Here is a 61,871-nt window from a genome sequence, read left to right as displayed (position 1 = left end):
CCTGTGTGCAATCTGCAAATTGCCTGCCGGGTTCCCCCGAGCTGTGGCTCAGTGGGTAGCACACTCGCCCGCGAGTCAGAAGGTCGTGGGTTCAAGTCCCACTCCAGGGACTTGAGCACATAAAGCGAAGCCGACATTCCAGTGCAGTGCTGAGGGAGTGCTGCACTGTCGGAGGTTAAACCGAGGCCCCATCTGCCCTCTCGGGTGGACATAAGATCCTGTGGCACTATTTCGAAGAAGAGCAGGGGAGTTATCCCCAGTCTCCTGGCCAATATTTATCCCTTGATCAACATGACAAAAACAGATCATCTGATCATTATCACATTGTTGTTTGTGGGAGCTTGCTGTGCGCAAATTGGCTGCCACGTTTCACACATTACAACAGTGACTACACTCACTAAAAAAAAAGTACTTCATTGCGCTTTGAAAGGTCCGGTGGTCGTGAAAGGCACTATATAAATGTAAGTTTTTCTTTCTTTTATTACACCAGTAACTACACTTCATGCCCTATTCACGGCAACCTAGAAAACACACAAAAACTTCAAAACATCCCCCAAAAAGTCAATAACTCTGAACAAAAATCAGTCCTGTAGTTTAGGACACTGAGAATGCAGTGGGGAGTGGGTCTGTCCATCACTTATATAGGCAGAAGATTGTGGTAAAAATTGCAGGGATTTTCTCTCATTTCTTGCAGAAACCTTGTGGACAAGTACTACTAATCCCTGTTGCAAAACCTCATTTATATGGTTGTCACATTGACACGGAGGTGCTCATCTTTCCCCAGTTAACATTAGCACGTTGCCCTGCAGTTCATTCTGGGGACTCTTCTACTGCTCCGCCTCCCTCTCTACTTCACACTGGCATCAGTTCACTCAACCCTTCCCAATATCAATGCTTCCCCTTCCCATTATTCATGATGGCAATGGCAATGGCTTCTATTCCTGCCCTTGTACCACTACCTCTGGAATACTCCAAGGATCTATCCTCGGCCCCCTCCTATTTCTCACCTACATGCTGCTGCTCGGCGACATCATCTGAAAACATGTCAGATTCCACATGTACGCTGATGACATCAAGCTCTACCTCACCACAAGCTCTCTTGACCACTCCACTGCATCTAATTTGTCACGCTGCTCATCTGACATCTAGCATTGGATGCACAGAAAATTTCCTTCTTTTAAATATCGGGAAGACCAAAGCCATTATCTTCAGCACCCACCACAAACTCCTTTCCCTAGCCACCGATTCCCATCCCTCTCCCTGGCGACTGTCTGAGGCTGAACCAGACTGTTCGCAGCCTCGCCGTCCGACTTGACCGAGCGGAGCTTCTGACCCAGTATCTTCTCCACCACCATTGGTGGCCGAGCCTTCAGCTGTTTAGGCCCTAAGCTCCGGAACTCCCTCTCTACCTCATTTAAGACACTCCTTAAAACCTCTCTCTTTGATCACCTGTCCTAATACCTCAACCTTGAAGCTCACCTTCAGATCGAGGAACAGCACCTCATCGTTCGATCAGGTACTTTACAGCCTTCTGGACTGAACACGGAGTTCAACAATTTCAGATCATAACCTCTGCCCCCATTTCTTCGGATGGCAACTGTTGGTGACTATCCCCATTTACACCTCCTCTCGACCCATCTTTTCTTTCTTTACTTGTCCATCTCTTGTCTTGCACCATCATCCCTTTTGTCATTTAATCACCCCTGCCTTCCACCCTATCACAGACCTTCCCCTTTGATCTTTCCTCCCCCCCCCCCCCCGCCTTTCGCTGCCTCTGCACTTGCTTAAAACCTGTTACAACTCTAACCTTTTCCAGTTCTGACGAAAGGTCATCCACCTGAAACCCTACAAGTGCAACTAGAAGACACTTCCCCAATGAGGGACTGAGACATACAAGATCCCAGGTCTGATCGCCAGTCTATACAGAGTTGGCTGGCCTCAAGATAGTGTGGCACAGGGGTTGGACAACTGGTCTCAGTTCTTCTAGGCCAAGGAGGGTTAAAGTCAGCCAGGCTTCCCATTCCTGACTGCTATCTATGTGACCCCCTGCACAGACTTGGCTCCACTGGTAAATTACCTACCAACACTCACCATCTAACCTCAAACATGAATAACTACTCGAGTGCTGTGCCAGAGGTTGCCCACAGAACCAAACCCATAGAAAGCAAAAGCCCCCAGAGTGACACTACAAGAATGGTGATCCAAGGTTAAACCCCCAAAAGGCTGTGGATGCCAGGACAATTGGAGCTTTCAAGACTGAAATTGATAGATCCGGCAACCCATCGATTTTAAAATTCTCATCCTTTTTTCCCCCATATCCCTTCCCTGGCCTCGCCCCACCCTATCTCTGTAATCTGTAATCTCCACCAGCCCTACAACCCTCCAAAATCTCGGCGCTCCTCAAATTTTGGCTTCTTGCGCATCCCCGATTTCCTTCACTTCACCATTGGCGGCCGCGCCTTCAGCTGCCTCGGCTCCAAGCTCTGGAATTCCCTCCCTAAAACTTTCCTCTCTTTCCCCCTTTAAGTCGCTCCTTAAAACCTACCACTTCGACTAAGCTTTGTCACCTGTCCTTGAATCTCTATGTAGCGCGGTGTCAAATTCTTTCCGATTACGCTTCTGCGACGCGCCTTGGGACGTTTTTACGACGTTAAAGGCGCTATATAAATGCAAGTTGTTGTTGTTGATTTGTTAGGTAAGGGTATCAAGGGACATGGAGTTGAGGTCCAGATCTGCCATGATCCAATAGGATGGCGGAGCAGGTTCGAGGGGCTGAATGGCCTACTCCTGTTCCTTACATTACCAGCAACAGGTCCATGGCAGGAAGGTAGACAATGAAAGAGTCACAATGAAAAAAAGAGTGTATACGAGTGCAACAGATGTCGTTAAAGGCGGATTACGGACAGCGTGTGATGGGCTTACGATTAGTGAGCACTAGAAACGTGTGGGGGAAAAATAAATCTAAAAATGGCAACCGTTCTGAAATATATATTTATTTAAAAAAAGCTATTATGGCAACATAATTTAAATAAATTGGCACAGTCAGTAAAGCTTCGCAATGATCTCGTGTCTAATCTAGAGAAGACGGACAAAAAGAAATTAGCAACAATTCTTCACAACATTGGTAACCCCAAACACCACATAAATATCACGAACAGCAAGTCGATATGGTCACATTAATTCCCAGGTTGCCGTTGTCGGCAAAGAGGTGCGCAATGGCCGCGTCGAAGACCAGGCAGTCGCTGTTCATGATGGCCGTGGCCACCCCGTCGTGAATAGACCGCGGCGTCGCCTCCCACGTCAGGCGCCGGCGGTTGCCGTTCAGCTCGAGCCGGTAGGCAAAGTTCTCGGCCTGCTTGCGGGCGCCGATCAGCAGCACGATGGCGAAGAACTGCTGGTGGCCCTCGTACTTCTCCTGCTTCTCCAGCACCAGCATAAAGTGGCGCCCAAAGCAGGACTGCATCATGACCCAGTCCACCGCCCCGGGCAGGTTGATGTCCGTGGCCAGGAAGACGATGTCCTCTCCTTGCAGGGTGGTGATGCTCTTGTGGACGTGCACCAGGTGGGACATCACCTGCTCCAGGGAACCCTGCCACTTGCACGAGGCGCCGGGGCAGGGGCAAGAGTACGGGCGGTACTCGCAGGCATCTTCATGGTCCGGCTTCTCGGTGTGATGAAGGGTCAGCAAACATCCGGTCGACGCATACTGGAAGGAAGGACAGGAAAAACAAAAAGGTTTAATGACAGCACCCTGACCCTCTCCGCTCCAAGTATAGGAACGCGCCATAGATTGGCGTGCCTCAGTTTTACTGGATATTGCTCGAATGGGGCATTAAAATGACTCTCAGCAACTATTGCCTGCTCTCCACATTAGATAGGGAGTGAAAAACTAGGACTCTGTTTTGTTTAAGTGATGAAATCCAGCCGACTTCTCCCTATATTTCTACAGAGAACAGAATTAAGGGTTTATTGATAACAAGAGGAAAGAACCCCCCCCCCCCCAAACACCAGGGCTCAAAGAGTAAAGAAAGAACTTGCATTTATATAGTGCCTTTCACGACTTCATGACATCCCAAGGCGTTTCACAGCCAATTAAGTATTTTATAGGAAATGCGAGAGCCAATTTTGTCCCACAAACAGCAATGAGATAAATTAACAGATAATCCGCTTTTTAGTGATGTTGGTTGAGGGATAAATATTGGCCAGAGCACCGAGGGAGATCGCCCCTGCTCCTCTTCGAAATTGTGCCGTGGGATCTTTTACGCCCACCCGAGAGTTTAATGTCTTGTCCGAAAGACGGCACCTCCGGCAGTGCCGCACTCCCTCAGCACTGCCCTGGGAGTCTCAGCCTGGATCTCTAGTCTCTGGATTTGGACTGTGAACCCACGACCTTCTGACTCGGGAGGAGAGAGAGTGCCAACTACCGAGCCACGGTAAATCACCCCGGTAGCGTGGCACTGAGGCATACAGGCTAGGAGAGTCTTGAGTTTGATCCTCAGCCCATGGAGCTAGCTGATGAAGCAAGGGTCGGGCACTAAAACTGGCCTCAGGTTTCAAGATTCAAGATCATTTTATTGCCATATGTAACTAGTACAATGGAATGCTTACTCCCCACTCACTCCCACAATACAAGCATATAAATATAATAAAAGCAAAAAGTAAAAACAAGTATAAATAAAAACAATAAGCAAATAAGCAGAAAGTATAGCAATAACAGTCCAAGTTGCAGGATATGATGAATAGTGCAAAAAAGCCTCAATTACCACTGGAAATAATAGTAATGTAATATGATAAATATATGGTAAAATAAGTATAATCTATATATTTACATAAACATATAACTATAATATATGGGGCAGTGCGGTTGGCAGTTCAGTAGGCACACTGCCTGTGGATAGAAACTGTTCTTAAACCTGCTGGTCCTGGTTCGGATGCTGCGGTACCGATGTCCGGACCGCAGGAGGGAGAACAGTTTGTGCCCAGGGTGATTGGGGTCCTGGATGATGGAGCGGGCCTTGTTCCGGCACCTGGTCTGGAAGATCTCCTCGATGGACAGAAGTGCACACCCGATGATCTTTTCTGCCGTATTCAAAACTCTCTGGATGGCTTTCTTGTTCTGTGCAGTGGTGTTACCATTCCACACATTGACACCACTTGTCAGGACACTCTCTGGTGCCGCGGTAAAAGTTCACAAGCCACTGTGTGCTTATGCCGCATTTCCTCAGGCGCCGTAGAGGGTAGAGGCGCTGGTGTGCCTTCTTCAGCATAGCCTCAGTATTATGGTTCCAGGCCAGGTCATCAGAGATCTGCAGTCCCAGGAATCGGAAGCAACTGACAACTTCCACTGGTGTCCCGTCTATGCTGATGGGGCGATGGTTCCCTCGGTGGCTTCTGAAGTCCACGATGAGCTCCTTAGTCTTGGCAACGTTCAGGGCAAGGTTGTTGTCATTGCACCATCTCATCAGCTGGACTATCTCATCTCTGTACTCCGTCTCGTCATTGTTGCTTATCAGGCCAATTACTGTGGTGTCGTCAGCAAACTTGATAATCCGGTTGTTGCTGTGTATGGCTGTACAGTCATGTGTAAACAGAGAGTACAGCCAAGGACTGAGGCAGCAGCCTTGTGGCGCTCCGGTGTTGAGAACCAGAGTGGATGAGGTGTTGTTCCCTATTTTCAACCACTTGAGGCTTACCAGTCAGGAAATCCAGAATCCAATTGCAGATGGGGGTGCCCAGGCCGAGGTCCCTCAGTTTCAGGACCAGCTTGGAGGGAATAATAGTATTAAATGCAGAACTGTAGTCAATGAGCAACAGTCTGACGTAAGTGTCCCTCCTGTCTAGGTGTTCCAGGGCAGTGTGTAGTGTTAGGGAGATGGCATCGTCTACAGGCCTGTTCGCCCTATATGCGAACTGGAACGGGTCCAAGGAATCGGATATGATGCTGCTTATGTGTGTCATGACCAGCTTTTCCAGGCACTTCATGGCTATAGATGTTAGAGCCACGGGACGATAGTCATTGAGGCCTGTTACCTTGGTCTTCTTAGGTAACGGCACAATGGTTGTCTCCTTGAAGCACACTGGTACAACAGGCTGCTGCAATGAGATGTTAAAAATGTCCGTGAACACAGGAGGCAGCTGGTCTGCGCAGGTCTTGAAGACACGGGGTGAAACCCCGTCTGGGCCGGCTGCCTTCCGTGCTTTCACCCTCCTGAAGGTTCTCCGGACCTCGGATTCAGTCAGCTGTAATGTGTAATCCTCTGGGTGGCTGGGGGTTTTGATGGCCGGCTCAGTGTTCTCCCTCTCAAGGCGAGCATAAAAAATATTCAGTTCGTCTGGTAGGGAGGGATCGGTGTTGGTGACTCCCGCTGAGCTCCCCTTGTAGTTGGTGATGGCCCTTAGTCCCTGCCACATGCGTCTGGCGTCGGAGCCCCTGCCGTACTGAGACTCTAGTTTGTTCTTATAGTCTCTTTTTGCTGTTTTGATAGCCTTTCTGAGGTCATACTTGGCCTTCTTGTAGAGTTCGGTGTCCCCTGATTTGAAAGCGGTACGCCGTTCTCTTAGTTTGTTGCGGATGTCTGAGTTCATCCATGGTTTGCAGTTAGGAAATAAACGGACAGTTTGGTAGGAATGCATTCATCCACCAGTCTGTTAATGTATCCAGTAACGTGGCCTGCATACACATCCAGGTCTGGGTTCTTGAAAACACTCCAGTCCGTTATTTCCAGCCCGCCCTGCAGTTGTAGTTCTGTGTCCGCTGTCCAGCTTCGCACCATTTTTACTGTTGTGGGTGTGCTCTTTAACTTCTGTTTGTAAACAGGAAGTAGGAGTACGGAGACATGGTCTGACTTGCCGAAGCCCGGCCGAGCAATGGCACGGTAGGCGTGCTTTATTGTTGTATAGCAGTGATCTAGAGTTTTTTCATTTCTTGTCGGACAGGAGGAGATGTGTTGAAAGTATTTCAGCAATACTTTCTTTAAACTAAGCACAGCCGAGAGGGGACGGAAGGAAGAGAAGAAATCAGCAGGGTTACAAAAAGTTTGCAACAACAGCTTGCATTTATATAGCGCCTTTAACATGATTAAAACGTCATGTCGCTGTCTTAGAAAGTCAATCTATGGATGAGTCCAAAGTACCATTCTGATATTGAACCTCATTTATAGCCTTGGATTCCACGAGACAGGCATTTTGTGAACTGGCTTCGTGTGTTTACACTGCTCGAGTCCAGCTACCTTAACCTGGTGGCAGAATCACTGATCCAGATGGTCACTGGATATATTTTGAACACGTACTTCTCTACTGCTTCTGTGCGAAAGCCCCATAACACGTCCTTCATAAATGGTAATTTTCCAACAAACAATTGCAGTTGCCCCTTCGACACCCAACTCTACCTCACCACCACCTCTCTCGACCCCTCCACTGTCTCTAAATTGTCAGACTACTTGTCCAGCATCCAGTACTGGGCGAGCAGAACTTTCCTCCAACTAAATACAGGAAACTTTCTGGTATCCGGCACGGACGGGACCGAGCTGGTGCCGGTCCATCAACAATGCCGGAGAATCGAGCGCTATAGTTAAAAGATACGGAGCTCAGCGCTCCGTCTAAAGCAACAAACCCTGTTGCTCAACAGCTTCAAAACAATCAGCACAGCTTGCAAGCGTCTCTGTAGCTTAGCAACAGCTTCAGTTAGACGCTTGCACAGCCAGAAATGAGTAAAAAAAAACTAAAAGTAAAAAAAGTTATCTGAACCGACTCCTGAATTTTGCCGGTTAACTGACATTTCCGGTTATTTAGCGGCCGGTTAATCGAAAGTTTCCTGTATTGGGAAGACCGAAGCCACTGTCTTCGGTCCCCGCCACGAACTCCCTTCCCTCACCACCAACTCCATCCCTCTCTCGCTGGCAACTGTCCGAGGCTGAACCAAACCATTCGCAACCTTGCTGTCCTATGTGACCCCGAGATGAACTTTAGACCACATGTCCGCACCATCACCAAGACCGGCTACTTTCACCTCCGTAACATCGTCCGACTCCGCCCCTGCCTCAGCTCATCTGCTGCCGAAACCCTGTAAATCTAAAGTTGTTGTTGTAAAATCCATTCATATTGAAGATGTGAGTAACCAAATAAAAACTCCGCAGTTTTCCAAGGAATACAACTCACTTTCTCCCAAGTGCGTGCATACTGACACGTGCTTCTAACAATTTTTGCGCATGTCAGAAGGTTGTGGGTTCAAGAACCACTCGAGACTTGAGCACAAAAATCTAGGCTGACACACCAGGCAAGTACTGAGGGAGTGCTGCACTGTCGGAGGTGCCGTCTTTCGGTTGAGCTGTTAAGCCGAGGCCCTGTCTGTGCTCTCTCTCAGGTGGATGCAAAAGATCCCATTGCACTAATTCGAAGAGGAGCAGGGGAGTTCTCTCCGGTGTCCTGGGGCCAACATATATCCCTCATTCAACATCACTAAAAAACAGATTACAGGAAACTTTCGATTTACCGGCACCTAAATAACCGGAAATCTCGGTTAACCGGCAGAATTCAGGAGTAGGTTCTGGTAAGTTTTACTTCATATTGTACTTGCCTTCCTCGATCTGTTGCTGTGCAAGGGTGTGGCTGCAGCTGTTGCTAAGCTACAGAGATGCTTGGAACTTGTGGCCAATTTTCTGAACTTGTTGCTAAGCAACAGGGTTTGTTGCTTTATACTGAGCTCTCAGCTCTCCGTATCTTTTACTATAGCTTTCGGTTATCCGGAATTTTTGATGAACCGGCACCACGTCGGTCCCGTCAGTGCCGGATAAAAAAAAGTTTCCTGTATCTGGTCATTATCACATTGCTGTTTTGTGGGATCTTGCTGAGCGCGAATTGGCTGCTGCGTTTCCAATAGTGACTACACTTCAAAAAGTACTTCATTGACTGTAAAGCACTTTGGGACATCTGGTGGTCGTGAAAGGCGCTATAGAAATCTGAGTCTTTCTTTCTTTCACACGTCATTTGAAGACGTTTCGGGTGACTACGCAGCTTTAAGTAAAAGCACAAGAAAGTGAAAGCACAAGTGAGCCTGATGTTATACAGTCTACTCCTCTTAATTCAAAGTCCGCTAAATCAAATGACTGGATAATCCCAATTAAAGTTACTTTCGCTTGCACTTTCAATGTCGCTCATTAATTTGCGTTACTGGATCAAATTGTTTTTGTGCAAAAATAAAACCCCTCTGAATTAGACAGTCCACCATCAGTGTTGCAACGAGTGCTAGGAACAGTCGCATGCCATAGCACATTCCATATGGCTGTGCCCAACATCTAATTCCGATGGTGTATTTATACCTCGTGCTGCAGCTTTGGGTGGGGGGGGGGGGGGGCAATGTTTTAACATAAGCGCACGAGTGAAGCAGCAGCGAGAAGCTCCCGGGTTTGATGCCGCGTTCTCCCATCTCAGCCAAGCTTACCGCCCTCGACTGCTATCCGGCGAAGCTAGCTGGAAAGTGTGACCCCGCCCTCCCCGCTTGCTAACTAGATATGTTGGCTTCTGTATTTTACATTATTCATAGACGTGTCTTCGCTCCCCAAATGGTGAGAAACTATCAAGTGTTGGTGTTCAGAGGGATTTGGGTGTCTGTGTACAGGAAACACAGAAAGTTAGCATGCAGGCAGGCACAGCAAGCAATTAGGACGGCAAATAGCATGTTGGCCTTTATTGCAAGGGGGTTGGAGTATAAGAGTAAGGAAGTCTTGCTGCAATTGTACAGGACTGTGCACAGTTTTGGTCTCCACACCTAAGGAAGGATATACTTGCCTTAGAGGGGGTGCAACGAAGGTTCGCGAGATTGATTCCTGGGGTGAGAGGGTTGTTCTTTGAGGAACGATTAGTAGAATAGGCCTATACTCTCTGGAGTTTGGAACAATGAGAGGTGATCTCATTGAAACATAAAAGATTCTAAGAGGGTAGATGCTGATAGGCTGCTTCCCCTGGCTGGAGAGTCTAGAACTAGGGGGCATAATCTCAGGATAAGGGGTCGGCCATTTAAGACTGAGATGAGGAGGAATTTCTTCACTCAGAGGGTTGTGAATCTTTGGAATTCTCTGCCCCCGAGGGCTGTGGATGCTCAGTCGATGAGCATATTTAAGGCCGAGATCGGTGGATTTTTGGACTCTAGAGGAATTGAGAGATATGGGGGATTGGGCGAGAAAGTGGAGATGAGGTTGATGATCAGCCATGATCTCATTGAATGGCGGAGCAGGCTCGAAGGGCCGACTCCTGCTCCTATTTCTTATGTTCTTGTTATGTTTCTTACATCGAGCCCAGGATAACGAACAGAAAAAGCCTTTCGGTAAATTGCTTTAACTACCAGATACATACTGCGCCTCCGCAGAAACTCACTTTCCAAACACTGCGTCAAGGCAGGGAATCCGTAGTTGACGAGCCCAACGACACTCACCATCGAGGTTCACGCAGCAAGAATGGCCACGTGGGTGGGATACGGTAGCGCTGCCAGAGCTCGTCATGTTGTACCCCCCAAGTACAACACAGTGCATTTAGGAGGGGTTGGAAAGACCAGCGGAGTAAAAATTAGAATTAAAACAAGTCAGATGAGACGAAGCATCACTTTAAAGGGCGTTATTATTTATTTATTTATTTTTACACACAATGCTGGCTTGTAAGGATCAACTATGTACATCAGGAAAATTGCCATGGGATTTGTTGTCAATAATGAACTTCAAACCACGCGTCCAGCAGGGATTTGCATCAGCTCACCCTGCTGCGAAGTGACTGTGTAACCACCACCACCCCCACTGTACTCACTTTATTATTAATTACTGACCAATTATAACCACAGGCAGGACAAGCTCCCCTGGTGGATCAACTAGAAAAGGCACAGCTTGGTCGGCACCGAGCTACACGGACCGGGGAAGTCGCAAGTTTGATGCCTCGGTCTTCGGGAGTTAGCGGATCACAGCCTGCGATACAGTCGAGGGCACTACAAGTGGTCATGGCTCCACACAGTTAAGGAAGGAGAAACGGTTGGCCTCTGCTCGAAAGTGCCCGCCTGTGCCGGCTCTTGGAAAGAGCTACCCGTTTAGTCCCAGTCCCCCCGCAGCCCTGGAAATGTTTCCTTTTCAAGTATTTATCCAATTCCATTTTGAAAGCTACTATTGAATCGGCTTCCACTGCCCTTTCAGGCAGCGCATTCCAGATCATCATAACTCGCTGTGTAAAAATTTTTTCCTCAACTCCAATGTCCCCTGTAAGATGTGTGGTCACACAGCCCGCCCTCGGCTTTTTCAATGTAAAGTTTCGCGCATAAATGGGCCGCGCACCCAAAATAAAAAAGAGGGAACATTGCTCATCTCCTCCCCCCTAGTTCTTTTGCCAATTATTGATCTCATTGAAACTTATAAAATTCTAACAGGACTAGACAGACTAGATGCAGGAAGGATGTTCCCGATGGCCGGGGGAGTCCAGAACCAGGGGTCACAGTCTAAGGATAAGGGGTAAGCCATTTAGGACAGAGATGAGGAGGAATTTCTTCACCCAGAGAGTGGTGAACCTGTGGAATTCTCTACCACAGAAGGCAGTTGAGGCCAATTCATTAAATATATTCAAGGAGTTGGATATATTTCTTGAGGCTAAGGGGATCAAGGGATATGGGGAGAAAGCAGGGACAGGGTACTGAATTTGGATGATCAGCCATGGCGGAGCAGGCTCGAGGGGCTGAATGGCCTACTCCTGCTCCTATCTTCTATGTTTTCTTAAATCTGTGTCCTCTGGTTACCGACCCACCTGCCAGTGGAAACAGTTTCTCATTTACGCCATCAAAGCCCGTCATTTTGAACACCCCGACTAAACCTTCCCATAACCTACTCTGCTCCGAGGAGAACAATCCCAGCCTTGCTCCAGCCGAGATCAGCCAACGCACCACGGATCGAGTGCGGAGACTGTATGGCTCAGCTCGGCACCGCGCACACACCAACTGAGCCGGCAACCGCGCGGAGTCTCACCCAGAATTTCTACACGCGTAGCCGGGACAGATTCGGCACCGAATAAAAGTCTGCTAGAACGGCCAGAAACACACCCTTCAAACTGATAACGTAATCTGATTCAGCAGGCACTCTGTTGGTAGCTGACAGCAATAATCTAAATGAACTTTAATTAGCACACACTATAATTAAAGTCACTGGACAAGACAGGCTGCTACTCATCCCGTTCACCTTCAATCCTCAAGTGGAGAGAGAACTTCCAACTACCCTTCGAAACCTTCTAACCAGAAGCGGCCTACTCCCGATCCGGATTACATTTTACTGCGGGGAGAGGACTCAAAAGTGCCGAAAGTAGTGGGTATTATCAAAACTGATGGCGTTCAGGGGATAGTTTAGGCCCCCGGGAGCATTAGGTCGTCCCAAATCCATCACTCATTCTGCACCATTAAATGTACCAGTAGTGATGTAATGGAGATAAGTGGCCCTGCATTAGTTTAAAAAAACCACACGCAGTCGCCTTGCTGAGAAATGACTGTGTCTCCCCTGGGAGTCGGAAGGTCTGCACCTTCAGACTGAGTCAGGCGCCGATAATAGTAAATGTGGTGACTTCCTCCCCACGTGTTACTCGTGACTCCCCTACCCACGCGTTACTAGTGACTCCCTACCCGCGCGTTACTCGTGACTCCCCTACCCACGCGTTACTAGTGACTCCCTACCCGTGCGTTACTCGTGACTCCCTACCCACATGCTACTAGTGACTCCCCTACCCACTTGTTACCAGCCCCCTCCCTACTCACGTGTTACGAGTGACCCCCCCCTAGAACTAGCAGCTCCCCTGGTCAGGCTGTTCACTCCTCTGCTCGCAGACCTGCATTGGCTCCCAGTCCAGCAACGCCTCAAATTTAAAATTCTCATCCTTGTGTTCAAATCCCTCCATGGACTCACCTATCCCTAGCTCTGTAACCTCCTCCAGCCTCACAACCCTCCAAGAACTCTGCCTTCCTCTAATTCTGGCCACTTGTGCAGCCCCCCGTTTCCTTCGCTCCACCATTGCTGGCCGCGCCTTCAACTATCTAGGCCCCAAGCACGGGAATTCATTCCATGAACCTCTCTACCCTCCTTTAAGACGTGCCTTAAAACCTACCTCTTTGACCAGGCTTTCGATCACCTATTCTAATATCTCCTTATGTGGCTCAGTGTCAAATTATCTCTGATAACGCTCCTGTGAAGCAGCTTGGGACGTTTTAGTACATTAAAGGCGCTATATAAAAATGAAAGTTGTTATTGCAGGGCAAGGAGAACAAGGAAAGATAATGCGCAATGGCCGCAGTAACAAGGGACGTCACTGATGACTTTGACCAGGGTGGTCAGTCTCAGTGCGGTGGGCAGGAGGTAAAAGGGAGCGAAGGAACTGAACAAGGAGTGATGGGGGGAGGTAGATACAGAGTTGGGTGGTGCTCACATGCTTGAGGACCATTGAGATGAAAGAGAAGTTGGAAATAATGCAGTAGCTTGAGTAGTTGAAGGGGTTGAGGGCTTTGAGATGGGTGATGCTGGCAGTTTTGAAGGAAGACACTCGAGGAAAGGAAGGCAATTGGCTAGGTCAAGCGGCCTTGGAGGTTCTGCAGCAACAAGACAATAGGACCAGGGGTCATCGGGCCACAGTTGACATGACTTATCTGTCAAGATAATATGTCAAAATAATCATTAAAAATGGACTTGCTGTTTTTGGTGCACAATGTGGGAGTACGGTACAGAGTGCACTTGTTGGCACGAGATTGAATCTGCTGATCTATCAGACCAGTCACACTCCCACAGTCATGGGGGCAGTTAAAATATTTTAATGTGGACCAAGCCCGACTGCAAATAATCACTTGGGAAGGCAATCAGTCATTAACCAAGTGAAGTACTACTAAGGAGTTTATCAGGTAAAAAAGGTTTCACACTGGTGCACTATGCCCCGTGAACACTGGTGCACACAAACAAGTGCCCAGGATTTGGCGTCAGCGCAGTTTAAGTGGTTAAAATTCCAACGCAAGCTTAAAAGTTCTATCGATTGAGCTGCAGCTTTGGCAAGTGGAACCAAACAATTGGAAGCCCAGAGGATTGAAAAAAGAACTTGCATTTATATAGCGCCTTTCACAACCTCAGGATGTCCCAAGGCGAGTTACAGCCAATAAAGTACTTTTTAAAAAGGTAGTCACTGTTGCAATATCCGGGAAGGCGCCGAATACCTCGAGTCTCTTCGCCGGGAGCCAAGCGCAAACAGCGGAAGGAGTGCACGTCAACCCAAGCACCCCAACCACCCTCTGCCCCACCTGTGAGAGAGACTCTGTAGGTCCCGCATTGGACTCATCAGTCACCCGAGAACTCAGTTTTAGTGTGGAAGCAAGTCATCCCCGGCTCCGAGGGACTGCCTAAGAGAGAGAGAGAGGAACAAAGGTACAGGAGGAGGCCATTCAATGAGATCATGGTTGATCTGTGACCTAACTCCATATACCCACCTTTGGTCCATATCCCTTAATATCTTTGGTTAACAAAAAGCTATCGATCTCAGATTTATAATTAACAATTGATCTAGCATCAATTGCTGTTTGCGGAAGAGTGTTCCAAACTTCTACCACCCTTTGTGTGTAGAAGTGTTTCCTAATTTCACTCCTGAAGGGTCTGGATCTAATTTTTAGGCTATGCCTCCTAGTCCTAGAATCCCCAACCAGCAGAAATAGTTTCTCTCCATCTACCCTACCAGTTCCCCTTAATATCCTGAAAACTTCAATCAGATCACCCCTTAACCTTCTAAATTCTGCAGAATACAATCCTAACCGGTGTAATCTCTCCTTGTAACTTAACCCTTGAAGTCCAGAAATGTAGGAAAAGTGGCAGCCAATTTGCGCTCAGCAAGATCCCACAAACAGCAACGTGAATGTGGGTGAGGGCGATGGTGATGGTTCCTCTGGGGAGTACAGCCAGAGCCAAGTCCACTGCACCACGGTGGCTCAGCTGTACGAGAGGACGACGATCAGGAAAGCAATACTGATAGGAGATTCAATAGTTAGGGGAACAGACAGGTGTTTCTGCGGCCGCAGACATGATTCCAGGATGCCTCCCTGGTGCCAGGGTCACGGATGTCACTGAGCGGCTGCAGGACATTCTATGGGAGGGGTGGGGGAAGGGTGAACAGCCAGAGGTCATGGTCCATATCAGTATCAACACAGGTAGAAAGAGGGATGAGGTCCTGCAGGCAGATTTTAGGGAGCTAGGAAAGAGATTAAAAAGCAGGACCTCAAAGGTAGTAATCTCCGGATTACTCCCGGTGCCACGAGCTATTGAGTATAGAAATAGGAGGATAGAGCAGATGACTGCGTGGCTGGAGAGATGGTGCAGGAGGGAGGGCTTCAGATTCCTGGGACATTGGGACCGGTTCTGGGGGAGGCAGGACCTGTAAAGGCCGAACAGGTTGCACCTCAACAGAGCCGGGACCAATATCTTCGCCGGGTTGGGGGGTGGTTTGCTAGTGCTGTTGGGGAGGGTTTAAACTAATTTGACAGGATGCAGCATTAGAAAGGAGAAACAAGGTGCACCAAGGACTGGGAGAGACAGATAGCACGAGAGTAAGAAATAGTACAGTATTAGGTGGGTCAGACTAAGAGAATAAAAGAACGTCTTAGCTGGGCTTACAGTGCATGTGTGTGAATGCACAAAGTGTGGTAAATAAGGCTGGTGAGCTACAGGTACAAATAGCCACATGGGAATACGATGCCGTGGCGATAACGGAGACCTGGCTCACAAAAGGACAGGATTGGGTTTTAAATATTCCTGGATGTAAGATGTTCAGGAACGATAGTGAAGGAAAGAAAGGAGGTGGGGTGGCAGTGTTAATTAAGAAGAATATTACAGTGTTAGAGAGGATGTCCTGAGGAGGTCAAGGACAGAACCTATTTGGTGAGAGTTAAGAAACACTAGTGGTGTCATTACACTACTAGGTGTATTCTACAGGCCGCCAACTCGTGGGATGGATATAGAGGAGCAAATTTGCAGGGAAATTACAGAAAGGTGCAAGATCTATCAAGTAGTGATGTGGGGGACTTCAATTATCCTAATATAGACTGGGATAGTAATAGTGTAAAGTGCCTAATCGGAAGATGAGGTGCTGTTCCTCGAGCTTACGCTGAGCTTCCGTGGATCAATGCAAGAGGCCGAGTACAGTGAGGTCTGAGTGGGAATGGCAGGCGACCGGAAGCTCAGGGTCACCCTTACGGACTGAACGGAGGTGTTCCGCAAAGCGGTCACCCAATCTGCGTTTGGTCTCCCCAATGTAGAGGAGACCACATCGTGAGCAGTGAATACAGTATACTAAATTGCGAGAAGTACAAGTAAATCGCTGTTTCACCTGGAAGGGGTGTTTGGGGCCCTGGACAGTGGGAAGGGGGGGGAGGTATAAGGGCATGTGTTGCATCTCCTGTGCTTGCACGGGAAGGTGCCGGGCGAAGGGGAAGGGGTGTTGGGGGTGATAGCGGAGTGGACAAGGGTGTTGTGGAGGGAGAGATCCCTACAGAATGCTGAAAGGGGAGGTGAGGGTAAGATGCGTTTGGTGGTGGGATCACGCTGGAGGCATCGGAAATGGCAGAGGATGATCCGTTGAATGTGGAGGCTAGTGGGGTGAAGAGTGAGGACAAGGGGAACTCTGCCGTGGTTCTGGGAGGGAGGGGCAGGGGTGAGGGCAGGAGTGCGGGAGATAGAACGGACACGGTCAAGGGCCGTGTCAACCACTGTAGAGGGGAATCCTCGGTTGAGGAAAAAGGAAGACATGTCAGAAGCACTGGTATGGAAGGTGGCATCGTCAGAGCAGATGCAGCAGGGACGGAGAAACTGGGAGAATGGAATAGAGTCCTTACAGGAGGCGGGGTGGGAGAAGTGTAGTCCAGGTAGTTGTGGGAGTCAGTGGGCTTGTAGTGAATGTTAGTCAATAACCTATCCCCAGAGATGGAGAAGTTGAGGAAGGGAAGGGAAGAGTCGGAGATGGATCATGTGATGGTGAGGGAAGGGTGGAAATTGGAAGCAAAGTGAATGAAATGATCTAGTTCAGGGCAAGGGCAGGAAACTGCACCGATACAGTCATCAATGTACCGGAAAAAGAGGTGAGGGAGGGGACCCGAGTAGGACTGGAACAAAGAGTGTTCCACATAGCCCACGAAAAGGTAGGCATAGCTAGGACCCATGCGGGTTCCCATAGCAACATCTTTGATTTGGAGGAAGTGAGTGGAGTCAAAGGTGAAGTTGTTCAATGTGAGAACAAGTTCAGCCAGGCGGAGGGTGGTGGTGGTGGATGGGGACTGGTCGGGCCTCTGTTCAAGGAAGAAGCGGAGCGCCCTCAGGCCATCCTGGTGGGGGATGGAGGTGTAGAGGGATTTCTGAAGTGTGTTCAGGAGAATTTTCTTGATCAGTACGTTTCCGGTCCAACGAGGGATGAGGCATTGCTGCATCTGGTTCTGGGGAATGAGGTGGGTCAAGTTAGTAGGAGAACATTTAAGGAACAGTGATCATAAGGTTTAGATTAGCTATGGAAAAGGACAAGGAGCAATCTAGAGTAAAAATACTTAATTGGAGGGGGTCCAATTTCAATGGGTTGAGAACAGATCTGGCCCGGGTAAATTGGAATCAAAGATTGGCAGGCAAAACTGTAATCAAACAATGGGCTGCCTTTATAAAGGGATGGTTTGGGTACAGTTGAGGTACATTCCCATGAGGGGGAAGGTAGGGCAACCAAAGTCAGAGCTCCCTGGCTGATGAAAGAGATAGAGAGTGAGATGAAGCAGAAAAAGGGGGTGTATGACAGATGTCAGGTTGAGAATACAAGTGAGAACCAGGCAGAATATAGAAAGTTCAGAGGGGAAGTGAAAAAGGAAATAAGAGGGGAAGAGAGTGTATGGGAATAGACTGGCATCTAACATAAAAGGAAATCCAAAAGTCTTCTGTAGGTATATAAATAATAAACGGGTAGTAAGAGGGGGGTTGGGGCCAATTAGGGACCAAAAAGGAGACCTACGCATGGAGGCAGAGGGCATGGCTGAGGTACTAAATGAGTACTTTGCATCTGTCTTTACCAAGGAAGAAGATGCTGCCAAAGTCACATTGAAAGAGGAAGTAGTTAAGATACTGCATGGGATAAAAATTGATAGAGGAGGAAATAGAAAGGCTGGCTGTACTTGAAGTAGATAAGTCACCGGGACTGGATGGGATGCATCCTAGGATGCTGAAGGAGGGAAGGGTGGAAATTGCAGAGGTACTGGCTATAATCTTGCAACCCTCCTTAGATACGGGGGTGGTGCCAGAGGACTGGCAAATTGCAAAGGTGTAAGGATAAACCCAGTGATATACCTATCAATTCATTCCATGAAAAGCGACGAGTTAAGATAGTAACTATAGGTTTTTATTGGCTAAATAACAGAGCCCACCCTCGTGGGTGATCGGTTCCAGCAAGGAAGAATACTAGCCAAGCAATCACCTTTATACCTGGGCAAGCAGGCGGAGCCATGGGCGGAGTCAGCTGAGGTATGCCTAGGTATAACAGCGTGCGAGGCAAGAGGTAACCTTGTGTAGTGATAACAACAGTGTAAACAATAACAGTGGTTTACCACACCCAGCAACTACAGGCCAGTCAGTTTAACCTCGGTAGTGGGGAAGCTTTTAGAAACGATAATCCAGGACAAAATTAATAGTCACTTGGACAAGTGTGGATTAATTAAGGAAAGCCAGCACGGATTTGTTAAAGGCAAATCGTGTTTAACTAACTTGATAAGAGTTTTTTGATGAGGTAACAGAGAGGGTTGATGAGGGCAATGTGGTTGACGTGGTGTACATGGACTTCCAAAAGGCGTTTGATAAAGTGCCACATAATAGACTTGCCGGCAAAGTTGAAGCCCGTGGAATAAAAGGGACAGTGGCAGCACGGATACGGAATAGGCTAAGTGATAGGAAACAGAGAGTAGTGGTGAATGGTTGTTTTTCGGACTGGAGGAAGGTATTTCGGACTGGAGGAAGGTATACAGTGGTGTTCCCCAGGGGTTGGTTCTAGGACCACTGCTTTTCTTGATATATATTAATGACTTAGACTTGGGTGTACAGGGCACAATTTCAAACTCTGCAGATAACACAAAACTTGGAAGTATAGTGAACAGTGAGGAGGACAGTGATAAACTTCAAGAGGACATAGACAGGCTGGTGGAATGGGCGGACACGTGGCCGATGAAATTTAACACAGAAAAGTGTGAAGTGATATATTTTGGTAGGAAGAATGAGGAGAGGCAATATAAACGAAAGGGTACAATTCTAAAGTGGGTGCATGAACAGAGACCCCTGGGGGTACGTGTACACAAATCATTGAAGGTGGCAGGGCAGGTTGAGAAAGCGGTTAAAAAAGCATACGGGATCCTGAGCTTCATAAATAGAGGCACAGAGTACAAAAAAAGGAAGTTATGATGAACCTTTATAAAACACTGGTTTGGCCTCAACTGGAGTATTGTGTCCAATTCTGGGCACCGCACTTTAGGAAGGATGTAAAGGCCTTAGAGAGGGTGCAAAAAAGATTTACAAGAATGATTCCAGGAATGAGGGGCTTCAGTTACGTGGATAGACTGGAGAAGCTGGGGTTGTTCTTCTTAGAGCAGAGAAGGTTGAGAGGAGATTTGATAGAGGTGTTCAAAATCATGAGGGGTCGAGACAGAGTAGATAGAGAGAAACTGTTCCCATTGGTGGAAAGGTCGAGAACAAGAAGACACAGATTTAAGATGATTGGCAGAAGAACCAAAGGCGACACGAGGAAAAACTTTTTTACTCAGTGAGTGGTTAAGATCTGGAATGCGCTGCCTGAAAGGGCGGTGGAGGCAAATTCAATCATGGCTTTCAAAAGGGAATTGGATAAGTACCTGAAGGAAAACATTTTGTAGGGCTACAGGGAAAGGGTGGGGGGAGTGGGACTAGCGGAAGTGCTCTTGCAGAGAGCCGGCATGGGCTCGACAGGCCGAACGGCCTCCTTCTGTGCTGTAAACATTCTATGATTATGGGGCAGATAATCTGGTTTTTTAGTGATGTTGGTTGAGGGATAAATATTGTCCAGGGCACCAGGGAGAACTCCCCAGCTCTATTTTGAAACAGTGCCATGGGATCTTTGACGTCACCTGAGAGGGGCAGTTTAAGGTCTCATCCGAAAGATGGCATCTCCGACAGTGCGGCACTCCCTCAGTACTGCACTGAGTGTCAGCCTGGATTTTGTGCTCAAGTCTTTTGGAGTCTGAAATTTCAACCCTCAGGGGAACCAATAAATCTTTTATGCAGCAGCTGTTTTCAGAGGTGCTAAAATGTACGCTCGCCCCACTCTCAACTTTTGTCACTTCCAATTATATCAGGCACTATCTAGAGTATTCCGCTGAACGGGTTATATTGATAGTTTGCCCTCAGTACTGTGCACATGATACTCCCAACTACTGGACCTTTCAACTCAAACTTTCTTCGCAGTGTTTTATTTTAGTGCAAAAAATAAAGGATAAAAATCGGTCAGAAAAAACTCAACCCCAAAAAAACCCTGGTAAAGGAGAAAAATCTATTAAAAATCTGTTATTCCTTTCAACATTGCTAAAACTCAAAAGAACAAGTACGAGACTTTAAAAGAAAAAGGTCCATTCAAGCTAAATAACAACCTAATTATTTACTCAGGGAACATAGAAACATAGAAGATAGGAGCAGGAGTAGGCCATTCGGCCCCTCGAACCTGCTCCGCCATTCAATGAGATCATGGCTGATCATCCAAACTCAGTACCCTGTCCCTGCCTTCTCCCCATATCCCTTGATCCCTTTAGCCTCAAGAAATATATCGAACTCCTTCTTGAATATATTTAATGAATTGGCCTCTACTGCCTTCTGTGGTAGAGAATTCCACAGGTTCACCACTCTCTGGGTGAAGAAGTTCCTCCTCATCTCTGTCCTAAATGGCTTACCCCTTATCTTTAGACTGTGACCCCTGGTTCTGGACTCCCCGGCCATCGGGAACATCCTTCCTGCATCTAGTCTGTCTAGTCCTGCTAGAATTTTATAAGTTTCAATGAGATCCCCTCTCATTCTTCTAAACTCGGGCAGTTTTCTTTAAATTGCTGTTTTGGCTCCTGCCACTATGAAGGTGAGACAACATATATTATTGGAGATCGTGCACACAGGAGACCCGGTTGCGACCTTGCTTTTGGTAAACAACGACAAGTCGACTATTGGTCGATGACCTCGGCCTTCGGGGAGTGTTAACTCAGTGCAGTAACTGTGCCGGTGCACTGATGTCCTCGTTCCAGTGCTAAATTCGGAACCGATAGAAAGACTGACGTTTGCTGTAATGTAGCATCATCGCTCCACCATTGGCGGCCGTGCTTTCACCTGCCCAGGCCCCAAGCCGTGGAATTCCCTCCCTAAACCTCTCCGCCTCGCTCTCCTCTTTTAAGATGGTCCTTAAAACCTCCTGCTTTGTCACCTGTCCTAATATCTCATGTGGCTCGTTGTCAAATTTTGTTTGATAATCGCTCCTGTGGAGTGCCTTGAGACGCTTACGTTAAAGGCGCTATATAAATTGAAGTTGTTGTTGTGGTAGTAGTAAAGAATATCGTCCGCACAGCAGTAGCTGAAGATGATCCGGCTTCTCTCTCAAAGCCAAATCCAAATTGCACAGCCTTTAGTTTCTCTGCCTACTAAAAACCTTGTCCAGAGTGTCTGAGCATTGCAGGGATGACCGCATCAATGGAGTTATAGGCTTGGAATATGCATGCCTCCTTCCTAATGGCCTATCAACGGTTCTAATCATTACGGGTGCCACACAGGCAAACGAGAAAAAAGGTGGAGGTGGGCTCTCGGAGGTCACAGCTCTCCACTTGAGCACCATGTCCCAGTGCTGAACGAGGATGTCCGCCATCAGGGAAAAACAATTACAGAGAATATCAACTTTTTTTGGCCGGGGATGGGCGGGAGTGGTTCTTAAAAAGAAAAAGCTATGAATAGCTGATGAAATCATCATAAACATAGGGAAGGGAGCAGTTACTAGGCCCAACAGCATGAAAGGGCTGAACTGACGTAGATACAGTCATGAATTGGAAAACGATACAACTGCCTCACCATATTGGCATGGGCAACTCCTCCTTAGACCGTGCTTTAAGCACCCATTGCTTGTGAATGAATATCTGGCCCACGTCTTGCCCCCTAAAACAAACTTACATAAAAGACAGGAATGAGTCCGTATCCATTGAGATTTCAATTTTTAATTTTTTTTTTTATACACAATGGCCCAGAAATTCGGGTCTCCACGGGTGAGCACGCACGGGGTACTCACGCGTGGGCCCGATGGAAGTGCCGGTTTCCTGCATGCACTGCGCATGCGTGGGAAACCGGCACTTCCGTTCCTCTGAAAGCAGGAGTTAAGAGGTCGAATGCGTGCGCGGGGGAGTCTGTGCGTGCGCTTTGAACTTACGTTTTTTATTTTTTTATTATTATTTTATATATATATATTTTTTTAATACAGATTTCTCCGGGAGGGTAAGTCTTTAGAATTTAGAAATGTAAAAAAACAGGCGTAAGGCCTGCTTTTTACAAGGTAAGAGGTCAATTAATTAAAATTAAAAAGGAAACCAGAGCACCCGGAGGAAACCCACGCAAACACGGGGAGAATGTGCAAACTCCACACAGACAGTCACCCGAGGCCGGATTTGAACCCGGGTCCCTGGCGCTGTGGTGGCGGCAGTCGAGCCCCAGACCCCCGCTAAGTCAAGGAATTCAGATACGGAGCAGGGGGAGCTGTAAACAGACTGGGAGCGGCAGCACAGAGAAGCAGGAAGGGGAATGAGACATGGAACAGTCGCAAGAGGTAGCCTGAACTTTTAAAATTTATATTAAATACAAATACTAATTACCAAATTAATTTAATGTTCAGAGTTTCCCAGTCTGAAATAATACCTTCTGAAATCCAAAAATTTCCAAAAACCGAAACACAGCTGGTCCTAAGGTTTTCGGATAAGGGATAATCAACCTGTACTTTAAAGCAAGGTAATATAAAATTATTTTTTTCAAAAATTTAAATTATTGTTTAAAATAGTTATTTAATGTAATTTATAGTTTATTTAAAAAGTGTGATTTAAAAAAAAATTATTTGAAGGTTTACTGCTATTTTGGGGCCATAGTATTTATAAGTCTTGACAGGTCTTCCTGTCAATCTTATGAATGGGCTTTTCCCTGCTCCGATTGGCTGCCCATGGCCCACGTGATCCCAGGGGACGCTACGAACTAACTGCGCCCCTGGGACACGCAAGCACTGCGTGCCGGCAGCTGGGCCAGGCCCCGGATCGGAATTCCACGGGGCCCTACAGCTCAACGGCCGGCGCGCAAGAGTGCACGTCGGGGGCTTACACCCGCGGGAAGCCCGCGATCCGAATTTCTGGGCCAATGGCAGAGTGATCAACGTTCCCGTTAAGCCGCGCAGCCGCACAGCGGTCTGGAGGTTCCGCGCAGGCCGCTCACCGGCTTTTAAAGGGGAAAAAAAAAACACGCACGTGTGAAAATTTGAATGGGCCACGCAGCCATTTAATGGGGCCGCGCACCCGAAAAAAAAGGGGAACATTCATCGATAGGGCTCTACAGCAAGCTCATTGCTCATTCGGATTGGCATTTACTTCAATGGAATTAAAGGCCAAATATGAGTAAGCCGTTCCTCTTGGAGACTCTGGAGAGGCTGGCATTGTTCTCCTTTAGAGTAAAGAAGGTTAAGGGGAGATTTGATGGGAGGTGTTGAAAATCATGAAGGGTTTTGATAGAGTAAACAAAGAGAAACTGTTCCCAGTGGCAGAAGGGTCGGTAACCAGAGGACGCAGATTTAAGGTGATTGGCAAAAGAACCAGAGGCGACATGAGGAAAAATAAATTTTACGCAACGAGTTATGACGATCTGGAATGCCTGCCTGAAAGGACGGTGGAAGCAGATGCAATAGTAACTTTCAAAAGGGAATTGGATAAATACATGAAAAGAAAAACTTTGCAGGGCAGGGCTATGGGGTATGAGCGGGGGCGAGGGACTAATTGGAGAGCTCTACCAAAGGGCAAACAGGCGCAATGGGCAGAATGGCCTCCTACTGTGCTGTATCATTCTATGATTCTAAAGGCATTTGCCCCCTTCTATTAATATGCATCGATACATAAGCAGGAAGATAGAAAACCCAAAAGAGAGACTGTCATAAGCATCAAGGGTTACTGCACAATGCTCTTTTCTTGTGAACTTTGTGCTCAAGGTGCGAGATGTCAAGTGATGGAAAATGGTATACTTTCCCACTTCAGGTGCCCAGCATCGGCATAAAATATTCCCCAGTTGGTACAATACAGCTCCCTCCACTTTTACCCCAACAGGTCTCGGCTTCAAAAGCACCCCCCACCTCACCCTCGCCCCCACCCATTGTACCATGTCTATACCTCACGTCAGACATTATATTGCCTCAAGTCAGACTGCCAATTTAGTGCCAAATTATGGGCAGTTTAATATTGTGTGCCCACGTCTGCTAGAAGAAACTGGGTTGAATACGGCCAAACTTACTTCACATAGAACCTCTGCAGACAGGGGAGAGCTTCAGTCCATCAGCTTGGGTTGGATTTAAGCCTAGTTCTCAATGGACCACTTCGTCTTGTACTGTGCGACTCATCCCCACGAACCAGTTAACGGCGGGGAGATGAATTCTTCTCGGAACACTCCCATAATAAACCGAGCAATGCTCTTGACAGGAACAATCTCCAACAGATACAAAAACTGAGCCAGTTACAGGAGATGCGCACAAGCCAACTCTCTTACTTGTAGGTGTTGTGAAGCTACATTTCTTCCAAAAAGCTGCATTAACATTTTTTAAAGGCCTCAATTTTGCCACCATTTGGCGCACAGTATTGCACATCAATATTTTTCACCCAGTCACCGGTGAAACAGTGCATCAATTCACAGCAACGACCTGGCTACGCTCAAACTATTCCTTGGGCGTCAACCGTGGCTCAGTGGGTAGCACGCTCTCTCGCCTCTGACTCAGAAGGTTGGGGGTTCAAGTCCCACTCGAGACTTGAGCACATAATCCAGGCCGACGCTCCAGTGCAGTACTGAGGGAGCGATGCACCGACGAAGGTGACGTCTTTCAGATGACACGTTAAACCGAGGCCTTGTCCCCCCTCTCAGGTGGACGTAAAAGATCCCACGGAGCTACTTCAAAGAAGAGCAGGAGACCAACTCCTAAATCAGATGTCCACTGTCCAGGGCCCCAAACACCCCTTCCAGGTGAAACAGCGATTTACTTGTACTTCTCGCAATTTAATATACTGCATTCGCTGCTCACAATGTGGTCTCCTCTACATTGGGGAGACCAAATGCAGAATGGTTGACCGCTTTGCGGAACACCTCCGTTCAGTCCCTAAGGGGGACCCTGAGCTTCCGGTCGCCTGTCACTTTAATTCACCTCTCCACCCCCACTCAGACCTCACCGTCCTCGGCCTCTTGCATTGTTCCACGGAAGCTCAGCGTAAGCTCGAGGAACAGCACCTCATCTTTCGATTAGGCACTTTACAGCCCTCTGGACTCAACATAGAGTTCAACAATTTCAGATCATAACCTCGGCCCCTATCACAGATATATTTTTTATCCACACTTTTTGTTTGGCCTTCTGTTCTCTCTCACATGGCAGCTGTCTTTCATAGAAACATAGAAGATAGGAGCAGGAGTAGGCCATTCGGCCCCTCGATCCTGCTCCGCCATGCAATGAGATCATGGCTGATCATCCAAATTCAGTACCCTGTCGCTGCCTTCTCTCCATATCCCTTGATCCCTTTAGCCGTAAGAAATATATCCAACTCCTTCTTGAATATATTTAATGAATTGGCCTCTACTGCCTTCTGTGGTAGAGAATTCCACAGGTTCACCACTCTCTGGGTGAAGAAATTCTTCCTCATCTCTGTCCTAAATGGCTTACCCCTTACCCTTAGACTGTGACCCCTGGTTCTGGACTCCCTGACCATCGGGAACATCTTTCAAGCATCTAGTCTGTCTAGTCCTGTTAGAATTTTATAAATTTCGATGAGATCCCCTCTCATTCTTCTAAACTCCAGCGAGTACAAGCCCAATCGACCCAATCTCTCCTCATACGTCATTCCTGCCATCCCAGGTATCAGCCTGGTGAATCTTCGCTGCACTCCCTCCATGGCAAGAACATCCTTCCTCAGATATGGCGACCAGCGCAATTTACACTTCATCTAGAGCCATCCTTTGTTTCTTAACCTGTCCCATTACCATCTCCTTTTGCCTTGAATATCTCTTAATGTCTCTCAATCTCTCCTGCCTTCCACCCTATCACAGACCTTCCCTTTTGTTCTTTCACCCCCTCCCCCCTTTCCCAGCCTCTTCACTTGCTTAAAAATCTGTTCCATTTCCTGCTTTTTTCCCAGTCCTGACGAAAGGTCATCGACCTGAAACGTTAACTCGGTTTCTCTCTCCACAGACGCTGCCTGACCTGCTGAGTGTCTCCAGCATTTTGTTTTTATTACCTAAATCAGATTGTCTGTTCATTATCTCTGCTGTGTGTGGGATCTTGCTGTGCGCGCGAATTGGCTGCCGCGTTTCCTACATTACAACAGTGACTATGCTTCAAAAGTATTTGATTGGTTGCGAAGGGATTGGAACGTCCTGAGGTTGTGAAAGGCACTGTATAAATGCAAGTCTTTCTTTCCAATTCTGCCCTCTTGAGCATCCCAGATTATAAATCGCTCAAGCATTGGTGGCCGTGCCTGCTGTTGCCCAGGCCCTAAGTTCTGGAATTCCCTGCCTAAACCTTTCCTCTTTTAAGACGCTCCTTAAAACCTACCTCTTTGACCAAGCCTACCCTAATTTCTCCTTATTTGACTCGGTGTCAAAATTTTTGTCTTCTGATACTCCTGTGAAGCGCCTTGGGCTGTTTTACAACGTTAAAAGCGCTATATAAATACAAGTTGTTGTTTCTTTCTTTGTACGGTTCAGTACATCATTCACTGAGCCACCAGGGCACCGGATTGGGCTAGTTTCTTAGAAAAATAGCAGGATACTGGCCTGCAACATGTTACCACTTTAAACAAAATCCACTGACCTCATCAGAATCCTGTGATTATCCTTGCTTGCCAAAGCAGGTTTAAAAAGTAACGCAGTGTGCATTTTTGTGTGAAAGCATTCTGCATATAGCGGAGGAACATGGGATACTTTGAATGCCTCATTGAACGCTTAAAGTTGGGAGTTTGCAAAATAATCGACTGACTGCACTATGAACTTTAGATTGAGTGAACAATGGAAAAATGCATCTTTTGGTCACAGGGTCTCTGCATTTCCACCAGAACTGATGAAAGCAGCGTTTAAGGGCCAGATAAGAGGGAACGGAGAACACATCTGAAGTATTGATGTGATAAGAGAACCCAGTGCACTGGAACCAATGTCAATGTGCTGCTACTCCTGTTCCGCAAGTCTGCTGGGGTCAAATGTGCTACAGATGCAGGAGCAGCAAGTCAAAAGAAAAGTTGACAGATCAACTGAAGCACATTGTGTATCTCTACCAGTCTCCCTCACTCTTCCTAGAACTATAGAATCATAGAGCACAGAAGGAGACCATTCGGCCCACTGTGCCTGCTCTTTGAAAGAGCTATCCAATTAATCAGTTGGGGGGGGGGATAGTCAATACTGAGGAGGACTGCAACAAGTTACAGGAGGACATTAATAAACTTGCAGAATAGGCATATCATTGGCAAATGCAGTTCAACATAGATAAATGTGAGGTATTACATTTTGGTAGGAAGAATAGGGAGGGCACTTATCACTTGGAGGGTGCGAGTCTAGGCGGGGTACAGGAACAAAGGGATCTCGGAGTACAAATACACAAATCGCTAAAAGTTGCGACACAAGTTAGCAAGGCCATTAAAAAAACAAACCAAGCACTAGGGTTTATTTCTAGAGGGATAAAATTGAAAAGTAGGGAAGTTATGCTAACCCTGTATCAAACCTTGGTTAGACCACACTTGGAGTACTGCGTGTAGTTCTAGTCGCCGTATTATAAAAAGGATATAGAGGCACTGGAGAGGGTGCAGAGGTTTAAGAAATAGGAGCAGGAGTAGGCCCTTCGAGCCTGCTCCGCCATTCAATGAGATCATGGCTGATCTTCTGCCTCAAGTCCATTCACCAGCCTTATCGCCATATCCCTTGATGCCCTTACTAGTCAGAAATCTATCGACTTCTGTTTTGAATATACCCAATGACTGAGCCTCCACAGCCCTCTGGGGTAGAGAATTCCAAAGATTCACCACCCTGTGTGAAGAAATTTCTTCACATCTCAGTCCTGAATGGCCTACCCTTTATCTTGAGGCTGTGGCCACTGGTTCTAGACTCCCCTGCCAAGGGAAACATTCTCCCAGCATTCACCCTATCAAGCCCTGTAATAATTTTGTATGCTTCAATGAGACCCCCTCTCATTCTTCTGAATTCAAGAGAATACAGTCCTAGTTTACTCAATCTCTTCTCATACGACAGTCCCGCCATCCCAGGAATCAATCTTGTGAACCTTCATTGCATCCCCTCTATGGCAAGTATATCCTTCCTTAGGTTAGGAGACCAAAATTGTACACAGTACTCTAGGTGTGGTCTCACCAAGGCCCTATATAATTGGAGTAAATCATGCTTGACTAATCTACTGGAATTTTTTGAGGATGTAACAGGTAGAATAGATAAGGGAGAACCAGTGGATGTGGTGTATTTGGACTTTCAGAAGGCTTTCGATAAGGTCCCGCATAAGAGATTAGCGTGTAAAGTTAAGGCACATGGGATTGGGGCAAGGTACTGACTTGGATAGAGAACTGGTTGGCAGACAGGAAGCAAAGAGTTGGAATAAACGGGTCTTTTTCCAAGTGGCAGGCAGTGACTAGTGGGGTACCGCAGGGATCAGTCCTAGGATCCCATTGGTTTTCTCGTATTTCTGGGAGGTTTTTTGTGTCTTCCTCCGTGAAGACAGAAACAAAGTATTTATTTAATTTCTCTGCCATTTCCTCATTCCCCATTATAAATTCTCCCGTCTCTGACTGTAAAGGACCTACATTTACCTTTGCCAGTCTTTTCCTTTTCACATACATATAGAAGCTTTTACAATCTGTTTTTATATTTTTCGCTAGTTTGTGCTCATATTCCATTTTCCCTTTCTTTATCAATTTCTTGGTCCCCCTTTGCTGATTTCTAAAAAGATCCCAATCCTCAGGCTGACCGCTTTTTCTGGCAACTTTATAAGCTTCCTCCTTTGACTTAATACTAGCTTTAATTTCTTTTGTTAGTGATGATTGGATCACTTTTCCTTTCGAGTTTTTATGCCCTAGAGGAATATATGTTTGTTGCAAATTATGCATTATTTCCTTGAATGTTAGCCATTGTATGTCCACCTTCATACCTTTAGTTTACAAGGATGATACCAGAAATGTGAGGGTATACATATCAGGAAAGAATGACATGAGTTGGGTCTTTTTTCTCTTGAAAAAAGGCTGAGGGGCGACCTAATAGAGGTCTTTAAAATTATGAAAAATTTTGATAGAGAGAGAATGTTTCCACTTGTGGGGAAGAGCATAACTAGAGGCCATCAATATAAGATAGTCACCAAGAAATCCAATAGGGAATTCAGAAGAAACTTCTTTACCCAGAGAGTGGTGAGAATGTGGAACTCGCTACCACAGGGAGTGGTTGAGGCGAATAGTATAGATGCATTTATGGGGAGGCTAGACAAGCATAGGAGGGAAAAGGGAATAGAGGGTTATGCTGATAGGAGTTAGATGAGGAAAGACGGGAGGAGGCTCGTGTGGAGCATAAACACTGGCATGGACTGGTTGGGCCGAATGGCCTGTTTCTATGCCGTACATCTTATGTAATCCTACGTAGTCCCACTCCCCCTGCTCTTCCCCCATAGCCATGCAAATTTTTCCTTTTCAAGTATATATTCAGTTTCCCGTTCTCAAATTCACCATTATAAATGGAGAGCCAAGTGCACTTTGCAAAGTAATTGGCTACTTGAAGAGATAGAATTATGGATCAAATTTTTCAATCTGCCGGGCTATCTTCTAGTGCTATTTCACACTTTAAAGAGGGAAAGGGGGGTGTTTTTCTTCATTACCTCCCAATAGCTGCAGTTGGAAGAAGAATGAATTCAGAATGGGGAGCTGAAATATCAAAATCTCACAGCAAAATACTGCGGATGCTGGAAATCCAAAATAACAACAGAAAACGCTGGAAAATCTCAGCAGGCCAGGCAACATCTGTGGAGAGAGAAATAGAGTCAACGTTTCGGGTCGAAACCCTTCTTCAGAGCCGAGAAAAAAATGGCAGGAAATGAAACCGATTAAAAGGCCAGTTCTCTCTCCACGGATGTTGCCTGGCCTGCTGAGTTTTTCCAGCGTTTTCTGTTGTTATATCAAAATATCACCCTGCATCATATCCCAGCCAAGGAGGGCGGAGAGGCAACATGCCACCAGACCCCTCGCCAGTGCTACTGTGAACAGCCACTGGGAGGTGCAGGAGAACAAGCAACAGTGCCGCCACCTTCACCTTACAGCGCCGTTCGCACCAGTGCTACCGCAATATGCCAGCTCCCGCTTCTCCTGGGAATGGGGTTGGCTGGGCTGCTGCCTTCTCAGTCGCCCCTTTTATATGACTGAGCCCCTTTCACTTCTTACAGAATCACAAAACTTTACAGCACAGAAAGAGGCCATTCAACCCTGTGCCTGTACTGGTTCTGCAAACTACCCACTTACTCCGATAACCTTTCAAAATTTATCCACTTCCCTTTTAAAGGCGATTATGGATTTCTGCTTCCATCACTGTTTCTGGCAGGATAATCCATGTCCTAACAACCCACTGCAATAAAAGGCAAGAGTAGAAACGTCACGGGAACACCATCACCAGCAAGTCCCCCATCATCCTGACTGGGGCATATATCATAAGAACATAAGAAATAGGAGCAGGAGTAGGCCAATCGGCCCCTCGAGCCTGCTCCGCCATTCAATAAGATCATGGCTGATCTGATCCTAACCGCCAATCCACTATCACAGAACCATCTCCTGAATCTAACAGAATTAGACACACGAAATAGGAGCAGGATCAGGCTACACGGCCCCTGGGCCCGCTCCGCTACCCACAGGGCCATGACCGGTCCGAACCTAGACTCATGTCCAAATTCCTGCCCGCTCCCCGTAACCCTTAATTCCCTTTACTTCTAGGAAACGGTCTATTTCTGTTTTAAATTTATGTAATGATGTAGCTTCTACAGCTTTTTGGGGCAGCATATTCCATGGACCTACCACCCTCTGAGTGAAGTAGTTCCTCCTCATCTCAGTTTTGAAAGAGCAGCCCCTTATTCTAAGACTATGCCCCCTAGTTCTAGTTTCACCCATCATCGGGAACATCTTCCCCGCATCCACCCGATCCAACCCCTTCACAATCTTATATGTTTCAATAAGATCGCCTCTCATTCTTCTGAACTCCAATGAGTAGAGTCCCAATCTACTCAACCTCTCCTCATATGTCCATCCCCTCATCGCCGTTCCTTCATCACTGGGTCAAAATCCCAGAATTCTCTACCTAATATCATTGTGGGAGCAACATAAACACATGGTCTGCAGCGGTTCAAGGAGGAGGCCCACTACCACCACCTCAGGGCAAGTAGGGATGGGGCAATAAGCACAGCCGCGGCAGCATCCCTGGAATAGAAGAAGTCAATTCCCCCAACCTTGTCCCTTGTTATTTTGGTGATAAGCTTGAATTAATTCTCCGTACCCAAATCTGCCCCATCTCCACCTTGCAGACGATTCATCAATGGGTTAACTGCGCAAGGGAAGGATTCACGCGTGGACCGAGTCTGGGCAGGACCTCGCTGATATTGGAAGGAGGTCCGTACAAGCTAACTTTGCTGGCCTGCACAGGGAGGCCAAGAAATCAGCCTCTCAGCCAGATCCGGAAATGGACTGCATAAGAAATAGGAGCAGGAGTAGGCCATACGGCCCCTTGAGCCTGCTCCGCCATTCAATAAGATCATGGCTGATCTTCGACCTCAACTCCACTTTCCTGCCCGATCCCCATATCCCTCGATTTCCCAAAACTCTATTGATCTCAGTCTGTAATATACTCAACGACTTAGCTTCCACAGCCCTCCAGTCTGTGCCGAATGTGAGCCATTTTATATCTGCTGTTGGCATAACTTTCGGTTGGGGGTATTCAATGACATAAAAAGGGCCAGAGACACAATAGCCCTAGGATCCTTAATCTTCTAATTGGAAATTCAGTGCTCTGTAGTCTGAGCAACCAAATAACAAATTTAATTTGAGAAGACATGGTTTTATGAAAGGAAAATCATGTTTGACAAATTTACTAGAGTTCTTTGAGGATGTAATGAGCAGGGTGGATAAAGGGGAACCAGTAGATGTAGTGTATTTGGATTTCCAGAAGGCATTCGATAAGGTGCCACATAAAAAGGTAACTGCACAAGGGGCAGCACGGTGGCATAGTGGTTAGCACTGTTGCCTCACAGTGCCAGAGACCCGGGTTCGAATCCGGCCTCGGGCAACTGTCTGTGTGGAGTTTGCACATTCTCCCCGTGTTTGCGTGGGTTTCCTCCGGGTGCTCCGGTTTCCTCCCACAGTCCAAAGATGTGCGAGTTAGGTTGATTGGCTATGATAAATTGACCCTTAGTGTTAGGGGGATTAAATACGTGGGGATAGGGTGGGATATGTGTTGGTGTAGGGGTTACGGGGATCGGGTGGGATATGTGTCGGTGCAGGCTCGATGGGCCAAAATGGCCTCTATCTGCACTGTGGGGTTTCTGTGATTCTGTGATAAGAGCTCACGGTGTTGGGGGTAATATATTAGCATGGATAGAGGATTGGCTAACTAACAGAAAACAGAGAGTCGGGATAAATGGGTCATTTTCAGGTTGGCAAACCGTAACTAGTGGGGTGCCACAGGGATCAGTGCTGGGGCCTCAACTATTTACAAGCTATATGAATTACTTGGATGAAGGGACCAAGTGTGCTGTAGCCAAATTTGCTGATGATACAAAGATAGGTCATTCATCCCAATCACATGACATGGCAGCACGGTGGCACAGTGGTTAGCACTGTTGCCTCACAGCGCCAGGGACCCGGGTTCGAATCCGGCCTCGGGCGACTGTCTGTGTGGAGTTTGCACATTCTCCCCGTGTTTGCGTGGGTTTTCTCCGGGTGCTCCGGTTTCCTCCCACAGTCCAAAGATGTGCGGGTTAGGTTGATTGGCTATGATAAATTGACCCTTAGTGTTAGGGGGATTAAATACATGGGGTTACGGGGATAGGGTGGGATATGTGTTGGTGTAGGGGTTACGGGGATCGGGTGGGATAATGTGTCAGTGCAGGCTCGATGGGCCGAAATGGCCTCTATCTGCACTGTGGGGTTTCTGTGATTCTGTGATCACTGCAGGAGTTCCTCAGGGCAGTGTCCTAGGCCCAACCATCTTCAGCTGTTTCATCAATGACCTTCCCTCCATCATAAGGTCAGAAGTGGGGATGTTCGCTGATGATTGCACACTGTTCAGCACCATTCGAGACTCGTCAGATACTGACGCAGTCCGTGTCCATATGCAGCAAGACCTGGACAACATTCAGACTTGGGCTGACAAGTGGCAAGTAACATTCGCACCACACAAGTGCCAGGCAATGACCATCTCCAACAAGCGAGACTCTAACCATCTCCCCTTGACATTCAATGGCATTACCATCGCTGAATCCCCCACTATCAACATCCTGGGGGTTACCATTGATCAGAAACTGAACTGGACCAGCCATATAAATACTGTGGCTACAAGAGCAGGCCAGAGGCTGGGAATTCTGCGGCGAGTGTCTCACCTTCTGACTCCCCAAAGCCTTTCCACCATCTACAAGGCACAAGTCAGGAGTGTGATGGAATACTCTCCACTTGCCTGGATGAGTGCAGCTCCAACAACACTCAAGAAGCTCGACACCATTCAGGATAAAGCAGCCCGCTTGATTGGCACTCCATCCACCTTCAACATTCACTCCCTCCACCACCGGCGCACTGTGGCTGCAGTGTGTACCATCTACAAGATGCACTGCAGCAACTCGCCAAAGCTCCTTCAACAGCACCTTCCAAACCCGCGACCTCTACCACTTAGAAGGACAAGGGCAGCAGACGCATGGGAACATCACCACCTACAAGTTCCCCTCCAAGCCACACACCATCCTGACTTGGACCTGTATCGCCGTTCCTTCACTGTTGCTGGGCCAAAATCCTGGAACTCCCTTCCTAACAGCATTGTGGGTGTACCTACACCAAATGGACTGCAGCGGTTCAAGAAGGCGGCTCACCACCATCTTCCCAAAGGGCAATTAGGGATGGGCACTAAATGCAGGCCTAGCCAGCGACGCCCACATCCCATCAATGAATAAAAAAAATTAAAAAATAGGTGGGAAAGCAAGTTGTGAGGAGGACACAAAGCGTCTGCAAAGGGATATAGATAGGTTATGTGAGTGGGCAAACATTTTGCTGATGGAGTATAATGTGGGAAAATGTGAGGTTATCCACTTTGGTAGGAAGAATAGAAAAGCAAACTATTATTTAAATGGAGAGAGACTACAGAATGCTGCGGTAGAGGGATCTGAGGGTCCTCGTACATGAAACACAAAAAGTTAGCAGGCAGGTACAGCAAGTAATTAGGAAGGCAAATGGAGTATTGGCCTTTATTGCAAAGGGGGATGGAATATAATAGTAGGGAAGTCTTGCTACAACTGCACAGGGCGTTGGTGAGACCACGCCTGGAGTACTGCGTACAGTTTTGGTCTCATTTAAGGAAGGATATACAGTAAACTCTTGTTTAAAATGGCACTTAATCATCCGGAATTCTTTAATAACCGGCAAAATTGATACTCAGAAAACAACACCTCAATAACCGGAAATGTTGCCGAGTCCGAGTCTTAGTTTTTGTTTGCTTCAGAATATTGAGAGTGGCAGCTACTTTAGAATTGAATATGTGTTTCCCAGAGACTCATTTTTCAGTATGTTACTGTGCCATATAGACTAGGGAAGTCACAGGTTCTACTGCCGATTTGATGTGAAATTGATTTTCTTAAATCACTGGATTCTCTTGGGATGCTGAGAAATTTATTTTAAAAACTTACGGGGTTTGTTATTTTTTGCCGTTTCTCTTTGCTCATCATTGTAACAAATGACAGTGCTGGGAAATGTAGCACTTGTTGGCGAGAGGAGTTAACATCAAGGACAGTCAGATTATGCCCTCAATCCCTGTCGGGGAGAAAGAGCTGAATTTTCTCCATTTGGAGGTTTACAGGCACGTGTTAACCACCCGATGGATTCATGGCCGTCAGGTGATGGGTCGGAAATCTTCAGTTGTATCGGGAATAATATATAGTTGGTAGGGAATAATAAATACTTCATTGGGACTTACCCAGAGGAAAAAAGGTGACTGGCTGTTGGTGAGTTAGGTAGAGATTGAAATGTGAGTGTGGATAAGCGATATAGAAGGCACTGGTGTGGATAAGTTACTTGGAGGGCAATGTACACTTGCCAGTGAAAGCTGAAAATTGATGTCCTGATAAGGATTATACCAGATAAAAGTTGGTCATGTTATGTAAATAACATTCAAATCTTATTTTATTTTTGTTTGTTAAAAATAGCCTTGGTAGATATACCTCTCCGTTATCCAGAATTTTCAATCAACCGGCACCATCCCGGTCCCGTTGGTGCCGGATATGAAAGAGTTTACTGTACTTGCATTGGAGGCAGTTCAGAGAAGGTTCACTAGGTTGATTCCTGGAATGAAAGAGGTTGTCTTATGACTAATGGTTGGGCCTATACTCATTGGAGTTTGGAAGAATGAGAGGGGATCTTATTGAAACATATACGATTCTGAGGGGGCTTGACAGGGTAGATGCAGAGAGGATGTTTCCCCTCGTTGGGGAATCTAGAACTAGGGGACATAGTTTCAGAATAAGGGGCCGCCCATTTAAGACGGAGTGGAGGAGGAATTTCTTCTCTCAGAGGGTCGTGAATCTTTGGAATTCTCTACCCCAGAGAGCTGTGGAGGCGGAGTCAGTGAATATATTCAAGGCGGAGATCGACAGATTTTTGAAAAAGGGTTATGGGGAGTGGGCAGGAAAGTGGAGTTGAGACCAAGATCAGATTAGCCGTGATCTTATTGAACGGGAGAGCAGGCTCGAGGGGCCGGATGGCCTACTCCTGCTTCTTGTGTTCTAAGACAACCTCTTCAGAAAAGGACAGCACAGCTTGTTTCAACTGTGAATGTACAGGTACTACAAATATATATCTGCACAGAAATGCAAGTTCTGGCATTAATTTTGAACCACTCGGACACATGGCCAGAGTAAAATCTACTGAGTTCCCCAGGAGTCACTTTTCAGAAGCACAAACGCTCACCAATGAAAACAAATAACTCTATTAGAAACATGCTTTACACATTAAAAAGTGATGGCTCATTAATTGAAGTTATTTATAACAAGCTGCTACTATTAAACTTTTAATTTTAAACAGTGTCAGATGCTGAACCCAGCTGTAGATGGGACAGCACCCAAGGACCTGCTAAGGAAATGCACTAACCCCACAGCTGAACGACATTAACAATGTTTGGTTCACGAAACAGAATTTATAAGAAACCATCTTTAAAAAAAAAAAAAAAAATTAACAATTCTAGCCAAGATCAAAACAACAGAATTTCTAAATTATAAATCGATAAGGAAAACAATTCAGCCTATCCTAATTCATAAGAAATAGGAGAAGGAGTAGGCCATTCAGGCCCTTTGAGCCTGCTCCACCATTCAATAAGATCATGGCTGATCTTTATCTCAACTCCACTTTCCTGCCCGCTCCCCATGTCCCTTGATTCCCCAGGAGTCCAAAAATCTATCGATCTCATCCTTGAATATACTCCAAGACTCAACATCCACAGCCCTCTGGGGTAGAGAATTCCAAAGATTCACCACCCTCTGAGTGAAGAAATTCCTCCTCATCTCAGTCTTAAATGGCCGACCCCTTATCCTGAGTCTATGCCCCCCCAACTTTTAGACTCTCCAGCCAGGGGAAACATCCTCTCAGCGACTACCCTGAGATCAACTCATTATTCTAAACTCCAGAGAGTATAGGCCCAATCTACTCAATCTCTCCTCATAGGACAACGCTCTCATCCCAGGAATCAACGTATCTAAACTACAGGCCTACATGCATCCAAACACAGCACTCAATGGCTTCTTTATCTGCTATCCTAAGCAGAAGTGCTACTGTGTGTTCCTCACTCTGTACTATTTCCAGATAATCAGTCCTACACTTGCCTACTGCTAGTTTCTACTTGGGCCCTCTTGCCCCATCATAGTTTCATTTGAAGTAGTTTTTCCAGATTTACCCTTTTTGACACCATTCACCCCATGTACTCTATGAGGTTTCCTCTCAGCTACCTGCTTCCAAGACTGAACAGGCCCAGTCCCTCCAGTCTTTCCTCACTACTCACTCCCTCCGCTGATATTAGGGATCAGTCCCTTCTTGGCATCTCCTCCAGGGCTCCAATGTCTCCCTTAGCCAGATCCATACCACTAATGCCAACATCAGCTGCCAACTCTCAACCTTCACACGGCCAACATCAAAGTATAAACTTGCCAGATTTTCCAAGTCTTAAAGTAAAGAGTGTCTTCCTGCCCACTTGCCATCACAAATCTGGCAACGTTATACTTTGGTGCTTCTGTTGGCTGCAAGAGACCCAAAGGCCAGGAGTCAGCAGGTGTATAAATGAGGCGCTTGTGCCTCAGTGACCAAAACCATGCGGCCATAAACAACCCCAAGGGCAGAGAGGCAGATGGGCCATTGGCGGGTAGGCTTACCATCCCATGGTACCCGAATCTAGGGGAATGCAGAAACCAGTCTTCTGAGGCAACCACGCAAAAGGGAGTCTCCATACTTGACCCTGGAAACGGACAAAGGCTTTTCCTTGAAGCATGTCTCCTGCCATCCAGCAACACTGAGGAAGGGTCACAGCTTTGGAGGATGAAGCAGAGTTGCTTTCACCATCTGCAGGCAGCTATCCAAGAGGCAACACACCAATCACAACTTCCTATTCTGAAATGCCTGGAATTATTGAAAGGTGACAAGATAATGAGGGCTGGCTGTGGAATTTGAAACCCATGCAGACAGCAGTGATCCAAGAGAGAAAAACACACAATGAAAACTGTCACTGCAGACCCCGAACGACATCAGATAAGGGGAAGGGACCTTACCTTACAAGGGAAGAGCACAGCCGAAGCCACTTTCTCCATGGCCAGGTTCCTGATGCTGGGGGTGAGGGAGCCCCGGCAGGTCGGGCAACAGGTCAACTTCTGCCGGCAGGTGTTGCACACCAAGTGCCCGGCCTGGCATTGCAGGATCGGCGGCAGGACGTAGTCGAAGCAGACGGGACACTCGAAGAGCGAGGTCAGCTCCTGAGCGGCGGCGGCGGCTGCTGCTGCGGCCGCTGCCGCCGCCACCGCCGCCTGGTGCTGCTGGTGGAGCGGCGGAGGGGGAGAACCCAGAATCGCCGCCGTCCCGCAGCCGGCAGCGGCGGCGGCAGAGGAAGCAGAAGCTGCCGCCGCCACCGCCAGGCCGCTCGGGGCCGGGGAAGGGGCCGTGTGTTTGCCGGGTTTGCTGTTGCCGCTGCCCGCTCCGGCAGAGGACGGGTTGCTCATGGCTGGCTAGCCGGGCGAGGGCACGGGATTCCCCCCCCGCAGTCCCAGTCCCAGCCGCCGCCGCCGCCGAATGTTTGGAAACAAAACAGAAATTGGCAACACCGCGTTCTAGAACCTTGCAACACGGCGCCGTGACGTCACCCGGGGAAGCCCCTGCGTCACGTGGGTGCCAACTTCTTGTTCCTCCCAATCCTCCAGCCATATTTTAATTTAATTTGATTAAGTTTTAAAAAATTAAGCTAGGGTTTTTTAAGCTTTTTTTTCCACCGTCCACTTGTTTGGGTCGGGAGAGCGCAGAGAGGCTCCGCTGGGCGATGCAGAGAGCCCTGCCCTGCAGATGGAGAAGAATGTCAACCAGAGTGTGCCAGATCTGCACCAACCCTCCACTGGGAGCGCTGACCCTCATCTGTGTGAATTCCTGGAGACCCGCTATCTCCGGATGAACAAGTGAAGACGACCAACAAGCTTGGAGAGACTGGGACCCCTGCCTTGTAGGCATGAGGGCTTGTGACTTTGTACAAAGAGCTGAGACTTGAGCTCTATGAATGTGATTTACTGTAAAAAGTTCAAATTTTAAATGGAAAAAAAAAATCCCCGTGCCATCCATTCATTCATTGTCAGCGGTGGCTCAGTGGGTAGCACACTTCTGTGGATGTTTTATTCAGAAAGAAACTTAAAGATAGTATTTTATGATCAATTTTTTAAGTACAATCGATTAATATATGCTACGGGAGACAAACTTCAGGTTTTGGTGTTAATATGTGGTGGAGGAATGGATTTGAACGATACAATGGAATGATCACGATGTTGTAAATGTTCAATAAATAATATAATAATTTTTAAAAAGTGGGTAGCACTCTCGCCTCTGAGTCAGAAGGTCGTGGGTTCAAGGTCCCACTCCAGTGCTGAGGGAGTGCTGCACCATCGGAGGTGCTGCCTTTCGGATGAGACGTTAAACCGAAGCCCCGTCTGCTCTCTCAGGTGGACGTAAAAGATCCCGCGGCACTATTTCGAAGAAGAGCAGGGGAGTTATCCCCGGTTTCCTGGCCAATATTTATCCCTCAATCAACATCACTGAAACAGATTACCTGGTCATTATCACATTGCTGTTTGTGGGAGCTTGCTGTGCGCAAATTGGCTGCCGCGTTTCCCACATTACAACAGTGACTCCACTTCAAAAGTACTTCACTGGCTGTAAAGCGCTTTGAGACGTCCGGTGGTCGTGAAAGGCGCTATATAAATGCAAGTCTTTCTTTCATTCATCCGTGAAACATTGCACAGAGGCAAACAACTTGTACTCAAGACAAAATGCAAAAGGAAGCGGGTACTGGAAATCTGTACTTTAGCACCTTTTCACCATGGAAACCCGACCCGGTGACAGATGGAATAACAACAGAAAATGCTGGAAATACTCAGCAGGTGCTGCCTGACCTGCTGAGTATTTCCAGCATTTTCTGTTTTTATTTCAGATTTCCAGCATCCGCAGTATTTTGCTTTTGTACTGGTGACAGATGGTGTGGGTTTGGGCTTGCATTTATAAAACAAGAAATCAAATAGGGAATTCAAGGAATCCAATAGGGAATTCAAGAAATCAAATCGAGAATTCAGAAGAAACTTCTTTACCCAGAGAGTGGTGAGAATGTGGAACTCAGTACCACAGGGCACTTTGAAAATAATAATAGGATTGGGCAGAGTCAACACAGATTTATGAAAGGGAAATCATGTTTGACAAATCTGTTAGAGTTTTTTGAAGTTGTAGCTAGCAGAATAGATAAGGGGGAACCAGTGGATGTGGTGTATTTGGATTTTCAGAAGGCATTCGATAAGGTGCCACACAAGAGGTTATTAAACAAAATTAGGGCTCATGGGATGGGGGTAATATGCTCGCATGGATTGAGGATTGGTTAACGGACAGAAAACAGAGAGTAGGAATAAACGGGTCATTTTCGGGTTGGCAGGCTGTAACTAGTGGGGTACCGCAAGGATCATGCTTGGGCCTCAGCTACTCACAATATATATCAATGATTTGGATGAGGGGACCCTCATTCATGCCTTTGTTACCTCTAGACTTGACTATTCCAATGCACTCCTGGCTAGCCTCCCACTTTCTACCCTATGTAAACTTGAGGTCATCCAAAACTCGGCTGCCCGTGTCCTAACTCACACCAGATTCTGTTCACCCATCTCCCCTGTGCTCGCTGACCTACATTGGCTCCCGGTTAAGCAACGCCTCGATTTCAAAATTCTCATCCTTGTTTTCAAATCCCTCCATGGCCTCGCCCCTCCCTATCTCTGTAATCTCCTCCAGCCCCACAACCCCCCATTATATCTGCGCTCCTCTAATTCTGCCCTCTTGAGCATCCTTGATCATAATCGCTCAACCATTGGTGGCCGTGCCTTCTGTTGCCCAGGCCCTAAGCTCTGGAATTCCCTGCCTAAACCTCTCCGCCTCGCTACCTCACTTTCCTCCTTTAAGCCACTCCTTAAAACCTACCTCTTTGACCAAGCTTTTGGTCACCTGCCCTCATTTCTCCTTATGTGGCTCGGTGTCAAATTTTTTGTCGTATAATACTCCTGTGAAGCGCCTTGGGACGTTTTATTACGTTAATGATGCTATATAAATACAAGTTGTTGTTGTTGTTGTTGAGGGGACCAAATGTAATATATCCAAGTTTGTTGATGGTACAAAGCTGGGTGGGAATGTAAGTTGTGAGGAGGATGCAAAGAGGCTTCAAGGGGATATAGACAGGCTAAGTGAGTGGGCAAGAACATGGCAAATGGAATACAATGTGGAAAAATGTGACGTTATCCACTTTGGTAGAAAAAATAGAAAAGCAGAGTATTTTTTAAATGGTGAGAGATTGGGAAATGTTGGTGTTCAGAGGGACCTGGGTGGCCTTGTACATGAATCACTGAAAGTTAACATGCAGGTACAGCAAGCAATTAGGAAAGCAAATGGTATGTCGGCCTTTATTACAAGAGGATTTGAGTCGAAGAGTAAAGACATCTTACTGCAATTATATAGGGCCCTGGTGAGACCACACCTGGAGTATTGTGTACAGTTTTGGTCTCCTTACCTAAGGAAGGATATACTTGCAATACGAAGGTTCATCAGACTGGTTCCTGGGATGGGGGGATTGTCCTGTGAAGAGAGCTTGACTAGGCCTATATTCTCTAGAGTTTAGAAGAATGAGATGTGATCTCATTGAAACATACAAAATTCTTACAGGGCTTGACAGGGTGGATGCAGGGAGGATGTTTCCCCTGGCTGGGGAGTCTAGAACCAGGGGTCGGCCATTTAGGACTGAGATGAGGAGAAATTTCTTCACTCAGAGGGTGGTGAAGTTTTGGAATTCTCTACCCCAGAGGGCTGTGGAGGCTCAGTCATTGAGTTTATTCAAGATTGAGATTGATAGGTTTTTGAATATTAAGGGAATCAAGGAATATCGGGATAGTGCAGGAAAGTGGAGATGAGGTAGAGATCAGCCATTATCTTATTGAATGGTGGAGCAGGCTCGAAGGGCCAAATGGCCTACTCCTACTCCTATTTCTTATGTTCTTATGTTCACAGGGCATGGTTGAGGCGAATGGCCTGTTTCTGTGCTGTATATCCTATGTAATCCATTGCTCAGAGGCAGTAACTTGTACTTGACACAAAAGGCAAAAGATTGCGAATGCTGGAAATCTGTACTTTAGCACCGTTCCCATCTTTTTACAGAGAGGAATGGAAACCCAACTGGTGACGGGTGATGTGGGTTTTGAGGATAGGACTTGAATTTATATAGCGCCTTTCATGAGATCAGAATGTCCCAAAGCGCCAATGAAGGACTTTTTTTTTGGAGTGCAGTCACTGTTGTAATGTAGGAAACGCGGCAGCCGATTTGCACGCAGCAGGATCCCAGAAACAGCAATGTGATAATGACCAGTTACTCTGTTTTTAGTGATGTTGATTGAGGGATAAATATTGGCCAGGACACCAGAGCATGAACCCCATTGTCCTAAAACTCCCTGGCATGTACTTCAATGCACTATCCTGCTGACCCACAACAGAAACACCATTTTACACACTTAGAAAAGAAAGAAAGACTTGCATTTCTATAGCGCCTTTCACGACCTCAGGACGTCCCAAAGCTCTTTACAGCCATTGAAGTACTTTTTGAAGTGTTGTCACTTTTGTAATGTAGGAAACGCAGCAGCCAATTTCTGCACAGCAAGGTCCCACAAACAGCAATGTCATAATGACCAGTTACTCTGTTTTTAGTGATGCTGATTGAGGGATAAATATTGGCCAGGACACCGGGGAGAACTCCCCTGCTCTTCTTCGAAATAATGCCAAGGGATCTTTTAAGTCCACCCGAGAGAGCAGACGAGGCCTTGGTTTAATCTCATCCAAAAGATGGCGTCTCCAACAGTGCAGCACTCCCTGCGCTGGAGTGTCAGCCTAGATTGTTATGCTCAAATATCCAGAGTGGGACTTGAACCCACAACCTTGTCACTCAGAGGCGAGGGTGCTACCAACTGAGCCATGGCTGATACTCCAGTCATTCATCATTCCTCCATAAAACATGGCACAGAGGCAACAACTTGTACTTAAGACAAAGGACAAAACACTGCGGATGCTGGAAATCAGTACGTTAGCAACTTTCACATCTTTTCAGCTGTGGCTCAGTTGGTAGCACCTTCACCTCTGAGTGAGAAGGTTGAAAAATCTGTGCAAAAATGTTTTTTGTCTTTTTTTGTTTTTCACACAGATCCCAGCATCTGCAACATTTGACCCCTTGTGATCCCACCTCATTGTTCTTTGATGTAATGTTTTCCTGACTGACCTGTTTGGACACCATTCACACCTTTGATTGCTGTGATTATCGCTCTGCCGAGGTGTGATAAATGGCAGTTAGAAAGATTACCTGTAAACATCTGACATTATTCTCTGACTATATTAGCTGTGTCTTTATGCATCTCTCCACTTCACCTGACGAAGGAGCAGCGCTCCAAAAGCTTGTGACTTCAAATAAAGCTGTTGGAATATAACCTGGTGTTGTGTGACTTCTTACATTTTTCAGAGCGAGGAATGGAAACCCTGCAGGGGCCTAAGGGCTGGTGACAGATAGTGTGGGTTAGGAGGAGACGCTTACAATAGGAACTGCTACAGTAATGCCAACCCCAACGTCTCACAAATCATGAGACAAATTCTTAAAAAAATCATGAGATTTGGCACGAAGCTATTACTTTTCAAACATGAACTAATATACTTAGACAGTTTGTTTACAAACCTCGCTAGTGGCTTTATTTAATCTCTAACAGGTCACAGCTCTTTACAAAAACTATAATACTGCATCTGAAAATGCTTTACAAAAATCTTTAAAAAATATCCTACCTGTTATCACCACATTGCTATGTTTGGGTACTCCTCTTGAGATTCACGGGTGATTTTTCAGTATCAGGTAAGCACAACATTATTGTATTCTAAACCAAAGTTGGCACTGCTGTACACAGTCTATTAAGGACATCCTTCCACATTCGTGTTGGTGTTGCACCTTAGGGTGGGGATATGGGCAGCACATGTACATTTCAAGATGATTGGCAAATAGGGGCAGGATCCACGGTGTTTAAGTGGCCACCTTGACTTGCACTTTACCAGCTTTAGGCTGGTTTGGTTAACTATTTTCTGTTTTTCTTTTGTATCCAGGGATCCTTGAGCTCTCTTAAATTCTAAACCAATGCAACCTTAATCTTGGTTAGAGATTATTTTTCCCTCTATAAATGGCACATAATAGCAGGGGAGTTCTCCCCGGTGTCTTGGCCAATATTTATCCCTCATTCAACATCACTAAAACAGATTATCTGGTCATTATCACATTGCTGTTTGTGGGAGCTTGCTGTGCGCAAACTGGCTCCCCCGTTTCCTACATTACAACAGTGGCTACACTTCAAAAATACTTCATTGGCTGTAAAGCGCTTTGGGAATTAATAGTGGAAAATAAGGAGATGGCAGTTGAATTGAACAGGTATTTTGCATCGGTCTTCACTATAGAGGATACAAGTAACATCCCAGAAATAGCTGTAAATCAGGAAATGGAAGGGAGGGAGGAACTCAAGAAAATTACAATCACCAGGGAAGTGGTACTGAGCAAACTTTTGGAGCTGCGGGCTGACAAGTCCCCGGGTCCTGATGAACTTCATCCTAGGGTCTTAAAAGAAGTGGTTAGTGAGATAGTTGATGCGTTGGTTTTAATTTTCCAAAATTCCCTAGATTCGGGGAAGGTTCCATTAGATTGGAAAATAGTGAATGTAACTCCTTTATTCAAAAAGGGAGGGAAACAGAAAGCAGGAAACTACAGGCCAGTTAGCTTAACATCTGTCATAGGGAAGATGTTAGAATCTATTATTAAAGATGTTATAGCAGGGCACTTAGAAAAGTTCAAGGTAATCAGGCAGAATCAACATCGTTTTGTGAAAGGAAAACCATGTTTAACCAATTTATTGGAGTTCTTTGAGGAAGCAACATGTGCTGTGGATAAAGGGGAACCGGTGGATGTACTGTACTTAGATTTCCAGAAGGCATTTGATAAGGTGCCACATCAGAGGTCATTGCGGAAAATAAAAGCTCATGGTGTAGGGGGTAACATATTGGCATGGATAGAAGATTGGCTAGCTAACAGGAAACAGAGAGTGGGCATAAATGGGTCATTTTCTGATTGGCAAGATGTAACGAGTGGTGTGCCACAGGGATCAGTGCTGGGGCCTCAATTTTTTACAATTTATATAAATGACTTGGATGAAGGGACCGAAGGTATGGTTGCTAAATTTGCTGATGACACAAAGATAGGTAGGAAAGTAAATTGTGAAGAGGACATAAGGAGGCTACAAAGGGATATAGATAGGTTAAGTGAGTGGGCAAAGATCTGGCAAATGGAGTATAATGTGGGATAATGTGAAATTGTCCATTTAGGCAGAAAGAATAAAAAAGAAGCATATTATCTAAATGGTGAGAGATTGCAGAGCTCTGAGATGCAGAGGGATCTGGGTGTCCTAGTGCATGAATCACAAAAGGTACAGCAAGTAATTAGGAAAGCTAATAGAATGTTGTTGTTTATTGCGAAGGGAATTGAATACAAAAGCAGGGAGGTTATGCTTCAGTTATACAGGGCATTGGTGAGACCACATCTGGAGTACTTATTTAAGGAAGGATGTAAATGCGTTGGAAGCAGTTCAGAGACGGTTTACTAGGCTAATACCTGGAATGGGCGGGTTGTCTTATGAGGAAAGGTTGGACAGGCTAGGCTTGTATCTGCTGGAGTTTAGAAGAGTAAGAGGTGACTTGATTGAAACATATAAGAACCTGAGGGGTCTTGACAGGGTGGATGTGGAGTGGATGTTTCCTCTTGTGGAAGAATCTAGAACTAGGGGTCACTGTTTAAAAATAAGGGGTCGTCCATTTAAGACAGAGATGAGGAGAGATGTAAAGTCTGTGGGTTGTATAGTGAAGTAATACACAGACTACAAGAGTAACTTAAACAGGACTTTACTATTCGAAGGTCAGGGCGAATCTGCCCAATAAATTCTGCCACAGCACTTATATACCGGTGTGGTCACCGTCGGTATTACAGTATACAGCAGCCAGGATAAAGTAGTGCCACACCTAAAATAGTTCTCTTAAAGGTGGACGGTTACATACAATAGTTCTCTTAAAGGTAGAACAGTTACATACACTACAATCCTCCTTTTTTAGCTTACAACATACTTATTCCCCATTAACATAACATCATAACATATCCAACTTCATGTTACAACAGTTCACAGAGGTAGTCTCTGTGGAAACAGTTCACAGATTCAGTCTCTGCGGGAAACAGTTCACAGATTCAGTCTCTGATCTTCTTGACTCGGTCCGGACCACGCCTCCGTGGTGTAGTCGGGTCACCTTGCTAGAGGGACTCATCCCATAGTCCTTCCCTAGACTTAACAGCTTTACTTCCATCACTTCTGAACCAGCATTGCTGACTTTTTAAAACAAACAAAAAACAGTTGGATTGCCTTGGGAAATTTCCCTACCTTCCAACTGATTTGGCTCCGTTCGGGGGACCACGTGTGTGATCGGGTAGAGGTAATAATGGTTCAGATGGTTATCATCTTCTGCTTCGTCTTTTCCTTTTTTGCTTCTTGGAGACTCTCGGGGCTCCATTGTCAGCTGCCAGCTGTAACGCCACCATCTCCCTATGTTCCTTAGACTTTAAGTGATTCATCCTGATTTCGGCACTTTGGGAGTTCTCGGCACAAGCTGGGCAGACCAGGTCCTCGTAATATTCAGTGTCACTCAACAGATCATGGTAATATTCGGTGTCGTCCTGAGCTAGGCCAGCGAGAGGGTCTTCTATTTCCTCCTTACCCAGCTGGACGTTAGCCGACTTTTGTTCCAAATCCCGACACCTGTCCTGAAGAGACTTCATCATGCGTTCAGATTCATCCCGCTTTTTCTGGGCTTCCTGCAAGTCTTTTACTAATGACCTCATTTGTGATTTCAATACTTCAACTTCATTCGGAGATTGATTGATCGGACTATTCAATCCCTCTACTGCAGTAGCTGTTTCAGTATTCTGTTGTTCTACATTGCCGTGCGTCAGCGTACTTTTGGCATCCAAGGGCTGTTCTGCTGCAGACTTCTCAGTCTGGGTTGCCACCTCAGCTCTTCCAATGACTTTTGAGAGCTCCCTTCCCTTTGAAGATTGAGGCTCGTATTTAAGTTTTTCCCATTTTAGAGTTTTATCCCTCAGCATATGAATGAGTTGGCTGACTGTTAACTCTTCTGCCATCATCCCTTTTCCATTAACTACAGGGCTGTTTATAACCTTGCCCTGGAGGAGTTGGCTGACTGTTAACTCTTCTGTCCTCATCCCTTTTCCATTAGCTGCAGGGCTGTTTAGAACCTTGTCCTGGGGCTCCTTTGCTGCTTCTACTTCGCCATCATCCACAGCCCCCATCATTCGAATTTCCACAAATGAATCGTCCGGTGATGCTGCACCCAACTTCAGTAGGAGCTCGGAAGTCATGTCGACCAACTCAGCTTTTTCTGCCTGCAACCTGCTAACCAGCGCCTTCAGTTGCGGCACATCTTGTTCCACCGGATTGGAGCACACCCCTTCAGAAGCCGAATCAGCTTTGATTCGTGTGGCCTCCTCGTGCAGACGGTTTGTGTGCTCCTGCTCCCTTTTCTTCCCCAGCTGCTTCTGTTGTCTTTCCAGATTCTCCCATTCGGTATCATAGAACTTTTTCATTGCTTTCATCTCTTGCTCGAGACGGCAATTCAATTGTTCTAATTGCTGTCGTAATCTGAAATAAGTTTGCGTTCGAGCTCGATGTTCCTCAGTAATATATATGTCTGTAACTTGAACAGACTCAGAATACTCTGTCAAGCTATGTTGTTGTTGTTCAGAGGAATTCTGTTCTGAAACTTTGTTCTCCTCTGGAGCATAAGCCTTTATGCCCACATTCGTTCTACCAACCTTAGTCAGCAAGTTCATTTTAGACTTGTCTTTCATGCTTGGGCTGGTCTTATCGTCATCCGTTTCAGAGTCTGAGCTGATTGTCTGCCTCGAGTCCTCACTCGTTATTGCTTTGAGGTAATGCCATTCCATGTCTATTTTCTTGATCCACTCCCGTCCTAGAAGTGGTGGTCCTCCCTCAGGTAGTACGTATAAGTCCATTCCGGGGTATTATTTGCCCCTGTCTCTCACCTTGACTCTTATCTTTCCCATGGGGTATACTTTATGCCCCGTGTATGTCTGCAATACGAACTTGGTGTCTCTCAAGGGTATATGTGAGAATAGCCGGTTGTAATCCCTTCGATTTATGACTGATAGGGCTGATCCAGTGTCCAATTCCATTCTCACTTGGACTCCGGCTATTTTTAGCATGACCCAGATAGTTTGTAGGTCAGCTTCCTTACTCACATTATGAATTCTCAGACTACCCAGTTCCTGGCCGCTTGGGTCTGAATCCGAATTCTGTTCATCTGAACTCTTCTCAACCACCTTGTGTACTTTGTTGTACTTTTCCTGTGATGGCTTTTTTTTTTGGCTGTTGGTCTTCTTCCCTGACCGGCATACTTTGGCTATGTGACCCAGTTTGCCACATTTCCTACAGTCCTGGTTTTTAAACCAGCATTGGTTCTGGTCGTGTGTTGTCTTCCCACAATGATAACATTTCGTTGCACCCGAAGTAATTTGATCCACACTGAGGACCGCTGCCTTCAGCTGCATTTCCGCAGTTCCTTTCGCTGCGGCTTCGTGTGATGCTGCAATAAGGACAGCCCTATCCAGTGTAAGGTCGTTCTCTTCGAGCAGTCGCTTTTGCGTTCCTTCCTTCGACAACCCGCACACGAACTTGTCTCGCAATGCCTCTGTCAGATTTCCTCCAAACTGGCAGTATTTCGCTAGCCTACGCAATTCGACCAAGTATTCCGCGTTGCTTTCCTCTTTCCGTTGCGTTCTCGCATAAAATTTGAATCGTTCCGCCAACATCAGCGGTGTGGGGTTCAAGTGATCCTTCAGAACAGCAACAATATTATCGAAGGTTTGATCCGCCGGTTTAACTGGTGCTAGAAGATGCTTCAATAGCCCGTATGTCTTCGCCCCCATCGAGTTTAGCAAGGTTATAGCTTTATCATCATCCTCTATTTTATTGGCCTCACAATATATCTCAATGTGTTCTACATACGTGGCCCAATCTTCTACCTCGGAATCGAAATCGTTGATGTTACCACGCTTAGGCATCTTCACCTCCCTGATAAACAACAACGAAATATTTCTTTAACTCTTTTTTTTTCCAAGATGGCGGTTTCCCGCGCTTATCTTCTTTCCCCGCCCACTTTCAAGATGGCGGTTCCCGCTTTTCTTCCCCTGGCGGGAGGGGTAAGCTTTTCCCTCGGGCGACGGCCGCTGGCTTTCGGGGTTCGCAGCCTGCTCTTCGGCTTCAGCGCGTTCCCTTCTCTCGGCCGGGCAACCGACTCTGGGTACAACCCGTTGACGGCGAACGGTCTCAGCCGCTGGCTGGATCTCGCTCAGTCTCCCTCGCTCGGGCTCTGTCTCTCCGGTGCTGGATACAACCCGTTGACGGCGAACAGTTTCAGCCGCTGGGCTGGATCTCGCTCAGTCTTCCTCGGGCTCTGTCTCTCCCGCTCGCGCGGCTCTCGCTCGCTCTCTCTCGGGCTCTGTCTCTCCCGTTTGCGCGGCTCTCGCTCGGGCTCTGTCTCTCCCGCTCGCGCGGCTCTCAATCGCGCCTCCCAGCCCTCTCGCAGTCTGGTGCTTCCCTCCCCGGCTGCGGCTGAGTTCTCCGCGATTTATTTATTTTATCTCTTCCCGCGCCTTACGATCCCAGTCGCAGCGCTTCATGGCCTCGGTCACTGTCCGACCTTTTTCCCCCAATCGCTCCTCCCAGCCTCTCGCAGTCTGGTGCTTCCTCCCCGGCTGCGGCTGCGTTCTCCGCGGTTTATTTATTTTTATCTCTTCCCGCGCCTTACGATCCGGTTGCAGCGCTTCGTGGCCTCAGTCACTGTCTGGCCTTTTTCACCCCAATCGCGCCTCCCAGCTTCTCGCAGTCCGGTGCTTTCCTCCCCGGCTGTGGCTGAGTTCTCCGTGGCTTATTTATGTTTATATCTTCCCGCGCCTTACGATCCCGGTCGCAGCGCCTCGTGGTCGCGGTATTTGTCCAGCCTTTTTCGCCGTCGCGGTCTAGTCGTCTCACGACGCTCCCCAGCCCGCTTGTACCGCGGCTTCTGCTCCACGCTGCCCCAGTCTCAGCGCCTCTGGGCCCGACTTCTGTCCGGCTCCTTTCCCCCTCGACCGTGGTCGAGTGCACCGCCCTTATCCTCTGTTTATTTGTTTCTATTTTCCCTTTACTCACAGTCATCGTGGCCGACTTGCTTCTCGTGTTGATCGGCTCACTCACCACCGTGGCAGAAGGGACAATCCGTGCCTGTTGCTGATGGAAGACTTCGTGTTTGAAATCTTCCTCCTTTCTTGGTCTGCAGACTCGAGTTTTCTCTCAGCAAAACGACGAGGGCGGGTGCCTCTTTTCGACGCTCGTTTACTTCTTCAGAAGTATTGTTGCCGCAGGGTAAGATCGAACTCGTCGCCACTGTAAAGTCTGTGGGTTGTATAGCGAAGTAATACACAGACTACAAGAGTAACTTAAACAGGACTTTACTATTCGAAGGTCAGGGCGAATCTGCCCAATAAATTCTGCCACAGCACTTATATGCCGGTGTGGTCACCGTCGGTATTACAGTATACAGCAGCCAGGATAAAGTAGTGCCACACCTAAAATAGTTCTCTTAAAGGTGGACGGTTACATACAATAGTTCTCTTAAAGGTAGAACAGTTACATACACTACAAGAGAATCTTTGGAACTCTCTTCCTCAGAGGGCGGTGGAAGCAGAGTCTTTGAATATTTTTAAGGCGGAGCTAGATAGATTCTTGATAAGCAAGGGGGTGAAAGGTTATCGGGGGTAGGCGGGAATCTGGAGTAATCAGATCATCCATGATGTTATTGAATGGTGGAGCAGGCTCGAGGGGCTGAGTGTTCTACTCCTGCTCCTAATTCGTATGTTCGTATGGGACGTCTGGTGGTCATGAAAGGCGCTATATAAATGCAAGTCTTTCTTTCTTTTCATAAGAATTCAACTGGGTGAAAACAATTCCAATTGTTTTTACAATATAAATAATATTTACAAAAGCACACGCCCCTCAGTTACGCCCCTAATTTGTGCAAAAGCCGAATCTAAGTGACTGCTCCCACCCCACAGCGCTTCCTTAACCTCGAAAGCAGCGATCACGGTGGTCAGTTTGTACGATTGATGACAAAGCCAGCCAATTGCTTTTGAGGACTACAGGGATAGAGCGGGGGAATGGGACTGACTGGATTGCTCTACAGAGAGCCGGCGCGGACTCGATGGGCCGAATGGCCGCCTTCTGTGCCGTTATGACTCTACGACGGTGGCTCAGTGAAGCTGCTGGCAAAGTAGCCAATGAGCGTGGTCAAGGGGCGGAACCTGACGGCGGACCGTTCGACGAGGTGGATTGCGATCATGGAGCACCTCTACCATATACAACGAGCAGCCCGGTGACATGAATCAGTCATTCATGAAAGAAAGGCTTATGAAATAATACTGAGCAGCCTACGGGTGGCGCTGTCCAGGGAGAGTATAAATACTCGGGCACAGGCCCAGCTTGCGCAGGACATTCTTAACAGGAACTAGTGAAGGACACAACTAGACCTCCATGTTGTAAAACAGTTGATTAAAGCTTTGTTTAACGCTTAGACCAAGTGCCTAGTAGTTTTCTTACGTCAACCGGTGTGAACATGCGGCAGTGCTAACGCACGCACGCCGCCAGGCAAGGCGAGGCTGATCTTTCCCAGCAACACCTTCTGTCCATTCTTTTGCAATAAGAAAGCGCATGCCCCTCACCACCTCCCCTCCCCCCCGGGGAGCGTTCCAATCTCCGTGGCCAATGCTGACGCACCGACCAATCGGAGTACCGCCGTGCTGTTCAACTCTTGTCCAGCGTCATTCCCCGAGAAAAAAAAAACTGCGAGATTTCTCAGTTGAATCGTGCGTTGTGTTAAATTTCCATTAAAGATCGCGCGTCTCACGATTAATTCACAAGAGATGGCATTACTGTTGCTAGCAGAAAATAGATCCAAGGTCCGTCTAGTTCACCTTCCACAATCCTGGTATGATACAACGATAATGGAGTTGTTGACTAATCAAAGCAATCAATCTCCATCAATTAGTCCACAACAGACCCAGACCTGACTCAAGGAAAATCCCCAGTGATGGAGAGCTTTGGGAACCATAGGTCCAAAGTCACCTTTTCCCTCCCAAGTAATGCTACATTTATCACATGTCATGTCTCAAATTACTCACATACTGCATCCCAAAGAGTTATCTTCTGAAGGAAGTCGATCTAATTTACATCTGAATGGATCAATACTAACTGCTTCCACTGTCTCCCCGGGGTGTCTGTTCCATAAATAGTCTGCTCGCTCACTGAAATATTGTTTCGTAGATTAGTTTTGAATTTAAGCACAGGCCGCATCCTCTGGTTCTACTGTTCTGGGCAGGGTGAACCAGCTTGTCATGGGCTTCATTATCTCATCCCTTTAGAATCCTAATAACACAAATCATATCACCTCGCAACCATCTCTTTTTCAGTCATAACATGCCCATGTAGGAGGGGAGATTTGGTGGTGGGGGGGGCGCGGTGTTAAGGAAAATAGCCCCAGGGGTGTGATGGGTGCCACCAATGGTAGAGAGGAGGACGCACAGTATGTCAGAATTGGAACAGTTGCACAGTAAGCCAGAGCTGGTGCTAGTTGAATCATAGTACTGGAGAAGGTTATAGTGGTAGGGTGAGATGAGGTAACAGGGGGGTTTATAATTAAGGATGTCGATTTTAAAATCAATATGGTGGAGGATAGAGAATTAGTGGAGGTTTATAAGAACAGAGGCGATAGGTTGAGGTAGATTTTGTATAGGATGGAACTTGGGTGGCTGATGAGGCGAGAGTCTGGAGGTAACAAAGGTGTGGATGAGGTTCTTCGGTAAAGGTAAGATAGGGGCGGAGGCAGGCGACATTAGGGAGATGGAAGAAAGCTGTCTTAGTAATGGACCAGATGTAGGGTTCGAAATGCTACCTGGTCAAACAGGACACTGAGGTTACACACTATCGAGCTCAGGTGCTTGAGAAGCTAGGAAGGATGGTAATCAGGATTAAGGTGGCAAATTCCTGCAGGACCTGAACAGGCTTTAGCCTTCCCAGTGTAGAGTTGGAGAAAGCTCAGGCTAGCCACAACTTGATGCTGGATAAGTAGTTGGACAGCGCAGTGACAGTGGTGGAATTGAGGGCAGTGGTGGAAAGACTAAGCTGGCTATCATCAGCAAGAGGCCAGCGTCAGAGGGTATGGGAGTGACCATAAGGCTGGGGAAGATTCCAGAGGTTGGGTGGGCTGAGCCTGTGGAGAGATTAGTAGATGAAGATGAGGATTTTAGATGTGATCCATTGGGAGATGGGGAGCCAGTGTAAGTCAGTGGCGATGGGTTGAGTTGAATGGTCAAAGGTCAGGCGGCGAGGAAATGAATGGGACAAGAGAGGGATGTTATAGGAAGGATGAGTTTGGAGAGAACGAGAGAAAGATGGCAGAGAACCTGCAGTGGCTCCGTTGAACTCTCACCTCTGAGTCAGAAAGACGTGGGTTCACCAGAGACTTGAGCAAAAAATCTAGGCTGATGCTGCAGTGCAGTACTGAGGGAGTGCTGCACTGTCGGAGGCTCAGTCTTTCAGATGAGATGTTAAACCGACGCCCCATCAGATGGACGTGAAAGATCCTGTGGCACTATTTCGAAGAAGAGCAGGGGAGTTCTGGCCCCGGTGTCCTGGGCAATATTTATCCCTCAACCAACATCACTAAAACAGATGATCTGGTCATTAGCACATTGTTGTTTGTGGGAGCTTGCTGTGCACAAATTGGCTATTGTGTTTCTTACACCTCAACGGTGACTGCGCTTCAGAAGTACTTCATTGGCTGTAAAGCGCTTTGGGACACCCTGAGGTGGTTAAAGGTGCTACATAAATGCTAGTTCTTCCTTTCTTTTTCTTTGTAGCTGGCCAGTTTGAAGGATGCTGGGAGCCTGTGTACAAACTGTGCCCAGGCTTATCGTGGCCAAAGAAAAAACATCAGTTAAGCGACCTCCTCCAAAAGTAACTGGAGCACCTGAGCAGCACTATAGCCCCCTTTTGTGGGCAAATGAGTAAATGCCTCTGTAGTTTGATCTGTCAATTGGCCATGATTAAAGACACAATGGTGCAAACTATTACATAGAATGCTGATGGGCATCTTCTAGTTTCTAAGGGCCTGTTAGTTAATGTATTGATCATATACAATTTAATTAGCTCCAAAACAAAGCCCTCAAATCCTAACTAACTTTCCAGATCAATCAACCTGGCCTAGTTCCATAAGAACTTAAGAAATAGGAGTAGGAGTAGGCCATTCAGCCCTTTGAGCCTGCTCCACCATTCAATAAGATCCTGGCTGATCTTCTACCTCAACTCCACTTTCCTGCACTATCCCCATATCCCTTGATTCCCTTAGAATGCAAAAAATTATTGATCTCTATCTTGAATATACACAATGACTGAGCCTCCACAGCCCTCTGGGGTAGAGAATTCTAAAGATTCACCACCCTTTAAGTAAAGAAATTTCTCCTCATCTCAGTCCAAAATGGTCAACCCCTTATTCTGAGACTGTGAACCCTGGTTCTAGACCCCAGCCAGGGGAAACACCCTCCCAGCATCTACCTTCTCAAGCCCCTTAAGGATTTTAATATGTTTCAATGAGATCACCTCTCATTCTTCTAAACTCTAGGGAATAGAGGCCTAGTGAATCCTGTGACAATTCATCTCCAACCTTCATTTTGGAAAGGAACATGTCTTTCATTTTAACTCTGACTCTTTCAGGTATGAGATGTGAGGTAAAATTCAGGAATATTATTGTCAAATTACTTTTCCCCCAGGAAGATGGTTACATAGAAACATAGAAGATAGGAGCAGGAGTAGGCCATTCGGCCCCTCAAGCCTGTTCCGCCATGTAATGAGATCATGGCTGATCATCCCTGCTTTCTCCCCATATCCCTTGATCCCTTTAGCCTTAAGAAATATATCTAACTCCTTCTTGAATATATTTAATGAATTGACCTCTACTGCCTTCTGTGGTAGAGAATTCCACAGGTTCACCACTCTCTGGGTGAAGAAATTCCTCCTCATCTCTGTCCTAAATGGCTTACCCCTTATCCTTAGATTGTGACCCCTGGTTCTGGACTCCCCGACCATCGGGAACATCCTTCCTGCATCTAGTCTGTCTTGTCCTGCTAGAATTTTATAAGTTTCAATGAGATCCCCTCTCATTCTTCTAAACTCTAGCGAGTATAAGCCCAGTCGACCCAATCTCTCTTCATACGTCATTCCTGCCATCCCAGGTATCAGTCTGGTGAATCTTCGCTGCACTGCCTCCATGGCAAGAACATCTTTCCTCAGATAAGGTGACCAAAGCTGCACACAATACTCAAGGTGTGGTCTCACCAAGGCCCTGTACAACTGCGGTAAGACATCCTTGCTCCTGTACTCGAATCCTCTTGCTATGAAGCCCAACATACCATTTGCCTTCTTAACTGCCTGCTGCACCTGCATGCTTACCTTCAGTGACTGGTGCACAAGGACACCCAGGTCTCGTTGCACTTCCCCTGTTTTTGCCACCAACGTGGATAACCTCGCATTTATCCACATTATACTGCATCTGCCATGCATCTGCCTAATCACTCAACCTGTCCAAATCATACTGGAGTTTCTCTGCACCCTCCTACATAGAAACATAGAAACATAGAAGATAGGAGCAGGAGTAGGCCATTCGGCCCCTCGAGCCTGCTCCGCCATTCAATGAGATCATGGCTGATCATCCAAATTCAGTACCCTGTCCCTGCCTTCTCCCCATATCCCTTGATCCCTTTAGCCTTAAGAAATATATCCAACTCCTTCTTGAATATATTTAATGAACTGGCCTCCACCGCCCTCTGTGGCAGAGAATTCCACAGGTTCACCACTCTCTGGGTGAAGAAATTCCTCTTCATCTCAGTCCTAAATGGCTTACCCCTTATCCTTAGACTATGACCCCTGGTTCTGGACTCCCCGGCCATCGGAAACATCCTTCCTGCATCTAGTCTGTTCAGGCCTGACAGAATTTTATAAGTTTCGATGAGATCCCCTCTCAATCTTCTAAACTCCAGTGAGTATAAGCCCAGTCGACACAATCTCTCCTCATACGTCATTCCTGCCATCCCAGGTATCAGCCTGGTGAATCTTCGCTGCCCTCCTTCCATGGCAAGAACGTCCTTCCTCAGATAAGGCGACCAAAACTGCACACAATACTCAAGGTGTGGCCTCACCAAGACCCTGTACAATTGCAGCAAAACATCCTTGTTCCTGTACTCGAACCCTCTTGCTACGAAGGCCAACATACCATTTGCCTTCTTAACCGCCTGCTCCACCTGCATGCTTACCTTCAGCGACTGGTGCACAAGAACACCCAGGTCTCTTTGCACTTCCCCTTCTCCCAATATATTGCCATTCAAATAATAATCTGCCTTCCTGTTTTTGCCACCAAAGTGGATAACCTCACATTTATCCACATTATAGTGCATTTGCCATGTTTCTGCCCAATCACCCAACCTGTCCAAATCGTACTGGAGTTTCACAACATCCTCCTCACAGCATACCCTCCCACCCAGCTTTGTGTCGTCTGCAAATTTGGAGATATTACATCCAATTCCCTCGTCCAGATCATTAATATATATTGTGAACAGCTGGGGTCCTAGGACCGATCCTTGCGGTACCCCACTAGTCACTGCCTGCCACTCGGAAAACGACCCGTTTATTCCAACTCTTTGCTTTCTATCCGCCAACCAGTTCTCTATCCAAGTCAATAACTTGCCCCCAATCCCATGTGCCTGAATTTTGCACGCCAATCTCTTATGCGGGACCTTATCGAAAGCCTTCTGAAAGTCCAAATACACAACATCCACTGGTTCTCCCTTATCTATTTTACCAGTTACATCCTCAAAAAATTCCAGTAGATTAGTCAAGCACGATTTACCTTTTGTAAATCCATGTTGACTTTGTCTGATCCTGTCACTGCTTTCCACTGCTAACCTCACATTTATCCACATTATAGTGCATTTGCCATGTTTCTGCCCAATCACCCAACCTGTCCAAATCGTACTGGAGTTTCATGACATCCTCCTCACAGCACACTCGCCCACCCAGCTTTGTGTTGTCTGCAAACTTGGAGATATTACATCAAGTTCCCTCATCTGGATCATTTATATATATTGTGAATAGCTGGGGTCCTAGCACCGATCCCTGCAGTACCCCACTAGTCACTGCCTGCCACTCGGAAAAAGAACCGTTTATTCCAACTCTTCCTTCCTGTCTGCCAACCAGTTCTCTATCCAAGTCAGTACCTTACCCCGCTAATCTCTTATGCAGGACCTTATCAAAAGCCTTCTGAAAGTCCAAATACACTGTTGTGTATGTACCTTTAAGGGAATAACTGGTCTCAGACTGCAGTACCGGCAGTGACCACCCCTGTATAAAAGGCCCTAGCAGGCTTCTGTAGTTTTCAGTTTCCAGGTTGTCTCCATTCAGTAAAGACTTGTTATAATCAACTCCTGCAGTCCGTGTCTCAATTATACACGGACATAATACTGGCGACGAGTAAGAAACGAACTTACCTGCAACTCGGCAGCACCTCAGACGACGTTATTGAAGGTCGAAGCCAGAAGAAAGAAAAAAAAAATCCAAAGTAACTCGAGAAACGGGCGTCGACCGTGGGCAACTGCCCTCCAAATCATCGAATTGAAAAGTGCAGGAGAGACTGTCGAGAGCCTGGCTTGATTCTCCAGTCTGTGGTTTCCCAGCTAATCGGGCTGGTGGCAGGTAGTGCACTGATCCTTCCTGGGCTGCGGCGGGCTAGAGCTCGATCGGGTGGCTCTGCAACGGGGCCAGGCAGCGAGTCGGAAAGCAAAGAGAGAGAGAGAGGGTGGAGCACACAGGGCGCGGCCGGTGCTTCAAAGCCGGGCAGCGTTCGGACCTAAGAAGAGGGAGGGAAGTGTCCCAGAGGGTCTGCTCCACGATGGGAACGGTTCATCAATTAACGGAGCAAATATTGAAGCGCGATAGAAAAATAAAAATACAGCGGAGAGCGGCGTTAGCAGCAGCGATCGCGGAGGCGCAAAGACCATAGGGCGTCGCCATTACAGGATAGTAAAATAAATATAATCGCCAGCAACAGCGTTGGCAGCTGCGGCAGCGGCGGGAAAGCGCGGGAAGCACCATCTTAACTCGGCGGGGAAGAAGGAAAAGCGTGGGAGGCGCCATTTTGATCCATCGGGAACGAAGGCAAAGCACGGGAGGTGCCATCTTAGATTTTCAAGATGCCAAAGACTGGCGATATCACTGCCTTCGATAATGCAATAGAAGACTGGACCACGTATGTGGAAAGAGTCGAGGTATATTGCGAGGCAAACGAAATAGCCGATGAGAAAAAGGCATCGGTATTGCTAAATTTAATGGGCGCAAGAACGTACGGCCTATTGCGGGACCTGATTACTCCAGCCAAACCGAAGGCGAAGAGTTTTAACGAAATTGTTGCTATCCTACAGGAACACCTAAATCCTACACCGCTGCTGATAGCAGAAAGATTTAAATTCCACAGGAGAAATCAGCATGAAAATGAGAGCAATGCTGATTACCTTACGGAACTACGCAAGCTATCAAAGCACTGCCAGTTCGGAGCAGGACTGGCAGATACCTTACGGGACAAATTTGTCTGTGGACTCCTGAGTGAAGGAAACCAGAAGAGGTTACTCTCAGGGAAAGAGCTGATGCTAGATAAGGCTTTCAGCGTGGCAGTATCGTACGAAGCAGCAGGAAGGGGAGCTGCGGAAATACAACAAAAGCCACAGGAATACGGCACCCACGAAATGACACGGGGATTTGCAAAATGTTATCGCTGCGGCAGAACAAACCATGACCAGAAGGACTGCTGGTCCAAAGACAAAATATGCAGGCAATGCGGAAAGATGGGACACATTGCATGAGTTTGCAGGTCTGGGAAGAAGACCAACGACAACAAAAAGGCTACTAAGGAACCGTACAGGAAAGTACAAAAGATGACGGACAGTAGTTCCGAAGACCAGATGAGCGATAGTGAATCCGGGAACAAGAGACTAAGCTGTCTCAAACTTCACAACGTAATCACAAAAGAGGATCACCGAACCATTTGGGCCACCCTCACGATAGCAGGGTCCCAAGTCAAAATGGAATTGGATACAGGATCAGCTCTAACCGTCATGAATCGAGGAGACGACGAGCGGCTATTCTCACACATACCCTTGAGAGAGACATCCATTGTCTTGAGGACGTATACGGGGCAAAAAGTATACCCCAGAGGAAAAATAAGGGTGCCTGTCGCATACAACGGCAAGAAAATACGGAAATTGTATCTCTACATTCTGCAAGATGGTGGACCACCGTTATTGGGACGTGAATGGATCAGAAAGATAAGTTTAGACTGGCACTCCATTCAGGCACTGACGGTGGCTGGTAAAAAGGATGACGACGTCACTCCTGGACGATTGTCAACAATCTTAGCTGACGCCAAAGAGGTATTTCAACAAGAACTGGGCACTCTTAAAGGCGTAACCGCCTCGATAAAAATAGAGGAGAATGCAATTCCCAAGTTATTCAAAGCAAGACCGGTACCATATGCAATTCGCCCAGCCGTCGAGGCAGAGCTGGAGAATCTGGAGAATGCAGGCGTGTTATCTAAGGTAGACTGGAGCGAGTGGGCGACACCCATCGTTCCTGTCATGAAGAAAATGTTAAACAATAAGTCTGAGGAGCCAAGGAAGGTTCGCATCTGTGGGGACTTCAAGGTGACGGTGAACCCAATCCTTCACACAGTACAATATTCTCTTCCAGAGATAGAAGATATCTTCGCCTCACTATCTGAAGGGAAGCGTTTTACAAAAATTGACCTAGCACAAGCATATTTGCAGATGGAGGTTGAAGAATCCTCTAGGAAGTATCTCACGATAAACACTCACAAAGGTCTTTACCAGTATAATCGACTGGTATTTGGAGTAGCATCAGCTCCGGCGATATGGCAAAGAGTGATGGAACAAGTCCTGCAAGGGATTCCAGGGACTCAGTGTTACTTGGACGACATCCTAGTGACAGGTGAAGATGACAGTGAACACCTTGCCAACCTAGAGCAGGTGCTCACTGGACTACGTGAACATGGGCTACGAGCCAATCGCCCTAAGTGCGAGTTTTTTAAGAAACCGATATCGTATTGTGGCCACGTGATTGATGAAGAGGGGTTGCATAAGTCCCCTGACAAAATTGAAGTGGTAGTTATGGCTCCAGCGCCTGAAAATGTGTCGCAACTGAGGTCATTCCTCGGATTGGTGAATTACTACCATAAGTTTTTGCCGAATTTGTCCACAATTCTGCATCCACTGAACGCCCTACTACGAACGGGAGTAGCACGGAAATGGAGCGATGAATGTAAGCGGGCCTTTTGGAAGAGTAAGTACCTAATCACTTCAAGAGAAGTATTGGCTCACTACAACCCATCACTACCGATAAGACTGGCGTGTGATGCGTCTCCCTACGGCATTGGGGTGGTACTGTCACATAAATTCCTTGATGGTTCAGAGAGGCCGATAGCTTTTGCGTCACGCTCGTTAACTTCAGCCGAGCGTAACTACGCCCAGATTGACAGAGAGGCCCTCAGCCTGGTGTGGGGGGTGAAGAAGTTCAATCACTACCTGCACGGTCAGAAATTTACTCTACTAACTGATCATCAACCTCTCGTCTCCATTTTCAACCCTCAGAAGGGCGTACCGATAATGACGGCACAACGGCTACAGAGGTGGTCCCTTTTCCTAGGGGCACACCAATATGACATCGAGTACAAAGGAACTAAACAGCATGGGAATGCTGATGGATTGTCGCGCCTACCGTTGCCGACGGTGGAAGAAGAACTGGCAGTGGATCCAGTGGAGTTAGCCCACTCAACTATAGTCGAATGTCTCCCTGTGACGAATGCAAACATAGAAAAGGAAACACGAAATGACCCGACACTCTCCTGGGTCTATGATTTAACGGTGGAGGGATGGCCAGCACATGGCGAACCACTGCTGCCAGCATTCTCGCCGAGAAGAGAACAGCTGTCAGTGTGCAGAGGAACCTTGATGTGTGGATCCAGAGTAGTAATTCCACCCAAATTGAAGGATAGAGTGCTCAATGAGCTTCATGAGGGTCATCTGGGAGGGGTAAAAATGAACAACTTAGCCAGAGCATTTGTGTGGTGGCCGGGAATCGATAGAGAAATCGAAGAGATGACCAAGAGCTGTACAGGATGCCAGAAGGCCAAAACGCCCCACCACAAGCCCCTCTACATCCATGGGAGTGGCCCTCAT

The 61,871-nt window shown here is 47.0% G+C and overlaps 1 protein-coding gene across 1 annotated transcript; it reads right to left on the bottom strand.

Annotated features, from left to right (window-relative positions):
* Positions 1-2,972: 2,972 nt before the first annotated feature.
* Positions 2,973-39,133, bottom strand: LOC147115515 (E3 ubiquitin-protein ligase SIAH1-like). The gene is made up of 2 exons (XM_085989813.1): positions 38,335-39,133; positions 2,973-3,706 (listed from the first exon to the last, which is right to left on the bottom strand). Exons 1-2 carry the CDS (start codon positions 38,776-38,778, stop codon positions 3,149-3,151), a joined length of 1,002 nt encoding a protein of 333 aa, XP_085845939.1. The 5' UTR covers positions 38,779-39,133; the 3' UTR covers positions 2,973-3,148.
* Between the last annotated feature and the right edge of the window lie 22,738 nt (positions 39,134-61,871).

This window comes from Somniosus microcephalus, chromosome 6, assembly GCF_052327205.1.
Source record: "Somniosus microcephalus isolate GS21.2 chromosome 6, FLI_Smic_1.0, whole genome shotgun sequence".
Taxonomy (NCBI): Eukaryota; Metazoa; Chordata; class Chondrichthyes; order Squaliformes; family Somniosidae; genus Somniosus; species Somniosus microcephalus.
This window is presented reverse-complemented; position numbering and strand designations above follow the sequence as displayed.

What these genes read in the sequence shown, in the direction of transcription:
- LOC147115515 (XM_085989813.1), bottom strand. Translation starts at nt 38,778, where the DNA reads ATGAGCAACCCGTCCTCTGCCGGAGCGGGCAGCGGCAACAGCAAACCC. An exon ending in CTGTGCTCTTCCCTTGTAAG is followed by an intron (nt 3,707 to 38,334) that starts GTAAGGTCCCTT and finishes CCTTCCTTCCAG; the next exon opens with TATGCGTCGACCGGATGTTT.